Here is a 51,798-nt window from a genome sequence, read left to right as displayed (position 1 = left end):
ATAGGGGTCCCCGCCCGCACCCTTTTCTGAATATTGCGGCCCATTTCGGCATATCGCGGAGCCGTTTTTTGGCGCGTTTTGCCTAACGCGGAGGCTCATTTCAGATTATAGCGACACATTCGGCCCGTTTCGCTGCCCACAGGGCCGCCCGGTGCTCCCGATGGCCAGATCGGTCCCCAAGTGCGTCAGCCCACCTGGAAAATGCCGGTATACCAGATTACCAATCCAGCTCTGGGCAGTACGACAGCAAGTCACAAGCAAGTGCCTTAGATTTTGGATAACTGTCAAAGCATGGCAAACACACATAAAAGCTGTGGACCGTGACACGTAAAAGACCAATCGTAGCCCTACTCATAGGGATTCACGTTCAAATCCAGCTGTGTCATGTCTTGATCCAATTCCCTTCTTCTGCCTCCCGGTCTATCTCCACTGCATATTATCCCTCCTATTTAAAGGCAAAATGTAATAGATGTGTCTTCTTTCTAGCCACCATCCCAAAGAGGCAATACCCCACAGCAACCTTAGTATTCTGAATAATAATGATAATAGTAAAATTCAATTTCATAACGTAACTAATTTATGTGATCAACATTTTAAATATGCTCTGTTAATATGGGACTGGACGTAAATATATGGATAGGCCTAAATGTGTAATCAAGCTTGCTCTTGTTTTTGACCACCTATTTGAGATTGTGATGCAATACCAGCGCATACCAGCAGAGAGCCCTCTCAAGCCTGCTCACGGTTATTAGGCGAAATGTTGTTGACAACCATCAGGTAGCACACACATCTCCATTTAACAAACACTAACAGCACAGCAAACACAAATGCACCACATCACTGAAGAAAACTAGTTCCCAGCACAGTACATGCTGATGTTAAAACTGCTATTTCTTGGATTTAGCCAGGATTTTATCCAGAGACGAAGTACAACATCTCATTATTATTATCTGGAGATGTGTTCGGAAAATAACCCCATACTGTGAGCTGAGCTCAAGGCCTTTGAGTCCAGCAGCAGCAGCAGCATCTCACGTTTCATCATTCGCCGCGGTGGTCTTTGGGCTCCGCAGCAGAAGCGCTGTACAACAACGATAGCTTCAGCTAGAGACTGGGGCGTACACAACGCGTTTTATGTAATTTAGAGAATGTAATTCGACAAAATATAAGCACTTCAGGAACATGGAGGGCAAGACTTGGGAATTGGTGAGTGAATGAGCGGAGACCGTTTGTTTTTCCCGACAGCTAGCTGGATGGACATGGCTAATCGCTGTTTGTTAGCTAGCTCTGCTAAAAACACTGGCTTAATGGTCAGAAGAGCCAGTTTTATTTCTAAAAATGCTTATTTTACATGACTATAGCAAGTACTGTAATTAAGCTAAATATATTAACAGTAAAGTAAACAGTTGTCTGCCTGTGGCAGCTAAACAGCTGGATATATGTTTACAGCAAACTGAACGTAATACATTTGATTAATTAAAGGCTTGAAGCATCCCTATCAGTCTTGTGTTTGGTTACTTTTTTTTTTATTTATACCGCAAATAGTTTGTTTGACAGTTCATTTATGGAATGCATTACAGTAGGAGTTCATAAATGTGGCAGATTTTGTTTTATTTAATAATTTTTCAAAGACGGCTGGCTGATTTTTCTGAATGCTCTCAGGAATGCACAATTATAGGCCTATGTGATAAGTGTTGGGTAAGTTACTCTAAAAAAGTAATTAATTGCTAACTACTAATTACATCATCTACAGTGTAATTAGATTACTGCACTAATTACACTGTCTGAAAAGTGATTACAAACCTAAATACTCTCTAAACCCTTAACAACCTCGATCAGTTGGATAGACATGAAACTGTTTTTTTAATTCTTTCAAATAAATAATATAAAATAAAATTAATTATTCATGATTTGGCCAAATAATTGTAGGGGCAGCGTTAAATTATAAAACATACGTTTTAAGATTAGATGATTTTAAATTCACTATTGTTTTATACAGAATTGCTCTAAAGTCTATACAGTATTTAATGCAATTACATCAGAAGTAGATAATTAAATTACAGAAAAAATTAAATGCAATCACTTACTTTACTTTTTCAATGAAAACGTAATCTAATTACAGTGATTCATTACTTAGTAATGCATTGCACCCAACACTGTATGTGATACACACAAAGCATTAAAGGAATAGTTAACCCAAAAATGAAAATGCTCATCATTTACTCACCCTCATGCCATGTCAGATGTGTATGACTTCCTTCCTTCTGTGGAGCCCAAATTGTGTTTTTAGAAGAATATTTCAGCTCTGTTGGTCATTTCGATGCAAGTGAATGATGGCCAGTTCTTTGAAGCTCCAAAAAGCCGATTTAGGCAACATTAAAGTAATCCATTCAACTCCAGTAGTTTAATAAATGTCTTATGAAGTGATCCAGTTGGTTTTGGGTGAGAACAGACCAAAATCACTGTACATCTTGTACATCTCAAGGCACGATCATGATTTCAAGCTCGATTACACTTCGTAGTGCATGACGCATGCAGAGCTCTATAGGAAGTGTAATCGAGCTTCATATCATGATCATCAAGGATACTGCTGTCTAGATTTATTGTAAAAAAGAAGTTTTATTTAGCCTTATGGATTACTTTAATGCTGACTTTATCTTCTTTTTGAAGCTTCAAAGGTCTGGTCGCCATTCACTTTAATTGTATGGACCTACAGAGCTGAGATAATCTTCTAAAAATCGTCGTTTGTGTTTTTGCATACATATCCGGGGTGGCATGAGGGTAATGAGTAAATGATGAGAGAATGGTCATTTTTGGATGAACTAACCTTTTAAATGTATAGTGCACATTAAATGATATGTCGTATTGTTGCATCTGTGGAAATTTTGAGAATATTTTTATGTGTAATTCTCAACAGGTCTCCGAAATCTGAGCAATTGCAACTTCCAACCCTCCAATATTTTCTCCATCTTAGCCACACTTTGCCCTTTGTGGGTGGAGGAGAGGATGAGTTTTCACATCTCAACTCTCCTGCTGCCTGTCTTGGTGGTTCTGATCCCTGCTACCTTAGCAGGGGACTGCAAGGGCCACAGGCAGGTTCTGAGGGGTGTCCCAGGATATGTCACAGATGGCCCAGGAAACTACTCTGTGAATGGGAACTGCGAGTGGCTCATCAAGGGTTGGTGTCAAAAACTGGGCTGAATGAGAGCTGATGAAAGAAGTTTTATTAGCATACAAAAGGCTTTTTTTGGTGCTGTCTTTAGAGTTTTATATTAAGTTTAATTCTTAAGTCAAATGATTCAGTGGGTATTTCAGGATTTACTCCTTTAATAACTAGACTGCTGGAGATTATATTCTGCTATGTTATTCTGAATAATTAGTAAAACTAACATAACTGTTAAGTGACCATGAAATGTCAAAGCATTGTCCTCCTATTTTCCACCAATATTTACTACAAAAATGTGAATTCCTGAGGGTGAGTTTGAAGCCAGCACATTTTGTAATGTAACCTCCTCTGTCCTCCTTCAGCTCCCAGTAGAAACCATCGCATTGTGCTCAACTTCACGTTTATGGATACAGAGTGTACTTATGACTATCTGTTTGTCTATGACGGAGATTCCTACCAGAGCCCCTTACTGGCAAGTCTAAGTGGCACCACCTTACCCCAACCAATTGAGGCCAAGTCTGGTAAGGTAAGCCCATAGTATCAGTTAACTTAATTTGATCAATTCTGTACTGAGTCTGTGTGCCTTGTTTTTCAAGAAGTGTGATCCCTGTCTTTTCTAGTTATTGCCTTTAAAGGGATAATTCACCTAAAATGAAAATTCTCTCATTCTTTACTCACCATCCTGGCATCCCAGAGAGTGTTGTCACGGTACCAAAATTTCAGTAGTCGGTACCAATACCAGTGAAATTTCACAGTACTCGATATCATTTTCGGTACCAGAGCAAAACACAAAAACAGGTTACTGAACTACACTAATTTAATAACAAAGTCTACAAAACATTAGCAGCAGAACTAAGAACAAAAATATGCCATTGAGCAACACTTTAATTTAAATATATTATTTTTTATTTATACAAAACTGAACAATGTATGATTAAAGTATTTTGAAACACTTATATAAGATTTGCTTCAACTTTTACTTTAAGGTTTTACCAAGTACTAAAAAACAAAACCTAAATAAACAAGCATACAATAGAGTGAATAAAACACTATTTCCAAACTAATGTGCAAAGTGCTCTCTTATTACTAAAGCTGCATATTGCCTTTTTTCTTCATGATAAGGAATGAATATGGACATGTATATAGATATTATGATTAAATAAGTTGTAATCTAGCTGCATTAAGCATGTGCGCTCGAGGGCTGAGCGGGCTGAGCGTCCTCAAGGCAGAGTCTCTCTCAGCCAGGTGCAGTTTCAATCTCTCCCCCTTAGATCGGGACATTCGCGCAACTTATAGAAGAGGCACCGACCACACAGAGAAATGCCAGTTTCTGAGTTTATAGTTATTAACATGAGCTGCTTCTGTATTATTTGAACTTTAATAAAGCTATAACGCATTCAATTTTACTGCATTTAAGATGTAACGCCGGGATGTTTCCTTTAAAGTGCTCCGCCTCCGCTTAGCCCACAACGGTACATGCTTCTGAATGTACTTTTGTTTATAATTCCCTAATACTTTGGGATCTACATAAAATAAATTGTGAAAGTTTAGAGTGCATCTGGATTGATCTGTGTAATTCTTCCTCCATCAGGCGTGAACTGCTGCTCTCACGCGTCATCGTTACAGTTTATTGTGATTTCATGTTAACGTTAAATGAGATCAAACGACTATTCAACAACGAACATTTTTCGATGTTCGTACGATGTCGATAATGTCGACTAAACGTTTCAGCCCTAATCCAAAAGATAATATGCTTTTAACACTAGAACTACCACGGCGGTCATTTTGACCGTTTTTTCCATAGGACCATGACTTTTCTTAAATGTGTGTATATTTTATTCTAACTTTGTTATTTTATTACAATTTCAAAACAAAAAAAGAGTTCTGAGTGTTTCTACCTTGAATGCCCATAACAGTCATTTTGACAGCACGCATTTCAGCGTTTGCTACGTAAAGGAACAAAGTGTGCTGTTCACCATGGAGGTGCTGAGAAGTGACAATGCAAAGCTCACAGTCTATCAGTGCAAAAGAAGGAAAGCACTGTCCACACAGATGTTGCCATCACAAGTGTCCAAAAGGCTAAACCAAAGACAGTCACATACTACAACAGAACCAAGTTCGGAGTAGATGTGCAAGATCAAATGGCGATAGTGAATGATGTGCGGGGTTTGCCCCCAAAACAACCAGATACCTTGTTCAAGTGAGCCCACTTTTAGGAGAATTCGTTCATAATGATGTTACAGCATAATGATCACAATACGATCTTTCTCTCCAGTCGACCTTTATCCCTCACGGTGGCTTAATTAGCCTAATACGGGACCGGGTGTGTAGGATCACGACCCAGCCCCGCCCTCCGCCCTGCCACAATAAATAATCAAATTTGTATCTGTAATTACTACAATAGCAAGTTCTGTGGTTGTCGATGAACTAATACATTTTCATATTCATTAGAATTTAAATTTATTATTAATATAACAGATTCATTTATTCAGGGATTTTGATTCCAGTGGTGGCCGCATAGGATTGTTTCTGATTCGTGTTGTCCAAACATTTCCAATAAATCCAGAGCGTTGTAAAGTCCAAAAGTCAACATGTTTTGAAAAAAGATAGATGTAATAATTTCCAAAATTCACAACATGTTTTTATCTAATGAAATATTCTGTCTCAATCCATGTTTGTTGGCGTTTAGACTTTTAAAACCATTTTCACTGTGGTATAAAAACTTGCTGGACACAAAGTGAGGCATGCACCTTCCGGGGCAGTCTAGCAGCTTATATATATATATATATATATATATTTGTATAGTCTATCACTATTATATTTTACAAAAAAGATCGTATAATGTAGGCCTTTCTGCGTTCGCTTGGTGCTCCATTTAATCCGTATTATACAATTTTATTCAAATTGAGGATTTTGTTTGAGGATTTTAATTTTTTTAGGGTGATAACATCATAAAATATGACGACAGACATTAGATGCTTCATTCTAAAACCTCAATAGAAGTTTCGAATGTAAATATGACGTGAAAAAAATTGTCATTTGGTACAGTCTAGTATGAACGGTCAGAATGACCGCTATGGCCATTCTAGTAGTTCTAGAATTCCGGTAGTTCTAGTGTTAAACTCACCTGCTTTAGTTGCTTGAATAAATCCGGGTGTCTGTATTTCATGTGATTTATTAAGTTTGATGTGTTTCCTCCTTTCGTCAGAAAGTTGCGAAAGCAGTGTTTACAAATAGGTTTTTGCTGATCTATGATGCTTCCCTAACCTATGAATTTCCAAACCTGTCTTTTTCCACTTTTCTTTTCGACAAGATTCAGTTGAGACTCCGCAGCAGCAGCTACTTTGCTTGTCGTCATCTTTTGCTTGTCAGCGTTCCAAAGTTCCCGACTCTGCATGGGTACTCGGTAGCCCGGTACCTCCAGAAATTCTGGTATCGTAAATAATTTTTTGTTTGAGTACCGACTTGGTACCGGAGTACCTGTATTTTTGACAACACTAATCCCAGATGTGTATGAAAATGACAAGATTTTTAGAGAAATATCTCAGCTCTGTAGGTCCTTACAATGCAAGTGAATGGGTGCCAACATATTGAAGCTCCAAAATCCAGGTAAAGGGAGCATAAAATTTATCCATATGACTGAAGTGGTTAAATCCATGTGTTCAGACATGACATGATATATGTGTGAGTGAGAAACAGATCAATATTTTAATTCTCCTCTCTGCCCAGTAGGGGGCAATATGCTCAAAGAATGTGAATCACCAAAAACAAGAGGAGAAAGTGAAGGAAAAAGGACTTAAATATTGATGAGTTTCTCACACACACTTATTATATCGCCTCAGAAGATATGGCTTTAACCACAAGAGTTGTCTGGAGTACTTTTATGTTGCCCTTATGTGGATTTTGGAGCTTCAAAATGTTGGCACGCATTCACTTGCATTGTATGGATCTACAGAGCAGAGATATTCTTCTAAAAAAAATTTGTGTTCAGGAGATGAAAGAAAGTCATACACATCTGGAATGCATTAGGGTGAGTAAATGATGAGAGAATTTTCATTTTTGGGTGAACTAACTCTTTAATGTGGCTCAAGTTTTGAGATTGTAAAGATAGGATGGTAGTAGTTATATACATAAAATGTAAATAACTACATCCATTTCTGTCTGCACATGTCTATTTTATAAGTCTGTCTGTGAGTCACAGGAAGTGAGGAAACTATGCCAGAGCTAGAAGGCTGGATTCTTACTTGCTGTCTTTCTTTTCTTTTTTCATTGTCCACAGTCATGATAATTTCTTATCTCTCATGTATTTTAAAAGATGCTGCTCCACCTCTTCAGTGATGCCAACTACAATCTGCTTGGCTTCAACGCCACCTACACATTTTCAGTTTGTCCTGGGGACTGTGGAGGTCATGGGCGATGTGACATAGCTACTGTCAGCTGTCAGTGCCATCAGGGCTGGGGAGGAGTGGACTGCAATACCCCTCTCTGCTCTCAGGTCTGCACCCAAAATGCCAAAGGTCGTTGTGATAAGGTAAGAGAAAAGGGACCATTGGAATCAGAGCTGAATATAATCGGGAATATATTCCATTTGAGTCTAGTGCAAGTAAAATTTCAGTTTGTTGAACTTTTCATCTTTCCCAATCACAGAGGGGTGAGCATTGCATCTGCAGCCCTGGGTTTGTGGGGCAGAACTGTCAACTGGCTCTCCGTGACAACAGTGGGGCGGGACAGTGGTGGGAGGTGAGCCCAGGTGCTGGTAAAGCAGCCCCTCGCACTGCCTCTGCTGGGGTCTACCTCTCTTCAACTGGAGCCTTGTACATGTTTGGAGGTAAGACAGAGGGAGAAAGAGTTCTTCAGTTATGGGGTACACATAAAGCTATATATTTGATGGTGTTCTGCCAAGCTGGCAAATTACCTTTCACTGCACCTCTCATGACCTGGGATGTTGGTTGCACACATATACAAATGTTCACTGTTAAAGATTTTCCCGTCAAGAAACAGTAAAGAACTGGCAGCAGGGTTGCCAGGAAGTTACTGTAAAATTAACGGTGTCTTGCTGTTGCTGAAATTAACAGCTAGATACTGTTTTTACAGTTACCTTATACAACTATAATTTAGAAGCATATAGCTGTCAAATTACATACTATCTACTGTTATTGAAATTAACAGCTAAGTTCTCAGCTTGCACTGCGTCATTAAGTAATTACTTTTTACTATTTCTGGTTTATTTTGACATTGTTTTTGTTGCAGTGTAAGTTACTTGTATTTTAATGTTCAGCTTTTACTTTTTTTTACATAAAAGTATGTTTGTTAGTTGTCACCATTGTTGCATTTTGAATGTGAGAGTTGATTTTTGTGTGTGTCTTTTGAACAACTTGAGTTATGCTGTAAGTTCATCAAACACTCAATTTACTGATATAATTTTGCTGAAATATAATATAAAAAAATGCTTTTTTACAGTGTTTATGAATACTTTAGAGCAGTGGTTCTAAAACAGGGGGGCTTTACCCACTAGGGGGCCTCAGCACGCTCCAAGGGGGCCTCAAGATGACTTGAATATAATTTAAATGAAGAGATATTAAAATAATACAACTTATTGAAATGCTAAAAATACTTTAAGATGTATGCCTCCAAACAGACTCTTTCTGAAACTTCTAGAATCTAAAATTATCCATGATTAATTATTTTAATCAGACACTTCTAGTTTCGAGCGAGGGGGGCCTTCAAATATTGCCTTGGACAGTGGGGGACCTTGGAGTCAAAAATGTTGAGAACCACTGCTTTAGAGTACAGTTGTGGAGCAGTTATTTATTTCAAGATTTTCTTTATTTCAGGGTTTGATCTGAATAGTGCACTGGGAGACCTGGTTATATACAATTTTTCAACAAATTACTGGGAACAGATGTCACATTTGAATGGTCCAGTAAGAGCCTTCTCTTAAGTTATGTGTCTTGTGTAGTTCTAGATACTCACTTTGGTTTTATTGATCTCATTAATAATTTTCTGTGTTTATCAGGATGCTCGACATTCCCATATAGCTGTAGAGTGGCAAGGCAACATGGTCATATATGGTGGTGAGCTTGCCAACCATTCATTGGCTAGTGATGTCTGGCTGTACAGTCCACAGCAAGATGAGTGGCAGCAGCTAGGCCAGTTAAACGCTCCAGGGGCACCTAGGCTGGCAAATCACGCAGCTGCTGTTGTAGACAACTATTTATATGTTTTGGGGGGTGAGTAAACATTCTATACACATTTTTATAAAGGATTATGGATAATAATGCTATTAAGGAGCATTGTTGTCATTAAAAAAATTCATTAATTTAGGATCAGCCCCTTTCTACACACAGACCTCATGTAATGCGAATTGACCCTTTGCTAAGCTCCACCCCCTTTGGTTTTGGTTGCTCGCTCTGACAAGCTCTTTAGAAATCCCCATAGGAATGAATGGGAGATTGCTGTGAATGGCGTGGTTTTGCGCAAAATATTCTCATAAACGGAATGAATAATATTTTTACGTGGGTTTGTATGAAGAGTGACATTGTAATGCATATTTATCTATAGTTTTTGTAAAATAAATTTATAAATTGCACAGTAATTTGATTAAAAACTATGGAGACTGTAAATCAGAATCAAGGCAAACGATCATAAGTCACTTGAAAAGATAAAAACTTCATTTAATAGCGATTACACATCTAATAACATTAGCGTAAGTGAACAGCGCTGTTTATAACATCTCATAACACTCATTTGAATGCCGTGAACTGTTTATTTACTGTAAGTGACTACATCCAATTTTGTCTGCACTTGTCTATTTTATAAGACTGTCTGTGAGTCAAAGGAAGTGAGAAAACTATGCCAGAGCTTATACTATGACTTGAATCAATACAGAAATTAATTAACGGTCAGTAATTAGCTTTAATTCACATTGGAGCAAATGTAAATGTCGTTGCAGATGTTTTATGTTTATTTGGGAATGAGGGCTAACACACTTTAATCCATAACATGCTCTTCATTTTTTTTTAAAGAAAGAAAAACACTTTAGGTATCCTCTCTGGGTAACTCGTGTCACTATTACAAATGACCCGGCAACAACGTTTTTTTAAATTTTGGGGATTATTATGATAAAATACCGCTTAAAACACAAATTACTCCCATAGGCTGTCATTTCTTGTCTCTTCCTATCTCACTCTATTTTTCTGTTCTTTCAGGGCGAACAGAGGAAGACATGTTCTCCTCATCTTTGTACCGGTTTCGGTTCAAAGAAAGAGTTTGGGAGACAGTTCAACCTACAGGTGGAAAACCACCTGCCACTGCAGGACACAGCATGGTCTACCATGCCTCTTCCAAAATGTTGCTGGTGTATGGGGGACACAGACCTACCACTGCTAGGTAACAGTACCACATACCACTGTAACTTACACTTTTGAGCATGTAATTTAAGCTTAAACATAGAGAATGCTTTTGAAAAACACTGCCCTAAAATTATCTTAATGAAAACACGTAACAGTCTTTTGTTAAAAATTTGTTGCTGTGTAGTTCATAAAATTGGTTGACAGGAGCTCTTAATTGATGGCGTAGTTCATGCAAAATTATGACAATTCTGCCATCATTTACTCACACATGTTGTTCCAAGCCTGTATGATTCTGTGGAAACTATAGCAAATGGCATGAATTGTGACTGAGACTGTCAGTCCCTAACATTCTGCCTAACATATCTTTTGTGTTCCATAAATGCTTGGAACAACATGAGGGTGAATACATTTTTTGCCTTTTAAATCTTGTTCTCAAATTAAAAAAAATTAAAAATCACAGGAATGAACATAAACTGATGTAAGCTGAACTACTTTTTGGAATCTGACTCTGTTAGTTGGATCCAGGATATGTGTGTATGTGTGCTTTTGTTTTAAAGGGATAGTTAATTGTAAAATGAAAATCCTCTCATTACTTACTCACTGTCATGCCATTCCAGATGTGTATGACTTTCTTTGTTCTACAGAACACAAAACAAAGATTTATAAAATAATTTTCAGCTCTTTTGGTCCTCACAATGCAAGTGAATGCTGACCAGAACTTTGAAGGTCCAAAAGGGACATAAAGGCATTATAAATGTAGTCCATTTGACTCCAGTTGTTAAATCCATATCTTCTGAAGCAATATGATAGGTTTGGGTGAGAAACAGATCAAAATGTCAGTCCTTTTTAACTGTAAATCTGCACATTCACTTTAACATTCAGCCACCTACTGGTTGGAGCTGGTCAAAGGCTGTGATTGATAGTAAAAAATTACTTAATATTGATCTGTTTGTTTCTTACCCATGCTTCAGAAGATATGGATTTAACACTTCTGATTACAATTCACTTGCATTGTTTGGACCATCAGAACTGAGATATTCTTCTAAAAATCTTAATTTGTGTTCTGCAGAAGAAAGAAACTCAAACACTTCTGGGATTGCATGAGGGTGATAAAATAATGAGAGAATTTTCATATTTGATAACTATCCCTTTAAGAGTACATCTAATTCTGTAAGTTACCTTCTACTTCTGTCTCCACCAGGTTCAGTGTGCGTGTGAACTCAACTGATGCATTTCATGTGGAAAAACGATTCTGGACGTCCTTCCGCTCCCGTTTTCCTGCCAGTGGCCCGAGGGAGAGAGCATTCCACACTGCCACCGTCATTGGCAACTACATGGTGGTGTACGGTAAGTGCCATTTACTCAACCTTAGTGTGTTTGTGGTTTTATTGAGTGTGAATAAGAATAATGTATTTTTAAATTATTGTTCATATGGTTATTGATTAATGGTTCATTGTTATTGCAAGTGGAGAGATTAAGATATTAGTGAAAGTCTATTTGTCTCATAGGAGGGAATGTGCATATCCATTACATGGAAGAGAAATGCTACGAAGAAGAGATCTTTTTCTATCATCTGGGTTGCCATCAGTGGGTGTCTGTTGGAGAAAACCTCAGTCAACGTAAGTGTATATCTAATGAACAGAAAGAGAGAGAGTCTGTTTGATGCAGAGAGGGCTTGGGTACATTGGTCGAGAGAGATAGGGAAAGTAGATGAAGTTTAATGAGACCTGCAACTGATTGCCCATGCACATGCATGCCTCTCTGAGGATATGTTGCAAGAACTAACAGCAGAGTCTTTTAAGTCTCATGCTGGCTTGGGGCTAATTTTTGACCTGTACTCTTTTGAGGTCAGTTTATTTGAAACCTCCCTTGTGTCTAATGCAGATTTGCTTGCCTGCAGCTTTTAAACAAATGGATTCATTAGAAGTCATACTGGCCTCAGATAAAAGGGCATGCATTTTTTAAATTTTTGTTATTTCATAACTTAGTCGCTGACTTCGGTTTGGTACATGGAAACCAAGCTAAAATCAGTCCTCGGAGTACCTTCGAGGAGTTTTGACATTGTTTTATGGTTTGAAAGGCATTTTTCTCAGAGGTGGTGTAATGATGTGATTAGAGGTAGACTGATATCTTGGTTTTTCTGTTTAATCTGTGCCAATAGTTGCTTTTTGGGTCTATCGGTAATTGTCAGTAATCAAAGCAGATAGTTGAAAATAGTTTAAAAAATTATATATATATATGTTAGGGCTGTCAATCGATAACATTTTTTAATCAAATTAATTACATGGTGTCCCGATTAATTAATCGCCTATACAAATATTTGCAGAGGAAGCACCTCATATAACAATAATTCAGTACATAATGATGAATTAATTATACATAGTGATCTTTATATATATATTAAAAAAAAAAAATATATATATATATATATATACAGTGAGGAAAATAAGTATTTGAACACCCTGCTATTTTGCAAGTTCTCCCACTTGGAAATCATGGAGGGGTCTGAAATTGTCATCGTAGGTGCATGTCCACTGTGAGAGACATAATCTATAAAAAAATCCAGAAATCACAATGTATGATTTTTTAACTATTTATTTGTATGATACAGCTGCAAATAAGTATTTGAACACCTGTCTATCAGCTAGAATTCTGACCCTCAAAGACCTGTTAGTCTGCCTTTAAAATGTCCACCTCCACTCCATTTATTATCCTAAATTAGATGCACCTGTTTGAGGTCGTTAGCTGCATAAAGACACCTGTCCACCCCATACAATCAGTAAGAATCCAACTACTAACATGGCCAAGACCAAAGAGCTGTCCAAAGACACTAGAGACAAAATTGTACACCTCCACAAGGCTGGAAAGGGCTACGGGAAATTGCCAAGCAGCTTGGTGAAAAAAGGTCCACTGTTGGAGCAATCATTAGAAAATGGAAGAAGCTAAACATGACTGTCAATCTCCCTCGGACTGGGGCTCCATGCAAGATCTCACCTCGTGGGGTCTCAATGATCCTAAGAAAGGTGAGAAATCAGCCCAGAACTACACGGGAGGAGCTGGTCAATGACCTGAAAAGAGCTGGGACCACCGCTTCCAAGGTTACTGTTGGTAATACACTAAGACGCCATGGTTTGAAATCATGCATGGCACGGAAGGTTCCCCTGCTTAAACCAGCACATGTCAAGGCCCGTCTTAAGTTTGCCAATGACCATTTGGATGATCCAGAGGAGTCATGGGAGAAAGTCATGTGGTCAGATGAGACCAAAATAGAACTTTTTGGTCATAATTCCACTAACCGTGTTTGGAGGAAGAAGAATGATGAGTACCATCCCAAGAACACCATCCCTACTGTGAAGCATGGGGGTGGTAGCATCATGCTTTGGGGGTGTTTTTCTGCACATGGGACAGGGCTGACTGCACTGTATTAAGGAGAGGATGACTGGGCCATGTATTGCGAGATTTTGGGGAACAACCTCCTTCCCTCAGTTAGAGCATTGAAGATGGGTCGAGGCTGGGTCTTCCAACATGACAATGACCGAAGCACACAGCCAGGATAACCAAGGAGTGGCTCTGTAAGAAGCATATCAAGGTTCTGGCGTGGCCTAGCCAGTCTCCAGACCTAAACCCAATAGAGAATCTTTGGAGGGAGCTCAAACTCTGTGTTTCTCAGCGACAGCCCAGAAACCTGACTGATCTAGAGAAGATCTGTGTGGAGGAGTGGGCCAAAATCCCTCCTGCAGTGTGTGCAAACCTGGTGAAAACTACAGGAACGTTTGACCTCTGTAATTGCAAACAAAGGCTACTGTACCAAATATTAACATTGATTTTCTCAGGTGTTCAAATACTTATTTGCAGCTGTATCATACAAATAAATAGTTAAAAATCATACATTGTGATTTCTGGATTTTTTTAGATTATGTCTCTCACAGTGGACATGCACCTACGATGACAATTTCAGACCCCTCCATGATTTCTAAGTGGGAGAACTTGCAAAATAGCAGGGTGTTCAAATACTTATTTTCCTCACTGTATATATATACAGTGAGGAAAATAAGTATTTGAACACCCTGCTATTTTGCAAGTTCTCCCACTTGGAAATCATGGAGGGGTCTGAAATTGTCATCGTGAGGTGCATGTCCACTGTGAGAGACATAATCTAAAAAAAAAATCCAGAAATCACAATGTATGATTTTTAACTATTTATTTGTATGATACAGCTGCAAATAAGTATTTGAACACCTGTCTATCAGCTAGAATTCTGACCCTCAAAGACCTGTTAGTCTGCCTTTAAAATGTCCACCTCCACTCCATTTATTATCCTAAATTAGATGCACCTGTTTGAGGTCGTTAGCTGCATAAAGACACCTGTCCACCCCATACAATCAGTAAGAATCCAACTACTAACATGGCCAAGACCAAAGAGCTGTCCAAAGACACTAGAGACAAAATTGTACACCTCCACAAGGCTGGAAAGGGCTACGGGAAATTGCCAAGCAGCTTGGTGAAAAAAGGTCCACTGTTGGAGCAATCATTAGAAAATGGAAGAAGCTAAACATGACTGTCAATCTCCCTCGGACTGGGGCTCCATGCAAGATCTCACCTCGTGGGGTCTCAATGATCCTAAGAAAGGTGAGAAATCAGCCCAGAACTACACGGGAGGAGCTGGTCAATGACCTGAAAAGAGCTGGGACCACCGCTTCCAGGGTTACTGTTGGTAATACACTAAGACGCCATGGTTTGAAATCATGCATGGCACGGAAGGTTCCCCTGCTTAAACCAGCACATGTCAAGGCCCGTCTTAAGTTTGCTAATGACCATTTGGATGATCCAGAGGAGTCATGGGAGAAAGTCATGTGGTCAGATGAGACCAAAATAGAACTTTTTGGTCATAATTCCACTAACCGTGTTTGGAGGAAGAAGAATGATGAGTACCATTTTTTCCAGTGTTTTCCCGCTCTGGCAAGAAAAAAAGGCTGTGCTGCGCATGTTCAGTGTTTTCTTATTAACTATTTTTTATAGTGATTTTGTAATTAAAGGACTATGAAATAAAATTATGCTGAAATAATATATAATAAAGATAAAAAATTATACAGACAAAATTGAAATGTGGGACATTGCTTATGACTTCATGGGACAAAGCTTCCAATTTCGGGACTGTCCCGCAAAATGCTGGACAGGTGGTCATCCTACCATATGACCTAAGGCCAGACATGCTTGTGTCAGCGTCTCGGGTGTGTTAAGGCCATAAAAATAAAATGTTTAGGTCACTGTGTCAAGTTAAATATAGTTTAATACTCAATCTTTAAACACATATTGAGATCCCTTAGTTCAGCATTTGAACCCTTAGTAACGCATATCTGTGTTGTTTTCTTCACTAGTATAAACTGTGTGTTGCTCACACAGCTGAAATTTCACTTACTGCCCTCTGGAGTATACAGGTAATACTACAAGCATGCGATTAAATGCGTTAATTTTTTAACGCATTATTTTTGGTATTATTAATCACGCTGCTATTAACTCGTTAACTTCGACAGCCGTATAATATAAATATATACACTCACCTAAAGGATTATTAGGAACACCTGTTCAATTTCTCATTAATGCAATTATCTAATCATCCAATCACATGGCAGTTGCTTCAATGCATTTAGGGGTGTGGTCCTGGTCAAGACAATCTCCTGAACTCCAAACTGAATGTCAGAATGGGAAAGAAAGGTGATTTAAGCAATTTTGAGCGTGGCATGGTTGTTGGTGCCAGACGGGCCGGACTGAGTATTTCACAATCTGGTGTCAGACCATCAGTGCTCATGGATAGTCTCTCGTCCAATCAGATTTGAGGACCGGAACTAACTGGTGTGTGTGTGTGTGTGTGTGTGTGTGTGTGTGTGTGTGTGTATAATCTATATCTCAGCAAAAAAAGAAATCTCCACTCACTTTCAACTGCTTTTATTTTCAGCAAACTTAACATGTGTAAATATTTGTATGAACATAAAAAGATTCTACAACTGATACATAAATCTCACCTCGTGGGGTCTCAATGATCCTAAGAAAGGTCAGAAATCAGCCCAGAACTACACGGGAGGAGCTGGTCAATGACCTGAAAAGAGCTGGGACCACCGTTTCCAGGGTCACTGTTGGTAATACACTAAGACGTCATGGTTTGAAATCATGCATGGCACGGAAGGTTCCCCTGCTTAAACCAGCACATGTCAAGGCCCGCCTTAAGTTTGCCAATGACCATTTGGATGATCCAGAGGAGTCATGGGAGAAAGTCATGTGGTCAGATGAGACCAAAATAGAACTTTTTGGTCATAATTCCACTAACCGTGTTTGGAGGAAGAAGAATGATGAGTACCATCCCAAGAACACCATCCCTACTGTGAAGCATGGGGGTGGTAGCATCATGCTTTGGGGGTGTTTTTCTGCACATGGGACAGGGCTTACTGCACTGTATTAAGGAGAGGATGACCGGGCCATGTATTGCGAGATTTTGGGGAACAACCTCCTTCCCTCAGTTAGAGCATTGAAGATGGGTCGAGGCTGGGTCTTCCAACATGACAATGACCAAGCACACAGCCAGGATAACCAAGGAGTGGCTCTGTAAGAAGCATATCAAGGTTCTGGCGTGGCCTAGCCAGTCTCCAGACCTAAACCCAATAGAGAATCTTTGAGGGAGCTCAAACTCCTGTTTCTCAGCCACAGCCCAGAAACCTGACTGATCTAGAGAAGATCTGTGTGGAGGAGTGGGCCAAAATCCCTCCTGCAGTGTGTGCAAACCTGGTGAAAAACTACAGGAAACGCTTTGACCTCTGTAATTGCAAACAAAGGCTACTGTACCAAATATTAACATTGATTTTCTCAGGTGTTCAAATACTTATTTGCAGCTGTATCATACAAATAAATAGTTAAAAAATCATACATTGTGATTTCTGGATTTGTTTTTTTAGATTATGTCTCTCACAGTGGACATGCACCTACGATGACAATTTCAGACCCCTCCATGATTTCTAAGTGGGAGAACTTGCAAAATAGCAGGGTGTTCAAATACTTATTTTCCTCACTGTATATATATACACTCACCTAAAGGATTATTAGGAACACCATACTAATACTGTGTTTGACCCCCTTTCGCCTTCAGAACTGCCTTAATTCTACGTGGCATTGATTCAACAAGGTGCTGAAAGCATTCTTTAGAAATGTTGGCCCATATTGATAGGATAGCATCTTGCAGTTGATGGAGATTTGTGGGATGCACATCCAGGGCACGAAGCTCCTGCTCCACCACATCCCAAAGATGCTCTATTGGGTTGAGATCTGGTGACTGTGGGGGCCATTTTAGTACAGTGAACTCATTGTCATGTTCAAGAAACCAATTTGAAATGATTCGAGCTTTGTGACATGGTGCATTATCCTGCTGGAAGTAGCCATCAGAGGATGGGTACATGGTGGCCATAAAGGGATGGACATGGTCAGAAACAATGCTCAGGTAGGCCGTGGCATTTAAACGATGCCCAATTGGCACTAAGGGGCCTAAAGTGTGCCAAGAAAACATCCCCCACACCATTACACCACCACCACCAGCCTGCACAGTGGTAACAAGGCATGATGGATCCATGTTCTCATTCTGTTTACGCCAAATTCTGACTCTACCATCTGAATGTCTCAACAGAAATCGAGACTCATCAGACCAGGCAACATTTTTCCAGTCTTCAACTGTCCAATTTGGTGAGCTCTTGCAAATTGTAGCCTCTTTTTCCTATTTGTAGTGGAGATGAGTGGTACCCGTGGGGTCTTCTGCTGTTGTAGCCCATCCGCCTCAAGGTTGTGCGTGTTGTGGCTTCACAAATGCTTTGCTGCATACCTCGGTTGTAACGAGTGGTTATTTCAGGCAAAGTTGCTCTTCTATCAGCTTGAATCAGTCGGCCCATTCTCCTCTGACCTCTAGCATCAACAAGGCATTTTCACCACAGGACTGCCGCGATACTGGATGTTTTTCCCTTTTCACACCATTCTTTGTAAACCCTAGAAATGGTTGTAGCGTGAAAATCCCAGTAACTGAGCAGATTGTGAAATACTCAGACCGCCCGCCTGGCACCAACAACCATGCCACGCTCAAAATTGCTTAAATCACCTTTCTTTCCCATTCTGACATTCAGTTTGGAGTTCAGGAGATTGTCTTGACCAGGACCACACCCCTAAATGCATTGAAGCAACTGCCATGTGATTGGTTGATTAGATAATTGCATTAATGAGAAATTGAACAGGTGTTCCTAATAATCCTTTAGGTGAGTGTATATATATAATATATTTATATATATATTTTTATTTATTTTTATTTATTTATTTTATATATATATATATATATATATATATATATATATATATATATATATATATATATATTTTATATATGGGACACTGCTTATGACTTGTGGACAAAGCTTCCATTTTATATATATATATATATATATATATTTTTATATTTAAAGATAACTAAGATAACTATGTATAATTATTTCATCATTAAATAAAAAAAATATTCAGATAATTAAAATGCCTTACATTCTTGTAGCAGAAGAGTTAATAATTGATAAGACAATATAAAAGCGGCTTTAGAATAGAATGTATTGTTTACTACCATATTATTGATCATAAGTCAGTCATTGGCATACAGTTCACAGCAATCCATTTCACAAGTGAATTTGTCAATCAGTTGGAGATTTATTATGAGGGCTTTTTTAAGAGCCCGTCAATGAACTACTGCGTCAGATATATATTTTTTTGTTTGGAAACAAGCCAGGGGTAAACATAGTACACAATACTACAGATATATTTTACAATAATGCCAAGACATTATAATATTCATTACATAGTGCAATGGTTTTCAATGCTTTGGAGATGTTGGAGGTACAAAGAGTATTTAAATAATATATTAAAAGAAATTCTCCAAAATAATACTGCGTGGGCACATTCCCAAAAAAGATGAGGGGCAGATTTATCTACAGCATTACAGAAGGAGCAAAGTGGATCTATATCAGGGAGCATGTTTCTTAAATAAAGATTGACTTGGTAAAAACAGTGTAACAGTTTAAAGAACACCTCCTTAACCTTGTTGGCAATTCAGTGTCATGTTTGGGGCACTGAAATGCTTCAGCAGAGCTGTACGTGAAACTTCAGTGGCATACCCTGCACTCTCCTTTTTTAGGGTCACCTGTAACTGGTTTTAACCATGTATATATTTTCTCCAATTCTTTATTATACGAACAAAGACACTTTTTCTTCACGGGAGCTCCGGATAGACCCATTTTTCTGTTGTTTTTTTTTCCAGTGTTTTCCCGCTCTGGCAAGAAAAAAAGGCTGTGCTGCGCATGTTCAGTGTTTTCTTATTAACTATTTTTTATAGTGATTTTGTAATTAAAGGACGATGAAATAAAATTATGCTGAAATAATAATAATAATAAAGATAAAAAATTATACAGACAAAATTGAAATGTGGGACATTGCTTATGACTTGCGGGACAAAGCTTCCAATTTCGGGACTGTCCCGCAAAATGCTGGACAGGTGGTCATCCTACCATATGACCTGCGTCAGACATGCTTGTGTCGCGTCTCGGGTGTGTTGCGTCATAAAAATAAAATGTTTAGGTCACTGTGTCAAGTTAAATATAGTTTAATACTCAATCTTTAAACACATATTGAGATCCCTTAGTTCGCATTTGAACCCTTAGTAACGCATATCTGTGTTGTTTTCTTCACAGTATAAACTGTGTGTTGCTCACACAGCTGAAATTTCACTTACTGCCCTCTGGAGTATACAGGTAATACTACAAGCATGCGATTAAATGCGTTAATTTTTTTAACGCATTATTTTTGGTATTATTAATCACGCGTTATTAACTCGTTAACTCGACAGCCGTAATAATATAAATATATACACTCACCTAAAGGATTATTAGGAACACCTGTTCAATTTCTCATTAATGCAATTATCTAATCATCCAATCACATGGCAGTTGCTTCAATGCATTTAGGGGTGTGGTCCTGGTCAAGACAATCTCCTGAACTCCAAACTGAATGTCAGAATGGGAAAGAAAGGTGATTTAAGCAATTTTGAGCGTGGCATGGTTGTTGGTGCCAGACGGGCCGGACTGAGTATTTCACAATCTGGTGTCAGACCATCAGTGCTCATGGATAGTCTCTCGTCCAATCAGATTTGAGGACCGGAACTAACTGGTGTGTGTGTGTGTGTGTGTGTGTGTGTGTGTGTGTGTGTGTGTATAATCTATATCTCAGCAAAAAAAGAAATCTCCACTCACTTTCAACTGCTTTTATTTTCAGCAAACTTAACATGTGTAAATATTTGTATGAACATAAAAAGATTCTACAACTGATACATAAACTGAACAAGTTTCATGGACACGTGATGAACAGAATTGGAATAATGAGTCCCTGAACAAAGGGGGGGTCAATATCATAAGTAAATGTCAGTATCTGGTGTGACCACCAGCTGCATAAGTACTTCAGTGCATCTCCTCCTCATTGAGTGCACACGATTTGCCAGTTCTTGCTGTGAGATGTTACCCCACTCTTTCACCAAGGCACTTTCAAGTTCCCGGACATTTCTGGGGGGGAATGGTCCTAGCCCTCACCCTCCGATCCAACAGGTCCCAGATGTGCTCAATGGGATTGTGATTCAGGCCCTTCACTGGCGATGGCAGAACACTGACTTTCCTGTCTTACAGGAAATTATTTGCAGAACGAGCAGTATGGCTGGTGGCATTGTCATGCTGGAGGGTCATGTCAGGATGAGCCTGCATACCACATGAGGGAGGAGGATGTCTTCCCTGTAATGCACAGTGTTGAGATTGTCAGCAATGACAACAAGCTCAGTCCAATGATGCTCTGACACACCGCCCCAGACCATGGCGGACCCTCCACCTCCAAATCGTTCCGATTCAGAGTACGAGTCTCAGTGTAACGCTCATTCCTTCAACTCGAGTCGTGAGTCCAACCATCACCCCTGTTGAAACAAAACTGCAACCCGTCAGTGATATTTTTTTGCCAGTCCTGTCTAGTCCAGCGAAGGTGAGTTTGTGCCCAAAGGCGACGTTGTTGCCGGTGATGTCTGGTAAGGACCTGCCTTACAACAGGCCTACAAGCCCTCAGTCCAGCCTCTCTCAGCCTGTTGCGGACAGTCTGAGCACTGATGGAGGGATTGTGCCTTCTGGTGTAACTCAGGTAGTTGTTGTGGCCATACTGTCTCTGTCCTGCAGGTGTGATGTTCAGATGTACCGATCCTATGCAGGTGTTGTTACACGTGGTCTGCCACTAAGAGGATGATCAACTGTCCTTATTGTCTCCTGTAGCATTGTCTTGCATCTCACAGTACGGACATTGCAGTGTATTGCCCTGGTGACATCTGCAGTCCTCATGCCTCCATGCAGCATGCCCAAGGCACGTTCATGCAGGCACCCTAGGCATCTTTCTTTTGGTGTTTTTCAGAGTCAGTAGAAAGGTCTCTTTAGTGTCCTAAGTTTTTATAACTGTGACCTTAATTGCCTACTGTCTGTAAGCTGTTAGTGTCTTAATGACCGTTCCATAGGTGCATGTTCATTTATTGTTTGTTTCATTGAACAAGCATGGAAAACATTGTTTACACACTTTCCAATAAAGATCTGTAGAGTTTATTTTAGAGATGCACCGATCGACCGGCCAGGGACCGGAATCAGCCGATTTTCCGCATGCTCGGCCCGGACCGGTGACCAGCCGGTCGGCCTCACGTCTTTCCGATTCCAAGCCGGTCCGTGTTGTTGCCAGCGGCGCAGGCAATAACGTCACAGCTGCATGTAAACATGTCATTGGCGTTGAAGATCATCACTGTGAAGAATACATAAAGTTCGCAATTTGTAATGCTTGTAAGGCTAAAGTAAACCGCGGGGGAACCACCAAAATAACGTTCGGAACAACAAACCTAATTTAGACACTTAAAACACCCTCACCCAGCTGAAAATGCCCATTTTAAAAAAGAAGCTAAAAAAGGGAAAGCGGCTAAAGCTAGCCAGAACTCCGAGCCAGCCACAAGTCAGCAGCCTCTCCTATCTTTCCTTGGTATGAGCAGCGAAAATACCGTGTCCGATATTAAAATCAGTGCGACACACATTGTAAAAGGTATTGTTGATATGGCTTCGGGATATGAAATTAAATTCCTCCGTCCAGCTGTTGTTAAATTTACGTGTGTGTGTGTGTGTGTGTGTGTGTGTGTGTGTATGTATATATATATATATATATATATATATATGTTCACTGTGGGTATGGTGTTCTTTGGGTGATGTGCAGTGTTGTTTTTGCACCAAAAATACCTTTTGGAATTATGGCCAAAAAGTTCAACCTTGTTTCATCAGACCATAACACATTTTCCCACATGCATTTGGGAGACTTGATGTTTGTTTTTGCAAACTTCAGCCGGGCTGGATGTTTTTCTTTGTAAGAAAAGGTTGTATATATGTGGAGCGGTAGTGTAGCGGTTAGCGCGCTGTGCTACGAACCTGGCGACCTGAGTTCAATTCCCGCTCATGGCCAACACCAGTGATGATTATCTAAACCTTTCCCGGGCCTGCCCTAGGTCGACTCAGCCTAAAATGAGTACCTGGTGCGGTGTATAAAACATCGCCACTGGGGAGACAAAGGCGGTCGGGCGTGGTGCTGGCCACCCACCCCCTCGTGTACCGTTCTGGCCTTCATAGGTGCTCGCTAACAGCACTTGCCCCTACAGTCTGTTAAGGCTAAATGGGGGGATCTTTGTCTTTGTATGTGTATATATGTATGTATGTATACAGTATATGTATGTATATAGTAATGTTGTCAAAAATACCGGTACCCTGGTATCAAGTCGGTACTCAAACAAAAAATTATTTACGATACCAGAATTTCTGGAGGTACCATGCAGAGGCAGGAACTTTCGAACGCTCGTAACAAGCAAAAAATGATGGCAAACAAAGCTGCTGTTGCTGCAGAGTCTCAACTGAATCATGTCGAAATGAAAAGTGGAAAAAGCCAGGTTTGGAAATTCTTTGTATTTGAGGCTGATGAAAAGGGAAACATCATAGATCAGCAAAAACCTATTTGTAAACGGTGCTTTCACAATTTTCTGACGAAAGGAGGAAACACATCAAACTTAATAAAGCACCTGAAAGACAGACACCCGGATTTATTCAAGCAAATAAAGCAGGTGAGATTAAAAGCATATTATCATTTGCATAAGGGCTGAAACATTTGGGCGGCATTATCGACATTGTCAAATTCAAAATTGACGAGAAAAATGTTCGTTCGTTGACGCGTGAGAGCAGCAGTTTACGCCTGACGGAGGAAGAATTACACAGATCAGTCCAGATGCACTCTAAACTTTCACAGTTTATTTTATGTAGATCCCAAAGTATTAGGGAATGATTAAAAAAAGAAGTACATTCAGAAGCATGTACCGTTGTGGAATAAGCGGAGGCGGAGCTCTTTAAAGGAAACATCCCGGCGTTACATCTTAAATGCAGTCAAATGCAGCGTTATTGCTTTATTAAAGTTCAAATAATACAGAAGCAGCTCATGTAATAACTATAAACTCAGAAACTGTCATTTCTCTGTGTGGTCGGTGCCTCTTCTATAAGTTGCGCAAATGTCCCGATCTAAGGGGGAGAGATTGAAACTGCACCCGGCTGAGAGGGTCTCTGCCTCGGGGAACTCACCCCGCTTTATGCAGCTCGATTAGAACGTGATTTCTCGTGACTTATTTCATCATAATATCTATATATATATGTCACTATGCATTTCTTATCGTGAAGAAAAATTTCAATATGCAGCTTTAGTAATAAGAGAGCACTTTGCACATTAGTTTGGAAATAGTTTTTTATTCATTATATTGTATGCTTGTTTAGTTAGGATTTGTTTTTTAGTACTTGGTAAAAACTTAAATTAAAAGTTGCAAAAGTTGAAGCAAATATTATATAAGTGTTCAAAAATCTTATCTAAGTGTTTTGTTATAATTCAAAAATAATATATTTAAATTAAAGTGTTGCTCAGTGGCATATTTTTGTTCTTAGTTCTTCTGCTAATGTTTTGTAGACTTTGTTATTAAATTAGTGTAGTTCAGTAACCTGTTTTTGTGTTTTGCTTTGGTACCGAAAATGGTATCGAGTACCGTGAAATTTCACTGGTATTGGTACCGACTACTGAAATGTTGGTACCGTGACAACACTAATTTATATATATATATATATATGTTTGTATGTTGGTGCCATTTGTGCTGTTTTGAATATTTTTGTAACCGCTGATCTCCTGAGATGTTTATGCACAAAAGTCTCTAGCGTTTACTCAGAATTGTGCCAAAACCAAAAAACATCCAGTGAGCGGAAGTTCTGACGGAAATACTTTATTGACGAGAGAGGTCAACAGAGAATGGCCAGACTGGTTCGAACTGAAAAAGTCTTCTGTATCTCAGATAACAGCTCTGTACAGTTGTGGTAAGAAGAAGAATATCATCTCAGAATGCTATTCTGAGATGCTGGTTGGCAACGGTTTGGTGGCACGTGGGATCTACACAATATTAGGCAGGTGGTTTTAATGTTGTAGCCGAGCGTGTGTGTGTGTGTGTGTGTGTGTGTGTGTGTATATATATATATATATATATATATAAGAGAGATAGCGCCATCTTTGATTTTTAATGTGAATTGCAACGAGGCTGTGAGGGATAGACTTACCATCTTTTAAATTGCATGAACAGTTTAAAGCTGTATAACGCTCCTAGATCACATCAGATTTTCCACAACTCATGTTGTCTGGAGTTCTTTGTATACTGAATGTTCTTGGACATATATTTTATCAATGTTTTGTTTGCATAATGATCCAAAAACAGTTTAAACTCACAACTGCTGTTGTCATTCCCATTAAAAATGTGACATAACTATATAATTGTGACAAACAGCATTCTATCAGTAATTTAAATAAAAGATCCAGCTGTTTTTCAGGATCTTCTACTTAAGTCAGAAAGTAGCCCTAAGTAAAACACTTGTTTTATCAGTAGAGGCCTGAAATATTGTAGTGTGTGGTAATGAAAGTAAGGTAAGCTCTTAAATTATTTTTCAATTAAATTTATTCTGATACTCACTAACACTGATCCTTTTACCTCCTACAGGAGGTGCATCTGTTAGGGGCCGATATTCCCATGTTTCTGCTGTCATGGATGGCCGTGTGCTGCTAGTCGCTGGGGGTTACAGCGGAGTTGCCCGTGGCGACCTGGTTGCTTATAAAGTTCCGCTGTTTGTAAGCAGTGACCCAGGAGACAGGGTAAGGACTTCAGATAAAAGCAGACTACACTTCTAGTGAAAGATACAGTATGTCAATGTATGTTTGTGTGCATGTTTGTTTGTCTTACAGGATACAGTGTGTGCTGAAGCTCCAGACGAAAACCTGTGCCTCAAGAACCCAGAATGCAGTTGGTGTGAGGGTCGTTGTCGAGAATATCAGCCAACCAACCCGGTAACACACACCAGATCTCTCTCACCTCTTGATTTTTCCTCACTCCATTTTTTTTTTTTTTACTTGTGTGCCTCACTCCATCATTTGATCTACTCTACAATTTCTTACTGCTGCTGTGTTTGTGATTGTACGCAGTGTGGCAGCACCGGATGTCTTGGTCTGGCTCGTTTCTTGTCAGACTGCCAGTCGTGTCTGGTGTTCAGTGGGGTGCCAAACTCTCTGCCTCGAGTTTCTGGAGAATTTGGCTGGTGTGTGCAGAATGAGTCCTGCTTGCCTGTTTCAGGTAAAGAGAGAGGAGAGAACAGAAGCACGCAACACAACTAAGTTACTGTAGCTGTTAGAATGATGTCGATAATGTGACCACACACTGCTCAGTAAATCTTTATTTCTAGACACTTTTACAAAGTCTATGAAATAATATGTTACTGAGTGCTGTGGTTTGTAGATCAGCTTTATCAAACATGGTGTGTCAAGCTCTGTACCACAATATATAGTGGCCCTAAAACTAATTTAACACAAAAAATATTTTAGTTTTTTGAATTTCTGAATTACTTATAATTTGTTTTTTTTTGTATTTTAAAGACCTAACAAAGTTTTTGTGAAATGTTTGTCTATTGATTGTTTGTTTGTTTGTGCCATCTTTCTTAAAAATAATAGCTACTTATTTTATTTGGATATTTTTAAGACATTCATACATTTTTAAGTGTGGCTTAATTGTCCAAATAATTTTGGGGCCACTGTAATTTTGTCAAGTGATGTAAGTGTATATGTAGTTCTTTGGCATATCATGAGTAAATATTGTACACTTTGACCCCTGGCAGAGCGAAGTGCATGCCGCGTGGACCAGATCTCTGGGGCGTACGGCTGGTGGGGGGAGCGCACGCGTTTCCTCACCTCCCTCCCCTCCTGTCGCACCGAGAACTATGTCCCGGGACTGCACCTGCTCACCTTCCAGCATCCACGCAATCAATCACAGCCTGACAAGGTACGACAGGTTTAACCCTGCGCTCTCATGACCCTCTACTCTGCAGACTGTCCCTTTTCTCTACGCACCTTCAGAATGAACATGATCCACCACATTCTTTTTAACACTCTCAATTGGTTTATGCCCTCTTCTATTTCCTTGTGCTTTTTATTTTAACAGTCAAAATGATCAGGTTTTAATACCCCCTTTATTTATTTTTTATATACCTTTATTCCTTTTCTTAGCATTCAGATCATTCAAAGCATCCCTACCTCATATTTTGTATGTCTCTCTGTCTCACACTCATGCACGCTTCTCCGTAGGTATCAATCCTGCGCAGTACCTCCATCATCCTCAATCCCTCTACAGAGATGGATGTGACCTTGCAGTTTCGAGGATTCATTCATCCATTATGGGGTGCCCCTCCAGCAGCACCACCACACGAGACTGTTGCCATGTGGGCCCGAATTCAGAAGCTCCACTTCACTGCTCAAATGGCTGCTGGACCCAATTCTCTTCATCTGGTAAAAATCACAGAAAATCAAGTTTCTTCTTTAGATAAATGCGTTCAGAGATTCAAGTCCAAAACTCTCTTGAGCAGTGTAACTTTTTACTAATATGTTAAAACTAGATTATAAATTCATTATAAACCCCTCCCCATGCAGACAGATGTGCTGGGACGGTGGTCCGCTCAGGAGGAGAAAGAGATTCGTATGCTATCCCGCCCAGGTGGTTCTCGTCTATTCCAGAACCTTACACGAGGAAACTGGTACTTCATCCAGGCAGAGGGCTATCTAAATAACTCTGCATCAGGACAGACTAGTGAGATGGCTCTTACCTGGAACCGTACAGCGCTACCTGGTGGCAGTGTAAGTTTATATTATCTAGAAATGCAACTTAAAGTAAAATGTTCTAGACTATAAAGTGAGTGAATTATGATGAACTGTCCCTTACCATATGATGCAGTTCACACATTTATTTAGCTCTTTTACTTTCTGTTCTCTCTGACACTCTTTAGGAGATCTCTTTCCTGTTCCTCGAACCCTTTCGCTCCAATTCGTGTTCAGAGTACAGCTCGTGTTCAGCCTGTCTGTCTGATCAGTCTTGTGGTTGGTGTCCCACAATGAACCTGTGTTTTCTACGCTCTGACATTAATCGGCAGCCCTGCATAGACTCACAGGGTGAAGAGCGTCACCTACTCCTTAACCCTCAGCATTGCACATTGTGTGAGGAGTATAGAGACTGCGCTGCCTGCACTCAGGTTCTGCATCAACATCACCATGTCTAAGAGAATGCGTGTTCTGTTTAGATCCTAAGAAGCATGCAGTCAGACATTTTTCTACCAAGTTTAGTTTGCTTTAAGCCACAGTTGGATTTCTATTGTGTGTGTATATGCTTGTAGGATCCCTACTGTGAGTGGCAGATCAATTCCAGCAAGAAGGGAGATTATTTGTGCAGTCGCCGTGGGAGATTAGAGGGGTCTGTCCGGGAACCAGGAGGTTGTCCTAAAGTTTGCAACCAGTGAGTTTGATGTGATATATTTCGTTTTGATGGGTGTATGTAATGTCTGATGAAGCTGATGTCTGAAGGACCCTCAAGAAGCTTTTAACTTCTGTTCGATTTCCATTTACCATTCTCTCTTTCTAACAGGAGGATGACATGTGGGGAATGTTTGTCTAACTCCAGTCAGTGTGCATGGTGTGAATCTGCTCAGTCCTGTTTTTACTTTGCTGCCTACCTCACAAAGTTCCCCTATGGAGAGTGCAGGGATTGGTATGACAGGTAAGTTAGTTAGTCTGCTGGGTTAAAACCTATTGACTTCCACTATAGCCCTGTCCCAAACGACACCTTACACCCTTGCGGTCCTCCTCCGAGTCCAGACATTGGTGACGTAAGTGAGGTCAGACAGACAGGGTGCAAATCAGCAAGGCCATGAGGGTCCATGAGATATAAAAGCATGCATTTGGGATAGACTTCAATACTCCACTCAGATGATGCATTTTTATACAGAATGTTTTTCTTATACATCTATATTTATTAATTTAGTAGACGCTTTCATCCAAAGCAACAAAATGAGGAAGGATACAACATAAGCGGTTCATCTTAAGGAGACAGTAACATGAAAAGAGCTGCATTACAATGTTTCAGTTGCATTAGAAAAGTTCTATGAGTGTAGGGTCAAGTGCTAGTTTTTACAAATTATTATTAGAAATCATGACATTTAAAGGGTAAAGGAGCACATTTTAAAGTCACTCTTAAATGTTTGTTTTTATTAAATAATTCCAAGAAACATATACATGATACTATATACACAAGAAAATCCAATCTGCAAGAGATCCGTCATTGACCTTTAGAGAAAACAATTACTGAAATCAGTATTACATTTGCACTTGACATCACCTTGTCCGCCATTATGAATCTCCAGTCTGCTGTGCTTGGTCATCAGGATATGCAGCAGGGACTGTTAGTTAGTAGACCGCAGGAGAGCTTGCAGGCAGGCTCCGCCGAAGGGTGCATCGAGAGCTATGAAACCACAAGTTCACATCAAGTGTGCGTGCCATTTGGGACAGGGCCTATGAATTTCATATACATTATATAATAGATATTTTAAATATGAATCAAAAGGGTATACCAATTAAGTATAAATTAACATATGAAGGAAAGCTAAATTGTCAAGTGGGAACCATTGGATCTTGACAAAATGACTAAACCACAGAAACAGAATACACTATCATTGCAATCTTTTCTTCTCAATCTTTTTGTGTTTTCTTCTCTCTCTCTCTTCAGTGTTCACTCAGTTCCTCAGTGTAAGCATTGCTCTGTTCTAGCCACGTGTTCAGAGTGTCTGCAGACATTTCAGTGCGGCTGGTGTGGAGACTACAACAACCCCACCATCGGCAGGTAGGTCAGAAACATTCTTTAGTGAATACACCAGTATGCCCAAAGTACAAACTTCTGAACTGTCTCTCCTTGCATTATTTCTTGCCCCTTCTCTGGTTTTTCTTAGGTGTTTGAGAGGTGACTGGGGTGGAATGGATGACCCCTCTGCCATTAACTGCAGTATGGCTGTAGCTGAAGTGAAAGCAAGCAGGTAGGATCAAAGCACAGATTCAAGTCACAGAAAATATATACTTTTTAAATGAATGGTTCACCTAAAAAATGCTCACCTTTTATGTCTTGAGTAAGTAAATTGACAACTTTAATTTTTGTGTGAACCGTTCTTTTAAAATGGTGTGAATGGGTCTTATGATATAAATTTGATTTGCACCCCTTTTAACTGTCAGCCCTGAGCCTCAAACTTTGTCGCCTCCACGGCTGATGGAGCTTGAGATGGAGGTTGAGTTGGAGCTGCTGGAAGGCATGGAGGGGGACGGGGATGCTGTCTGGTCTTACCCATCCTGTCCCGATGTGGAGGAGTGTCGCCTGGGCTTGCATACCTGCCACCCCTCCGCCACTTGCGTAAACACCCCAACGTCCTACGAGTGTCACTGTGAGCGGGGCTTCACGGGAGATGGAGTGCACCATTGCAACCAGACGTGAGACTTGCATGTTCTTTTGCTCACTGTTTCTAGTGGTGGATTTGTGTGCTTTTGAAGTGCCACGTATCACTCTTGTGTGTTAAATAAATCCATATTTCCTGTAATCGGTAAGGATGTTCTCCCTCTCTTAGATGTTATAACGAGTGCCGCCAGGGCAGGTGCAGTGGGAGTCCTCGGTTCGAGTGTGAGTGTTCTTTGGGTTGGACTTCAGACCCAGCCACTCTGGTGCTGAGTGGAGTTGAGTGTGATGTGGATTGTGGTTGTAATTTCCACAGCACTTGTATTACAGCTCCAGGGATCTGTGATCAATGCCAGGGTAAAGAACCCTTCTCTCAGATGTCTTTTAACCACCATTTATTCATCAAGCCCCTTTATCTACTATATTAGTATTCTTATAATCTTATTATTATTTTTTCATTCAGTTTTTTCTTCATCTCATATATCATGCTTGCATTGATTATTTGAAAACTAGATTTGAATATGCTGCATTCACTTTCTATCTTTCTTTACCTCAGACTGGACGACAGGGCCGCACTGTGAGCACTGCAAGCCGGGTAGTTTTGGCTCTGCTTTGGCAGGGGGAGAAGGCTGCATTCCCTGTCAATGTAATGGTCATGGTGACCCTCTCCAAGGTTACTGCCATAACCAGACAGGCCAGTGCTATTGCACGCACCACACCCAAGGCCCACATTGTGAGTCCTGCCTGCCCGGTTACTATGGAGATCCCAGGTGAGTTACACTTCGGATGAGCTTTCTTTATTTTGTGAGGGAGGTGGTTGAAAACTTGAGGGCTTAAGTGTTTTAGTGAAAGGGATTGTTCAGCCAAAAATTAACGTTCTGTCATTATTTACTCACCCTCTTGTTGTTTCAAACCTGCATGATTATCTTCTGTGGAATACAAAGTGTACAGCCTCAGTCACCATTCACTTTTATTGCCACTGTTTTCCATAGAGAAGATTCATTTGGGCAAACTTTGCCATTAAATTGATAGTTTGGTAGGATGTGTGGACATTGTAATCCTGATTTTCAGTTATTCTTGAGATTCACACGGCTAGAAATAAATGCCTCATAGCTCTACATTTGCTTTGATTTTATCTGATTGTAATTCATTTATTCCCATCATAGGAACAACGGCACATGTTTCAGACAGTGTCAGGGTCGTTCTGTTTTGCTCTCCTCCTCTGCCTCTGCACCCCTGTCCCTCTCCTCCTCGCTGGGCTGGCATGGAGCAGTTGGTGGTCATGGTGGGCTTTCTCATTGCTTGTGGGTTCTATCTGTGTCTCAGGACTTAGCACCGTGCATGCCAGGGCAACCATGCCCACCTGTGGCCCTAACCTGGCACCCAGATTCACACACTCAGTGCACAGTGAGTAGATGACTCTAATGTACCACGGCAATTATCTGGTTTTATTAGTGGTAAAGAAACACAAATTTTATTATTGGTATGTGCAGTATGGAAGTTAACAGCAACTTGGTGACCAGAATATTTTGCATTCTTTTATCCAACAGAACTCCTTTGTTTATGTATTTGATGGCTTACCACGATTCCTTAGCAATGGCGTTGTGCATTCTGACCACAATCTTATTGGAGCATTCTGCGGCACAACACGGATGCAGCCAATTACGGTTGAGGCTACATCAGGTGTTTGACCAAAACTTAAAATCATAATTAGATCATATGACATTTTTCCCATCACAAACGTTTTAGAATATTGTATTTTCGTGACGTATTCGTTTTTCTTCTGCAGGGATAATATCTGTGTACTTTGAGGCCAACGTTACCTCAGGACGTGCTCAGGGTTTTAATGCCTCATTCTGGGTGAAGCGCTGTGGAAATGGAAGCTCTGAAGAGGGGACAGAGTGTCAGGCTGGAGCTCAGTGTGTAAATGGACTCTGTCAATGTCCTCATGGATTTGGGGGTCCACAATGTGACCGCCCTGTTTGCCCAGGGAATTGTGGGGCAGAGGAAGGGCGCGGCACCTGCAACATGGTGTGTGACACTCTTATTGCTTGCCCATTGTTGTAAAAACAGTCATAAAATATATATATATTTAAATAGGTTTAGACCTGTCACTAACCTTAATTCATGTGTTTTCATCTACTTTAAGACCCTTGGACTATGTGTGTGTACAGAAGGGTGGGCTGGATCTGAATGTTCTTCTATCTCAGACTCAGACAGTCTGGTTTGGGAAACACTGCTAGACACTCAGCTATCTGGTGTAAGACTGACTCTTAAGATCATCTAAACTTATAGAAAATAAGCTTATGAATATTGCTGTGGTTTGGACCTTTTTTTTTTACTTTCACAGAATAAGGCACACAGGTTCCTACAGAGGATGGGTCACTCTCTGGTGTCTGGGCCGCAGGGCACTCTGTGGATGTATGGAGGCCTATCACTCTCAGAGGGCATCTTGGGAAATGTTTACAGGTATGGTCTTGTGCATTTAAGTGAGTTACCTTGAAACATTGTCTAATGTAAAGTGGTCATGACATGCCTTTAAAAAAAATAAATAAAAAAAATGGTTCTTTAAGGTTTACCTATAACATAAGTAAAGTTTTATGCACAAAAAAAGCAGTCAATATTTGTAAAACATGATAATTTTCCAGGGATGTGATTCTTCTGGATTTATCCGGAATTAAGATTTTTCCAACCTAAAAATGTGACCCACGTGAGTTGTATAAATCTGAAAAAAAATTATAATATTATATATATATATACACAGTACTGTGCAAAAGTCTTAGGCACATAAGATGTTTCACAAAAGCATGTCTTGAGATGGTTATTTATATCTTCAACTTTAATGTCAATAGGAAATTTAAATGTTAGACTTCCAAACATTACTTTACAAATACTAAAGATTAGAACAGGGAGCCCTGCAACAGATATCATGGCCCCCACAAAGCCCCCCCATTGAACATTGTGTCAGTCTGAGATTACATTATATCCTGGCTGTGTTCGTTGCCAGGATATCAAACCATTTGTAGGTATAATCATAAAACCCTGCAGAGAGAGTCCACTGATCTAAAATATATACACTGCTGAGTCAAAACATTATGTCCACCTGCCTAATATGGTGTTGGTCCTCTGCATGCTGCCAAAACAGCACCAACCCGCTAAAGCATGGACTCTACAAGACCCCTAAAGTTGTCCTGTGGTAGATGGCACCAAGACATTAGCAGGAGACCCTTCAAGTCCTGTAAATTGCTAGGTGGGGCCTCCCATGATCAGAATTGTTGGTCCAGCACATCCCACAGATGCTCAATCATATTGAGATCTGGGGAATTTGGAGAACAAGTCAAAACCTGGAACCCTTTCATGTTCCTCACCATTCCCGAACAATGTGTGCAGTGTAGCAGGGCGGATTATCTTGTTGATAGAGGCCACTGCCATCAGGGAATACCATTGCCATGAAGGGGAGTACCTGGGCTGCATCAGTGTTTAGGTAGGTGGCACGTGTCAAATTGACGTCCACATGAATTGCCGGACCCAGTGTTTCCCAACAGAACATTGCCCAGAGCATCACACTCCCTCCCTCGTCTTTCTACAGTGTGTCCTGGTGCCATCACTTCCCCAGGTAAACGGTGCATGTGATGTAAAAGAAAACGGGACTCATCGGACCAATCGACCTTCTTCCACTGCTGCAAGATCTAGTTCCGACGCTCACGTGCCCATTGTAAGCGCTATCGACGGTGGACAGGGGTCATCATGGGCACTCTGACTGGTCTGTGGCTACGCAGGCCCATACGCAGCAGGGTGCGATGTACTGCACGTTGTGACACATTCCTCCCGTAACCATTAAAATTTTATTTTACTTGTGCCACAGTAGTCCTTCTGTCAGTTTGGACCAGACAGGATAGCCTTTCTTGCTTTGTAGTGATGAGCCTTGGATGTCAAACATCCTGTCGCCGGTTTGTGGTTTGTCCCTCCTCGGACCACTGTCAGTAGGTACTCACCGCTGCTGACTGGGAGCACCCCACAATCCTTGCTGTTTCAGAGATGCTTTGACCCAGTCATCTGGCCATAACAATTTGGCCCTTATTAATGTCACTCAGGTCTTTTACTCCTGCATTCAGCACGTTGACTACGAGAACTGATTTTTGCTAACATCTAATCTACCCAGACCTTCACATGTGGCCTTGTTAAGAGATGATCAATGTTATTCGCTTCACTTGTGAGTGGTCATAATATTTTGGCTATCTGTGTATATCAGTGGTCCAGACATTAGAAAATGTTCAGTCTAGACAAGTTTTTTCCCGCTTTTAGATTGGAAAATGAACTTGGGTTATGGAAAATAGACATGAGTTTTTGGGAGACCACTCTGAAACAGTCTAGAAATGATATTAGCCACATGATGAAGAGGGGTTGGCACTTCTAAGAAAATTGAATATAAAATTTGTATTCTTTGTCACATTTGTAAATTTTTGTGGAAAAACCAGCAAGACAACTGTAAAAGCAGCACTTACAGTTCATGTTGAGGGAAAACATTGACATCTGATTATATTGATATGATATTCATTAATTGAGCACTATGGGATTAATTAAAATTGAAACAGCGATATGGCCTTGCATGATTATTAATCAATGATTACTAAACTGCATTTAAAACAGTCTGCATTGACTGCTTCTCTCAGTAATGCATGAGCTAATGGCGCCATCTAGCAGTTGTGTGCGGGAAAATGCTGAGCAGTGCAAATATGAGATTATGCAATCATATTTCAATCCAAATCACAAAGCTTGTCAAAATGATCCCTTCCCAAATGTTGACTATAGATTTCATAACTTCTGCACTATATTTGTGTGGTTTTGTGCTGCTCAATAATAGCTTAAGTATGTTTGTCAAGAATTAATGGTAACAATTTACAATAAGGTTCTATTTGTTAACATCAGTTCATTCATTTTAGGTTTGTGATTAAGGTGTCATGAACTAACAATGAACAATATCTTTTTTTATTAAATTTATAATTTTGTGTTAATGTTGGTTAAAAATTAAACAATTGTTCATGTTAGTTTCTAGTACATTAAGTAACGTTAACATATACTTTTCTATATAAAAAAATGTAATATATGTAAATATTAACATAAACCAAGATTTAAAAATGAAGTAGAAGTAGTTTTAATTGTTAGTTCATATTAACTTATGTTGATAACTGGGATGGGGGTACATTGCTCAGTACATGTGTGACATGAGTGTGACATCACAATGTGGAGTTAGTAGTTGTTGGTAGTAGTTAGTAGTAGTAAAATTAGTTTCCTCATATCATGACCACTTTAACATAAGTAGAGGTTTGGGTAATAAAAAAAGTTTGCTTCAACAAATGGGAGCTTAAAGGATAGTTCATCCAATAAATAAAAAAAGTGATGGAAATTCTGTCATCATTCCCTCACCCTCATATTTCTCCAAACTTGTGTTTCATGGAACACAAAATCTTAGTCAGAATGACATCCTCAGTCACCATTCGCTTTCATTGCATCTGTTTTCCCATACAATGAAAGTGTATGGCCGATGAAAATATCACATACGTTTTTGGAACAATATGAGGGTGACCAAATGATGACAGAATTGTGATTTTTGTGTGAAGTGTTAGGTGAGATAATTTACTTAAAATTCACATATTCACAGACACAGTATTCACACAATACAAACCAATTTATACTTGCAATACCTGTAAATTACCATTCAATGTTAATATTCAGAACAGTCACACTTTTCAAAATGTATCATTTTAAATCAACCCCTTTATATAGTCAATGCAAAATGTTGGAACCTTTTATTTTTCTTATTTTGATTGCTCGAGACATATTTTAATTATGATTGTACCCACTTATTACTGTTCCAGGTATTCTGTCACTGAGCGTCGCTGGACTCAGATGTTGACTAGTTCAATAGAGGAAAGTTCAATGCCTCTGCCCCGCTACCATCATGCTTCTGCTCTGGTGTATAATCACGACCCATTTGCTGGCTCCCAGGCAGCCACTCACAGCTTGATATTTGTGGTTGGTGGAGTCACAAAGAAAGGTGTTTCAAATGACACATGGTGTCTTAATCTTAGCAGTCTGGTGTGGAAGGAGTATAAGGTATTGCATGTTGATTGTCATCATAGTGCTCCTTTCCTCTTCTACTTACTCATTTTTAAGAATTTTAACTGTCTCTTGACTTTTGTGCTTAGAGCTCAGTGCTGCCCCCAGTGGCTGGTCACACTCTAACAGTGCGAAGAGGCTCATCTGTGCTGCTGATCGGTGGTTACTCACCAGAGAATGGATTTAACCATCACTTATTGGAGTTCACTCCTCAGACTGGGAACTGGACTATAGCCCCACACACTGGCACACCCCCTACAGGTATGGTTAGAACATTGCACTTTTGCTGTAGTACATTTAAGCTTTTCTGCTTTTTGGAGAAAAAAATTATCATTCTTGCCCTGTACTTCACCTTATAGGTCTGTATGGCCACTCTGCCGTGTATCATGAACAGACTGATGCTGTGTATGTGTTTGGTGGTTACCGTTTCCATGTTGAAGCTGTAGAACCATCTGCAGAACTCTACAGTCTTTATTACCCCAACCTTACCTGGTCCTTACTGGTACCCTCTCAGGGAAACAAGGTAACTGACAAAAACAATTCAGTAGGTTCGAATCTACACTGGGGTTCAAGAGTCCACATTGAAAATATATTATACTTCGAAATCAAATTTCTATCAGGAACTTTAAGGATTTAAAAAAATGTACACAAATAAGCATTATGACATGAAATTAAAAAAAGAATTATTTAAGGTTCTGTGCTATTTCTAATAAAATAAGAAAAGTTTTGACATTGACCATGTTAATGTGTTTCATTGAATCACACAAGATGATCTTGGGAACATTCTGAAATTATGATCGGATCATCAGGTTTTGCACAAACTTGTGGAGTCCATGCCAACCTAAAGGCCTGGCACACTTACAGCAAAGTGCCGCTTTGATCTTCAACTTATTAAAACAAAAAACAAAACAAAAAATCACGACATGTTCTTAGAAAATGACTCTACACAAAAGGTCGTACAGATGTAGGTAAGTTTGCAACTGCAACTGCAACTCTGCACTGCACACCAGTGTCTTCATGTTGACTGATCTTAACTTACTGAACAATGTACTGGTAACTGGAATGAGCTGTCAGCTCAGCTTCAAAGTAGGTGGAGCTCCAGGTCACACATACAGATGATGTGGATCAATAGCAGTAAAAAAGTGTTTAGTAGCTGGTACAAAGTTATTTTGAAAGTTAGCACTGATGAGGTGTTACGGAACGAACTAAAACTCAAAAACACATAATTTTAAAATTTTGTTTTAAATTATGTCACACCAGTTCGTTCTTCAATTTCATATGAAGTATGCAGGGGTCTTAAAGAAATAGTTCAACCAAAAATGTAATATGAAGTATGCAGGGGTCTTAAAGGAATAGTTCAACCAAAAATTTTATATCTCATCACTTACTCACCCTCATGCCATCCCAGATGTGTGACTTTCTCCCTTCTGCTGAATACAAAGATTTTTAGAAGAATATTTCAGCTCTGCAGGTCCTTTTATAGGGTCCTTTTATAGATCCCAACATTTTAAAGCTCCAAAAGCACATAAAGGCAGCATAAAAGTAATCCATTGGACTGCACTGTTAAAATCTATATCTTCAGAAGTGATATGATAGGTGTTTGTGAGAAACAGATCAATATTCAAGCCCTTTTTTTACTATAAATTTACACTTTCACTTTCACATTCTTCTTATGTTTTTGGCAATTCGCTTTCTTCGTGCATGTTGACACCTACTGGGCTGGGAGGAAAATTTATTGTAAAAAGAACTAATTATTGATCTGTTTCTTAACCACATCTATCATATCGCTTCTGAAGATACAGGTTTAACCACTGGAGTCATATGGATTACTTTATGTTGCCTTTATGTGCTTTTGGAGCTCCAAAATATTTGTACCCATTCACTTGAATTGTGAGGACCTACAAATATTAAATATTATTCTAAAAACATTTGTGTTGAGCAGAAGAAAAACTGATGTGAGAATTTTCATTCTTAGGTGAACTATTCCTTGAAAGTACATGCTGTCAGAAGCAACATGGGAAATGTAAAACACTAAGAAATACAGAAAATCTATTTTTTAATTCGGCTGCTCTCTCTAAATGTCATACTGGCAATATGATTTGTAGTAATAAAAATAGTAAAAATGCAAAACAAACACTTTCACAAGTGGACTTGTGAAAGATCTTTAAAACTCACTATAAGTAGTGGCAACCTGCCAGGCAGGAGGCTCTATTGATCATCTACTTCTCTTTCTGTCCAGCCTCTCTCCCACTTTTTCCATGCGGCAGCCTTAGTGAAGGACACCATGATAATTGTTGGAGGAAGGACTGGAGAGGAAGATTACAGCAACACAGTTTCTCTCTACCAGATCAACTGTAACACATGGATACATCCAGGTAACAGTTAGATATCTCTGGACTCAGTCTGTTATACTTACAAAGGCAATTATACACCAGATAGCACTAGTCTATAGATAATGATGAAAAGGGATGTCTCCTCTTATTTAAAGTATATCCCTCTCCCACTGTTTTCTAGCATCCTCGGTGGGTGAACCTGTCAACCGCTCAGTTTCTTTGGCGATGACTGGATCGGGTGATCGCCTGTTTCTCTCTGGGGGTTTTAACGGAGTAACAATGGGGCGGCTGTTAACTCTGTCGCTGCCTTCTGATCCTTGTGTCTTGCTGCCCACCCCTGAGGCCTGTAACAGCAGCACAGGCAGCTGTGTGTGGTGCAGAGGCACTTGTGCTTCATCAGACACTGCAGAGAGGTAATACATACACAGACAGATGTTACAGAAATGCAATCAGATGTAGAACCTAGTTCACACTGTCAATGGGCCAGTATGGGCACAAGAAACAGTTTTATTGTGTTTTTCTGTCTTTCACAGGCTGGGTTGTACTATTGGTCAGTTTACCTGCTCTCCTACTCCTCGTTCCCCTGACCAGTGTCGCAGACTCAAGACCTGCAGTGAGTGTCTGGCCCGTCACCCTAAAACATTTTCCAGTCCTACACAGGTAAGACCACCACAATCCAAATTACTCTGTTAAAAGTGTTCTTCAAGATTGAGCCTCACTTTTCAAAGATCAAGAATTTAAAAACTTCAAAGAGTTAATCCAATTCCAATTATTCTCAAGTCTACCAGTTTGTAATAGAATGTTAAAACTCTCTCGCTCAGCCTGCTCTGCAGTGCAAGTGGTGCACAAACTGTCCCGAGGGAGCTTGTATCAGCAGCTCAGTGAGCTGCACATCAGAGCATGACTGCAGGATAAACCAGAGAGAAATCTTCCTGTCCAGTAACTGTACTGAGACCAGCTGTGAGGCCTCTGACTGCCCCAAATGCACAGCCTCAGGAAAGTGCATGTGGACTCGTCAGTTCAAACGCACAGGTTAGAATTACAGATATTTGTGTGTTCATATTAGTGTAACAGCATTGGAATGCATCACTGTTTGTCTGTGAGGGTTCCAAGCAGGCTGTCTGCTCGCAGACTTTTGACTATTTGGAACGTTCTTTTTTCTTAGCTGAGCCAAAGTAGAAAAAATCACTGGCCATATTGTATCTTAAAGTAAACTTTTTGCTGTTGTACTGATTTCGACAGCTGGCACTTGTATTCAGAACATCATCACTCTTTCTTCTGTAATATTGCTTAATTATATATTTTTTTCCATGTCAACTTTTAAGGTGAGACAAGACGTATCCTGAGCGTGAACCCAACTTATGACTGGACATGTTTCAGCTATGCGCTGCTCAACGTGTCACCCATGCAAGTAGAGTCCTCTCCACCGATGCCTTGCCCTGAACCCTGCCACGAAATCAAAAGCTGCAGTCAGTGTTTAAGCTCTCGTGGCTCTGATGGAGGCTGGCAGCGTTGTGTATGGAGTATGGCATTGCAGCAGGTAAGACTTTTCAGGTATCGTCCATGCTTGATGTCTATCCAACAAAATGTTCAGCCAGTAAGTTTGTTATCTCTCCTAACTTTTCTCCAGTGTATGAGTCCCTCCTTCGTTCCATTGCGCTGTGAGGCTGGCCAATGCGGACGTTTGCTCTCGGATGAAGAATCTTGCTCTCCCCAGTGCTCTCAGCTCACTCAGTGCTCCCAGTGCATTTCCAGGCCACAGTGTGGCTGGTGTGCTGCTCGTGGTGGAAACGGAGCAGGGCACTGTCTTCAGGGTGGACTGAATGGTACGAGTGCTACTGTTTTCTGTTCTCACTGCTGATTAAGATAATGATTATTTGACACTATGTTTGTAAATATGAGTTCAATTGTGAATTATTTAGAGTCCTAATCAATTGGGGGGTAAATGTTACTCGCTAATAATGATAATAGCTAATAATAATTTCCTTTCGAACAAAAACTTCCTCTAGGTGGCGCTTGGAGGCTCAGAAATCTTAATCCTCAATTGAGAAGCATTCAAGTTTGTCTGTCACTGTAGACATTTGTACTCAAAAAATTATTACTGTTTAAGTAAGTAGAAATATTTAAGCCTATTAATTGCAAGGATTGAAATTCTGACAAATTTAGACCTAAATAAAAACAATGAGACTTTTACTGAGAAAAAATGTCCACTGAAATGAAAATATGCAGTGAATAGTTAAAATAGAGTTAAACTATTAGACCCATAGAATTTGACCAATTAAAAAGATTTACTCTATTTACTCACCCTTAAGCCATTCCAGATGTGTATGACTTTTTTCTTTTGCTGAACACAAAGATTTTTAGAAGAATTTAGCTCTGTAAGTGAATGGTGACCAGAACTCGGAAGGTCCAAAAAGGACATAAAGGCAGCAGAAAAGTAATAAGTCCATAAGACAAGTCATTAGAGTAAGAAGTCCAGAAGTAAGATGATAGGTATGGGTGAGAAACAGATAAATATTTAAGTACTTAAATATTGATCTTTGTCTCATCCACATCTATCATATAGCTTTAGAAGGTATGGATTTAACCACTGGAGTCTTGTTTATTACTTTTATGCTGCCTTCATATGCTTTTGGACCTTCTGAGTTCTGGTCACCATTTACTTGTATTGTGTGGACCTACAGAGCTGAGATATTCTTCTAAAAGTCATAATTTATGTTCTGCAGAAGAAAGTCAGTCTTGCAAATCTGGGGTGACATGAGAGTGATTAAATTATGAAAGGACTTTTATTTTGGATAAACTATCCCTTTAAGCCATACTCCACATTTTCAGGTACTTAGTTTCACGCTGATTGAGGTTCTACATGCTCATTCCATTTCTCTGAGCCTAAAACACTAAAGCACGATTATCTTCCAAACCTACAGGTGTGAGTGAGGCTCTGTGCCCTCAGTGGAACAGTAGCTGGGCATTCCTGCACTGCCCAGAGGAAAATGAGTGTGCCAATGGCCACCACCACTGTAATGTCACTCAGGACTGCCATGATCTGCCAGAGGGCTACCACTGCACCTGCAGACTGGGCTACGTACTCAGCAGGTATATTTAATTGCTTTAATTCTTAAAAAACCTCTTTGACCTTCCCAGGGTTAAGTGGTTTTATTTATTAATTTTGCAAATGCATCTGTTTGGTTCATCTATATTTTCTCTCTTGCTCTCTTTCTCAGTGTTTTGGGTCAGTGTGAGCCAGTGTGTGCACAAGGCTGTGTTAATGGGACCTGTGTGTCTCCAGGAGTGTGTCAGTGTCACTTTGGATTTGTTGGAGAGAACTGCTCCTCTCAATGCCGCTGTAACAAACACAGTAACTGTAAGGGCATCTCTCATCTGGACAGCTGTCTGGAGTGCAAGAATAACACAAAGGTAAAAACACATTAAGGCCAAAGCGAGGATCAAAGTAGTAATAGACAGTTTTTTTTATTATCAGAGTATTATGTCTGTCTGTACCTTTCACTGTATCATACTATACTATATCTCTTACTATTAGGGTCAACACTGTGAAAAGTGTAAGCCCTTGTTTGTGGGCTCAGCAGTGGGAGGTGGAATGTGTCGGCCCTGTCGTGACTTCTGCAGGGGAAACAGCGAAGTGTGTTTGTCCAAAGAGGAGCATCGAAGGGCAATGGAAAATTCAAAAGACTACCCACTGGATCGTGACAGTGTAAGCAGTCTTTGGAAGATTGTCTTTTCTCTTTGCATTTAGTGTAAGTCCTTTAACAAGTCTTGACTCTGTTCATTTCTGCCTCCCAGATTGAACAATGGGCAACAGAGGGCCCCACTGAGGACAATGCTGTGTGTGTGAGCTGTCAGAACAACAGTGTGGGGGATAAGTGTGAGAGCTGCCTCAGTGGCTACTTCCTGTTGCAAGGGAAGTGTGAGAAGTGAGTACATCACAATACTGAACATCGTCTATATCAGTATTTCCTATAGTTGCGCTCTGATGCTTGTCAAATGTGGGTATGTTAGAAATACCTTTTATTTAGAGCCCGACCGATATGTTATTTTTTTTTTTAGACCGATACTGATTTTAGAGGGGAAGAAATTCACAATTACTGATATGGTGGCCGATGTAATAAATTTTTGTGCTGAAATGAAACCAGACCTTTTCTATGTGGATTGTTCACCAATTTTGCACCGATATTACTACGCAAAGTACTCAGAAGGTTGCTTTCTTAAATATTTTTATCAAAAAATATTTGACATTATTATGCATTGTCAACAAATTTTGGATATGAAAACTGAGAGAATAAATAAAAATACAATAAATAGCTAAATAAACATCAGTACTGTTTAGTATTAATCAAATGCAGACTATTAAAATAAAGAATAAATGAAAATAAAATAAATAGCTAAATAAACATCAGTACTGTTTAGTATTAATCAAATGCAGACCATTAAAATTAAGAATGAATACAAATAAAATAGAGTACTCTTTGGGGAATATTGTATCCCACAATGCAATGTTCTCAACTTCCTTTTCCAATGTGACAAAGTAAAAACATTTGACACAAAATTGGATTATAAATGCTAAGTTTGCGAGATGATAATTGAAAGAAGGTCAAGTCATTTTATATGTATAGCGTTTTCACAACACATCATTTCAAAGCAGCTTTACAGAAAATTATGCTGTAACAGAAAGTGAAGCTGTAATGTCTCAAGTCCTCATTGTGCAATTCAATGAAAACGTGATTTTAGATTATGCCTTAAAATATTATTTGCCTTTAGTCCCCAGTGAGCAAGCCTAAGCCCTGTGGCAAGGAACACAAAGCTGCCATATAACCTCCTGAGACCAGAGCATGACTGCTGTGTGCATTTTCCATTACTTTTTTATTTGTAACTAGTAGCATGCCAAATGTTTTTTGCAGAATTTCAAATAATACCAAGCTATAGAAAGTAGAAGTTTTTTTATCAAAATGTTTATGTTTCCAGGAGTGTTGGTTATTCATGTTTTTAAGCCGTTACAGACATTACAGCTCATTTTCTGTTAAGCTGCTTTGAACAATGTGTAGTTAAAAGCACAAATACATTTTTTTAGAATGTTTTCTCTACTTTGGCAACAAAATCTCAATGTTTTCTTATTGCAATGTCAAACAAACGAGTGGTAGCCAGTGCTGAAGCATTTTACCAATTAGAAATTAGCATAATGGCCAGCATCATCCAATCACTTCCAACCGTGTTAAAACTATTTTAGCCTCATTAATTCTGAATTTATGTACTGATTATTACCATTGTCCCTTGACTGTCAACCATGTTTATTGGTCCATACATCATCTGCAGCCTGGAACTGAACTTGTGACTGGAAGTTAGCAGTAAATGCACTTGGCTGCATAGGAAAGTTATTGGATGCTCCCTAATTACTGAAAGGCTTTACCTATAGTTTGTTGTCTGAATGCACTGGTCTCAGGACAGGTGAATGGCACCTTATTTTCAACCTAACTCTGTACACAACCTGTGAAATAAATATTTTCCAGCTTTTAGATGCACCAATTGATTCTCAACGGTGATAATGCACAGTGGATATAAATGTCCTCATATATGGTCATTGTGTTTAACAGTTTGTTGGTTCGCAATAAATCACTTAAATTTTCAAAATGGCATATCGGATGAAACTAGAGATATTTCTATTCTTACCAGATGTTGTTATGGTGGCATTTCTCAGGAAAACAAACTTCACTGAAATTGGAGCCATGTTGTTTTGTCACATGAATCAGTGCGTCGAAAGTTGAACCCTTTAATGACAGCCTAGAGTGTCCTGAACTGAGTTGGTTTAAATACATTTAAATTATACGTAGTATATTGCAACGCCAATACAGGATGTTTGTGCAGATGGGCTGGTTTGAGTATTTCTGTAACTGCTTATCTCCTGGGATTTTACACACAACAGTCTCTGGAATTTACTCCAAATAGTGCCAAAAACAAAAAACATCCAGTGAATGGTAGTTGGATGGAAATGTCTTGTTGATGAGAGAGGTCAACAGAGAATGGCCAGACTGGTTCGAACTGACAAAGTCTACAGTAACTCAGATAACCACTCTGTACAATTATGGTGAGAAGAATATAATCTCAGAATGCCATTCTGAGACGCAGGTTGGCGCTGTTTTGGCGGCATGAGGGGGACATACGCAATATTAGGCAGGAGGTTTTAATGTTGTGGCTGATCGGTGTACTGTTTTAAAAAAATGGTAGACAGTATGCAATAAGCAGTTCTCATTTTGAACCTAGCTGTGGCCTTCTCAATCTTTCTATTGTGTTTCAGTTGTCTTTTTCTTTGCTTATAGATGTCAGTGTAATGGTCATGCAGACACCTGTAATGAACATGATGGCACAGGCTGTCCATGCCAGAACAACACTGAAACTTCCCCCTGTCTAAGCAGCTCACAGAATGATCGCAAAGAGTGTTTTCGGCAACAGGTAATAACAAATTCACTTCAATCGAAAGGCGCAGTCACATTTACCTTCATGCGGCGAAATTTCAATAGGAATCCACGCAATCGAGGTTGCCTTGTTTGGCAGTGGGTGGTGCTTCATACACCGCTCCACTGAATACTTGCAGTGGACAAGGATATCATTTTAATTGTGAGTTTTTTAAAACTTCTTTCCTAGTATATAAAGCGCAGCATTAAAAGAGGCTGCTTGGCAATTCGTTTTTTGCTTGTTTCACACCTGCTCAACATCAGAAGGCCCATGCCTTCTTCGCCCACAGAAATTTTGCTGTGCAAAGGTAAATGAAACCATGCCTTAAGACATTTTATTATATTACATATACTATTTATTATGAATAAGACCTGAGTTAAGATCTGATTTCAGTGAGTCTGTAAAGAGAAAAATGATTTTGAGCAGTGTTAATGAGAAGGGCTTTTGATTTTCATATTTTTTTGGTATTATGAGTGATGTGAAGTGATTTTTAAAAATATGCCATCTTTGTTTACATATTCATGCTGCTATATTATAGTGTGCCAAGTGCAAAGATTCATTTAATGGCAATCCAGTGAATGGTCGACAGTGCTACCGGCAGTTCAACGTGGACAGTGAATGCTGCTTTGACCCCACATCACAGGTCAACTGCTTCCATGAGCCCAACATCCGCAATCTGCTCAGGGGTCGTACAGTGTTCTTTTCAGCCCAGCCCAAGTTCACTAACGTGGATATCCGTGTCACCATTGATGTCACGTTTGGGGAGGTTGAAGTCTATGTGTCTAACTCGCATGACACCTTCATCGTGGAGGTAGACCGGCACACTGGTGTACACGCTATCAAGATCGAGGATGAAGCCACCTCTGCAACCACTGCACGGGGAGAAAAGGAGGGTCCTCTTGCCCCACCATCGCCCATGAAGGTGTTTGCAAACTCCTCATCAGCCTTACTCGGTACACTGCAGTCGACAAAGCCACAAGGCACAGAACGCGAGGTGCGAGAAGAACGAACCGAAGGTCTCATAACCTACATCGCTGTGTGGAAGCCTCAGACGGTGCTGATTGTACGTGGTGTAAGAGACCGCGTGGTCATCACCTTCCCGCATGAAGTGCACTCGCTGAAGTCCAGCCGTTTCTTCATTGCACTGCGTGGGGTGGGCACAGAGACTCACAACGGAGAGTCTCAAGGCCTCCTCTTTCTACGACAGGACCAGGCCCACATTGACCTTTTTGTCTTTTTCTCTGTCTTCTTCTCTTGCTTTTTCCTCTTCCTGTCCGTCTGCGTGCTACTCTGGAAAGTCAAGCAATTCTTAGACTTCCGTCGTGAGCAGCGCCGCCACATTCAAGAGATGACCAAAATGGCTTCTCGCCCATTTGCCAAACTCACCATCTACCTGGAGCCAGAGGAGCCTCAGCTGGTTTACTTGCCGTCGGCTGGAGGAGGTAGTGCCATTTCCCTGGCCCATGTCAGGACAGGCAAGCTGGGGGGCATGGTGATGGGTCAGAGAGGACGACCTGGTGCTCTACCATACAAGCATGACCCTGGCACAGGCACTACCACTCACCACCACCACCATCTTGCTCTGAGTGGAGGCAACAATGGTCAGCACCTTCCCTTGCAGTACCTGAATGCTCACCACTATGCACCCAGCTCCACGGCAAACCCAACCTCACATCACCACTACCATCATCCGTCTTCACATAGCAGCTACCAACATTTTTGCCGCTCTGATCCCTTCCTTTCCCAGCTCATGGGCTTTTCATACTCCTCCTTTAAAGTTGGCCCAATCACTCTGGAGCCCACAGATGATGGGATGGCTGGGGTGGCCACCGTGCTCATCCAGCTGCCAGGGGGCATTCTCGCACCAAACCGTGCCTGCTTGGGTTCTGCTCTTGTCACCCTGCGGCAGAACTTGCAGGAGTACTGTGGACATGGTGGAGCTGGCACACATACTGGTGTTGGGGGTGGCCGAAAAGGTTTGCTGGGCCACCAGCACCTAACCACCATGGCCATGTGAAATTAGAAGGTAGTGAAAGTGATGGTGATTTGAGATGGAATTAGGGGAACTGTCATCTCACTGCTTTTGGGAGTATGAAAAGGCTAGAAGAAACAAGGGAATTTTCCTAAGCAAGACTAGGTTAGGTTAATCAAAGAAGGTTAGGATTTCAGGAAAAGATTTCTTACAAAGAAAGTTGCAGAGATGTTACATTAATTTGGTTATCTTAGTGGGAGTTACAAAAGGGATGTATTTATTGAAGAAGAGAAAAAGGTGATTAATAGGAAATATGATGAAATTTGTACATATAATGTAATTAACTGTTAGTTGTGTTTTATTTGTTTATCACTGTTCATAAAAAGCTTCATATTGACTGAAAGCAGCAAACTTTATGCAGTGCACTACACCTATCTCCGTGCGTTGTTGTTGCATTCTAACTTCTAACCGTCCTAAACTCAAATCTACTGAAATCAACAAAATAGCTGACTGAGGAGATGACTGCGGCATGAAACCAGTGAAAATTTAGTTTTTGCAGGCGAACCAAAATGTGCTTTTATCCTCATGTGACAATCTGAACTTCCATCTAAACCAAGAGATGGTGCAACATGTCCGCTTGAATGTGCAAAACTTTTGATTGTCAGCAAAAAAGCGGGAAAGTGGTTGTAAAAACAAAAGGAAAAAAAAAGTAGTTGTAGTGCTTTTGTAACTTGTTCATCAACTGGTATTTTGTCATGGCTGTAATGATTGGTGATGCTTCTTGTAATATAGCAAAATTGAATTTACTCAATAGGTCTATTACATTGTGAGCCACTGGTTCACAGACTAAAGATACATTTCAGGCTTTGTTTATTGACTAATTGCAACAAGCCCTTTGTGTTTGCATTAATTATACATGCCTTTACTCACTTTGCCTTGACCGGACATACTATATAAATGTGTGATTTAAATCCTCACACATTTGGAGAACTAGTTTTGTATTCAATTAAGGATTACATTTGTATTGAGTTTAGGTCATTGATGTTTAGTGCTGCAAATTTGTGTATATAAATGAAGGAATAAGCTGATGAACAAGGGCCCATATTAAATTGCAGAGAACACTAATGAATAGTTGGCTTTTAACATTGTGAAGTAAATTAAGGATTCTAGGTTTGTTTGTGTGTATATATATATCTATCTATCTATCTATATATATATATATATATATATATATATATATATATATATATATAGATATATATATACACACAGTATATAAATTCCCTCCCTACACCACATTAGTTCCCCCAACTGTTGAATTCATCATCTGTTTGTAGGATGGGCTAACTGCTTGTATAAACTGTGTCAGTTGTTTGGAACAATATTTTATAATCATTGAAATGTATCACCCAGTCTGGGCTGCTAAAGCATTCTTATTTTTATTTTGATGATGTGTCATGTTCAGCCAGAAGTACAAAATCTGTCGAACAAATAGTGCAATGGAAATTTTTACGTGATAAAATAGTATGCTCCTGATTAGACACTATAAAGTGATGAAATACACTAAAACACTACCATGTTTTATGAAGTTTGTTACAGTGCTGGCATTCATATGGACTTTCCAATGTTTTGTTTATTTGTTGTTGTTTTATTGTTTTGAGGATGGACTGTTGTTTTCTGAGGGTAATTCTCTGACTGGTAGTTATGCAGGCAGATAGCTACATTTCATTATTTGTGTATTATTATAGAGTCCTGGTGAATAATAGGATATTTTCAAAATTGTTTTTCTAATTGACATTACAATTATTTTATGTAAATAATGGTTGTGAAACATCACAGGAGAAACCATATATTTATCTTGGGGTTTCACTCTAGAGATAAAGTAATTTAAACCTAAATTAGTTAATTAATTTCTTAAAACCAGAACATGTGATTTTGAAATAAATTAAGCAGAAGACCAAAACAAATCTGGGTGTTTGAATATGGTAAATGAAGCATTGTGTTCTGTTAAGTCATGTGGAAATAATTTTTGTTTTTCAGTTTTGAATGCTGTGATTGATGCTCATGCCTTCTATGCTTAAAAGCAATTTGTCAAAAATAAAATATCATCCATTAATGGTTACTAGATTAAGTTTGTGTTGTATTTGTTTAATGTTTGTGTTTGTATCTGACTTTACTATTTTTTTCTAAAAAATGAGACTGTGCTGTTACTGCTGTAAATAAGATTGGTTGTATGTTTGACTAAAATATGGTCAAAAATGAAAGTGAGTTCCAGTGCTGGGAGGCAGGGAACTATAGATAGTAGATACAGTAGGAATAGTAGTAGTAGTAGTTCTGTCTTCACACATAGTAGATACAATGCATCTGGAAAGTATTCACAGCGCTTCACTTTTCCACATTTTGTTATGTTACAGCCTTATTCCAAAATTGATTAATTACATTATTTTCCTCAAAATTCTACAAACAATATTCCATAATGACAACGTGAAAGAAGTTTGTTTGAAATCTTTTCAAATGTATTAAAAAATTAAACAAATAAAAAAATCACATGTACATAAGTATTCACAGCCTTTGCCATGACACTCAAAATTGAAGGTGCGTCCTGTTTCCACTGATCATCCTTGAGATGTTTCTACAATTTGATTGGAGTCCACCTGTGGTAAATTCAGTTGATTGGACATCATTTGGAAAGGCACACACCTGTCTATATAAGGTCCCACAGTTAACAGTGCATGTCAGAGCACAAACCAAGCCATGAAGTCCAAGGAATTGTCTGTAGACCTCTAAGACAGGATTGTATCGAGGCACAGATCTGGGGAAGGGTACAGAAAGATTTCTACAGCATTGAAGGTCCCAATGAGCACAGTGGCCTCCATCATCCATAAATGGAAGAAGTTTGGAACCACCAGGTCTCTTCCTAGAGCTGGCCGCCCGGCCAAACTTAGTGATCAGGGGACAAGGGCCTTAGTCAGGGAGGTGACCAAGAACCCAATGGTCACTCTGACAGAGCTCCAGCATTTCTTTGTGGAGAGAGGAGAACCTTCCAGAAGAACACCCATCACTGCAGCACTCCACCAATCAGGCCTTCAAGGTAAAGTGGCCAGACGGAAGCCACTCCTCAGTAAAAGGCACATGACGGCCGCCTGGAGTTTGCCAAAAGGCTCCTGAAGGAATCTCAGACCATGAGAAACAAAATTCTCTGGTTGGATGAAACAACGGTTGAACTCTTTGGCCTGAATGGCAAGTGTCATGTCTGGAGGAAACCAGGCACCGCTCATCACCTGGTCAATACCATCTCTACAGTGAAGCATGGTGGTGGCATGGTGAAGAAGTGGAAAGGTTCATCATCCAACAGGACAATGACCCTAAACACACAGCCAAGATAACAAAGGAGTGACTATGGGACAACTCTGTGAAGGTCCTTGAGTGGCCCAGACTTGAACCCGATTGAACATCTCTGGAGAGATCTGAAAATGGCTGTCCACCAATGTTCCCCATCCAACCTGATGGAGCTTGAGAGGTCCTGCAAAGAAGAATGGGAGAAACTGCCCAAAAATAGGTGTGCCAAGCTTGTAGCATCATACACAAAAAGACTTCAGGCTGTAATTGGTGCCAAATGTGCTTCAACAAAGGATTGAGTAAAGGCTGTAAATACTTATGTACATGTGATTTTTTTTTTTTTTTATTTTATTTTTTTTTTAAATGTTTATTTTTTTTGTAAATTTGCAAAGATTCCAAACAAACTTCTTTCACATTGTCATTATGGGGTATTGTTTGTAGAATTCTGAGGAAAATAATGAATTTAATCAAATTTGGAACAAGGTTGTAACATAACAAAATGTGGGAAAAGTGAAGCGCTGTGAATACTTCCCGGATGCACTGTATACTGTGTATTTAGAAGAATACTGTCATGTTTTGTTGGAGAACACCTGTGCTCTGAAACACTCTTAAATTGTTAATGGACAATCATTGTTCAAAGTTAATTTAAGTGTTTATCTTGTCTGATAACTACTTGCATTGCCAGGGCTTTCTGCTACCAAACCTCTAACCTAATCTACAAGCCTGTATGGTTATGGTAAGTACAGTCCTCGACATATCTGAGCCTTGCTCATGGGTCCAGTGGTGAAAACCGGAAAGGTGATCTCCTAGGGTTGCCACCCATCCTGTAAAATACGGGATCGTCCAGTTTTTAAAATTATGCACCCGTATCAAATCAATACGGGATGCGATTTGTCCCGTGTTTATGCTGGTCTGATGGTGTCATGGTGAAATCGTTCAAAATTGCTAATTTAACATTGATAGCAGGGTTGGGGAGTAACAGAATACATGTAACGGGATTGCCTGTTTAAAATACAAGTAACTGCATTCCACTACAGTTACAATTGAAATCATTGCTTATTAGAATAGTA

General features: G+C 39.8%; 1 protein-coding gene across 1 annotated transcript; it reads left to right on the top strand.

Annotated features, from left to right (window-relative positions):
- Positions 1 to 823: 823 nt before the first annotated feature.
- On the top strand, positions 824 to 49,510 carry megf8 (multiple EGF-like-domains 8). The gene is made up of 44 exons (XM_052147763.1): positions 824 to 1,203; positions 2,915 to 3,175; positions 3,526 to 3,689; positions 7,479 to 7,694; positions 7,811 to 7,991; positions 8,998 to 9,086; positions 9,180 to 9,393; positions 10,372 to 10,552; positions 11,717 to 11,862; positions 12,024 to 12,134; positions 25,697 to 25,848; positions 25,939 to 26,040; positions 26,176 to 26,323; positions 26,862 to 27,025; positions 27,328 to 27,528; positions 27,670 to 27,873; positions 28,023 to 28,265; positions 28,407 to 28,525; positions 28,655 to 28,786; positions 29,792 to 29,905; positions 30,012 to 30,095; positions 30,289 to 30,540; positions 30,675 to 30,859; positions 31,059 to 31,272; positions 31,669 to 31,909; positions 32,053 to 32,185; positions 32,292 to 32,533; positions 32,652 to 32,762; positions 32,853 to 32,971; positions 36,382 to 36,619; positions 36,712 to 36,883; positions 36,982 to 37,145; positions 38,862 to 38,997; positions 39,137 to 39,368; positions 39,489 to 39,615; positions 39,777 to 39,987; positions 40,281 to 40,495; positions 40,586 to 40,781; positions 41,880 to 42,048; positions 42,177 to 42,369; positions 42,494 to 42,664; positions 42,754 to 42,884; positions 45,282 to 45,414; positions 45,956 to 49,510. The coding sequence occupies exons 2-44, from the start codon at positions 3,004 to 3,006 to the stop codon at positions 47,432 to 47,434; spliced, it is 8,601 nt and encodes a 2,866-aa protein (XP_052003723.1). The 5' UTR covers positions 824 to 1,203; positions 2,915 to 3,003; the 3' UTR covers positions 47,435 to 49,510.
- The last annotated feature ends 2,288 nt before the right edge of the window (positions 49,511 to 51,798 follow it).

The sequence above is a fragment of the Xyrauchen texanus genome, chromosome 17 (genome assembly GCF_025860055.1).
Source record: "Xyrauchen texanus isolate HMW12.3.18 chromosome 17, RBS_HiC_50CHRs, whole genome shotgun sequence".
Classification (NCBI taxonomy): Eukaryota; Metazoa; Chordata; class Actinopteri; order Cypriniformes; family Catostomidae; genus Xyrauchen; species Xyrauchen texanus.
This window is presented reverse-complemented; position numbering and strand designations above follow the sequence as displayed.

Coding starts and splice junctions, on each gene's coding strand:
- megf8 (XM_052147763.1), top strand. CDS start 3,004: ATGAGTTTTCACATCTCAACTCTCCTGCTGCCTGTCTTGGTGGTTCTG. Junction 7,695..7,810: donor CCAAAGGTCGTTGTGATAAG/GTAAGAGAAAAG, acceptor TCCCAATCACAG/AGGGGTGAGCATTGCATCTG. Junction 37,146..38,861: donor TACCCTCTCAGGGAAACAAG/GTAACTGACAAA, acceptor CTTTCTGTCCAG/CCTCTCTCCCACTTTTTCCA.